General features: G+C 40.4%; 1 protein-coding gene across 4 annotated transcripts; it reads left to right on the top strand.

Moving 5' to 3' along the window:
- Positions 1 to 26,108: 26,108 nt before the first annotated feature.
- PARP11 (poly(ADP-ribose) polymerase family member 11) lies at positions 26,109 to 68,344 on the top strand. 4 transcript variants are annotated; one of them, XR_004297731.1, is made up of 9 exons: positions 26,109 to 26,315; positions 48,979 to 49,107; positions 49,964 to 50,084; positions 52,730 to 52,805; positions 55,678 to 55,750; positions 55,829 to 55,959; positions 63,033 to 63,184; positions 64,668 to 65,143; positions 67,769 to 68,344. XR_004297731.1 is itself a non-coding variant. In XM_032390844.1 (9 exons), the coding sequence occupies exons 3-9, from the start codon at positions 48,982 to 48,984 to the stop codon at positions 64,982 to 64,984; spliced, it is 996 nt and encodes a 331-aa protein (XP_032246735.1). In that variant the 5' UTR covers positions 26,109 to 26,315; positions 47,324 to 47,437; positions 48,979 to 48,981; the 3' UTR covers positions 64,985 to 67,620. The 4 variants fall into 4 exon arrangements, 3 of the variants coding, with proteins under 3 accessions (XP_032246735.1, XP_032246734.1, XP_032246736.1); XM_032390844.1 differs by lacking the exon at positions 67,769 to 68,344 and adding an exon at positions 47,324 to 47,437 and having other exon boundaries at positions 64,668 to 67,620; XM_032390843.1 differs by lacking the exon at positions 67,769 to 68,344 and having other exon boundaries at positions 64,668 to 67,620.
- The last annotated feature ends 3,745 nt before the right edge of the window (positions 68,345 to 72,089 follow it).

Below are 72,089 nucleotides of genomic sequence, written 5' to 3'. Positions count from 1 at the left end.
AACCCTGCACACCATAAAGATAATTTATTTTCATGTTAACATGGAGCATTTGTGAATATGACTATATAGCAAAGCAGATTTTAATAATTTTCAAAGAATTTATATTATACATATTTTCTGATCACTGGGCAATTAAATTAGACACCTGCAAGCCAAGGGGAAAGTTTTTTTTTTTTTAAGATAAAAACAAACACACCTTTGGAAGCTTAAAAATGCATCCTAAGTAATTTTGGGGTTCAAGAGGAAATCACAATGGAAAGTCCAAAATATTTCAAACTAAATGAAAATAACAGAGTCACATATAAACATATGATGCAGCTAGAGAGAAATTAAAGGGTATAATGGTACATAGATCTACATATTAATACATATTCAGTCCCCTCAAACCCATTGCCTATATCCTTTTTTTCATAATCATTAGCAGATTTGTATTTAATTTCATAAATTGTTTTGTATGATATTCCTTATTCTGATTCTGAACTTTTCATCAATGCTATGTAAAAAAAATAAATTAATTAAAAATAAAATAAAATAAGAGGTACAATTAGAACCTATAATTAATTTATAAGAAGGAGGAAAGATAAAAAGTCAGTAAGTGTACAATCAATTCAAGAAGCCAGGGAAGAAAAACTCAAGAGTCTAAAAACCCGGAACGAAGGAAGTAATAAAGTGAAAGGCAGAAACCAATAAATTAGAAAACAAACAATATAAAAGATCAATAAGAGTAAAATTAGATTTTTTGAATAAAAGAAAAACGTCTAACAAGGGTAGCCAGGAAAAAAGGCATACTAAACAATATTAAGAACAACAAAAGAAAAGAATAGAACCACACTACATTAGAATAGAGATTAAGCAAACCACCAGAGAAAATAGGTAAATGTATGCAAATAAATGTGAAAATTCAGAAGAAAAGATTGAAGTTTACTTTTACAATGGGATAAGGAGAGAATAAATACTGAGGTGAAGTCAACAATCTCGGCCGTATGTTCTAGTCTTAATTTGTTAAGGTTTAGAAAAAAAATCACAAGTCAATGTTAAACTCTTTGAAATGCTTTTTCTTCATCCATTGGGAAAAGCTTACCTTTTCCGCCTTTCCCGGGAAGATGGTAGAACGTGAAACTAGGAACCTGAATCTCTCAGACTGTGGTGCTCTATCTGTGCTGAACTACCTACCTCTGGATATCTTGAACATGAAAAATACATTGCTATCTTGTGTAATCCACTGCTATTTAGCCTTTTTGTGTTACTTGCAGCCAAACCTAATGCAAACTTATACAAAAAAGAATACCCTAAACAAATGAAGAATATTTATAAAAATATATCACAAAATCACACATAATGGCACAGTAATATGATGGAGTCCCCTGGAGTCATGCCACCCTGAGGCCTAAAAGGTGAAACTTCATAAGGATTCCTATCAGAGTCAGGAGGAGATAGAACTGCACACTGCTCCTTTTCAATACTGTATTGAAAGCCTAAGTAATACAATATGTTAAAGAAAATAAGTAATAGATACAAGAATTTAAAAGCAAAAGGGAAACTGTCCTTATTTGCTGATATGATAGTCTGTAGATGGTCTGTAAGAGATTTTTCTAGATAAACTTTTAGAATGGCTAAGAGTGATCACTAATCTGGATATAAGACCAACAAATAAATCAGTAGCCTACCTAATCATCATTAACAGATAATGAGGAATATAATTTTTAAAATGTCCTATTCAAAAAAATTTATAAAATGCCTGTGGCAAAAATGAGGAAATAGTACTGAAGGAAAAAAAAAAAGGCCTGGTAAATTCATTAGGATGCTTTCACATGCACGTAACAGATACTCAACCAAAAATGTCTTAAATCATAGAATATTTATTATTTTGCTTAATAAGAGGTCCAGCATAAGCAGGTCCAGGGTTGGTTAACCCTGCAACTCAAAGATGTCATTGAACACTCAGGTTCTTTCCATCTTTCTCTGCATCATCTCCAACAGGGCTTTTATCCTCAGATTTGTCTTCTCAAGGTTGTGGGTTAGATGTCTTAGCTCCAGTCTATGCACAAAGTCCTCTTCACACAACCTTGTTCTGAAGGAAGTAGAAGTATCTCTTCCTACATCCATTTTTATCCAACCATAAAACTTCGCCTTACCTCCCCCTGCCCAGGACGAAGTCATGAGGCCATGCCTTCCAGCAAGGGAGACTGAGAAAGTATTTTGTATCTGCAGCCTCTATCTCGGGAGGCATGTTCTACCAACAAGAAAGGCGGTGGGATGGGGCAGGTTGCTGATGAGCAGGTAATCTGAATAAATGGATGGAAGGACTCCATTCCTTGAGAGAGCTGTCAGCTCTCCCTCTAGCTTAAATCTGTGAATTCAGTGCAATTACAATCAAAATGAAAATGAGGGGTTTTTTTTCCCCAAGGAACATAAAAAGCTCATACTAAAATTAATATGGAAGAACAGAGGGCCAAGGATAGCTAGGACAATTTTGGAGGAACAAACACTGGGGGCACATGTCCTACTGGAAATCAAAACACCCTATCAAGTCATAATAACTAAGATGAAATTGCTTTGACATAGAAACCTAGACCAATAGAAGACAGAGAGCCCAGACACAAGCCCGTCTGTATTTGAAAACTTGATGCATGACAGAGGTGGCATTATTTCACCCCTTACACCAGTGTTTCTCAAACAACAACAGCAAAACCTATGGCTCCCTTTGATAAAAATTAAAATCCCATGCACTCCTCTGCACACTCAAAATAATATGCTCTCCCAAAAGGGTTGAGAATTACAGTATTGCCTATATATCACTACCAAGCAGGAACTGTATTTATGAGCCAAGTGCTTTAATTTTTCTTTTCAAATAATGTCTGATGCTTTGAACCGTGCTTCTTTCCTCCTATGATTCTGAAAAGGGCACCACTCTCTTCTCCCAAGTCCCCTCCCAACTAGGTTAAGAGTCATTGTGGGAGGCAATGGGAAGCTAAAGAAATCTAAACAGGGGGCTGACATGGTCAGATCGGCATTCTGGAGATGTCGTTGAATAGCCAGGGGATAGAATGTAAAAGAAAAATAACACATAATCCTGCCCGAATGGCTTTTTAAAATCTAGCAGCAGAGACACGAAATACACACAGGGTAAAGGACTAATGACCTTCCTGGGGCAGCCCATAAAAGAGCACACCCAGGGACCCACACCAGAGGACTGGTATCTTACCATGGGAAGTGCCGGAGACTAGAGCTGGGGGAGTGGGCCTTGTCACCTCAAGACTTTGGGCCTCCCTTTTCTCAACTTTAAAAGTGGGATAATGGCAAAACCTACTTCACAAAGCTCTTACAAGAATGAAATTATAAGGTCTAGGTGAAAAATGCATTGTTGACTGTACAATGCTATCTAGAACTGAGCCAGTACAGAGCACAAAGATGTACATTGTTATCTCTGAGCTACAATGCTTACTCTAGCAGTAAAATTAATGACATCAACTTCTTTGCTCCTTACCTGCCATAAATTCTTCATGCGAGCAAGGTCACAGAAGGGCAGTTTTATAACTTAGAAAGCAACACCAAACCTTCCAGTTGGAAGGAAACTTTGATTTGAGGTTATTATTTCAGCCTCCCACTCAATGGTGGAATCCTGTCTGCAAATTCCTGCCCCAGGTGGCCATCCTGCCTCTGCTGGAGCACTTCCCGCAATGGCAGTGTTCCTTCTCTCCCAAAGGATCCCAGTCCATCCTCAGGAGGCAGCAGGAATCCTTATAAATAGAGCTGTGATCAGACTCCCTCCAACCTTTTCCCCTTTTGTAATTCCCTCCCTTTCCCCTTTGACAGCACTTCAAGGGTTTGAGGACAACTCTCAGGGCTCTCTCAGTCCGCCCTTCCCTGGGAGAAACATTTGCAGGTGTTTTTTTTTGGTTTTGGTTTTGTTTTTTAACTGTCCTTTTCTTGACATGATTTCCAAGAGCCTTCACTCAACTGGCTGGCCTCCCTGAGTTGCTCACTGCCTTGTCAGTGTTCCCTTTAAAATCTGGTGCCACCTCCCTGCCACCCCTCCAAATAGAAACAACCTCCATGCCCAAGAGTGAGTCAGTGTAAACAAAATAAGGCATATCCATATGATAATGGATTGTGTAACCATTAAAACTGTGTTTTTAAAGAATATATAATAAGTTGGGGAAATAATTCAAGATACAATGTTAATTTTTAAAAACATGTAAAACTCTGCATAAGCCACATTTTTAAAACCTTCCTCCATAAGCCTCCTTCCCACACTAAAAAGGACCTGAAGGATGCATACCAAAGTGAAATCAATAGTGGTCCCTAAATGATGAGAGCTAGATCACTTTTGTGTTCTTCTTTTTTACCTTTCTATATTTCTAAGTTTCTACAATGATTGTATTTTGATTTTATAACTAAAAAAAAATTACAAAGCGGGGCACCTGGGTGGCTCAGTCAGTTAAGTGTCTGCCTTTGGCTCAGGTCATGGTCCCAGGGTCCTGGGATCGAGCCCCGAGCCCCGGATAGGGCTCCCTACTCAGCAGGGAGTCTGCTTCTCCCTCCCCATCTGTCTCTCCCCCCCACTCATGCTCTCTCTCTCTCTCAGAAATTAATAAATAAAATCTTCAAAAAATTACAAAGGCCCACAGAGCTTATTATGAAGGAGAAACTTGGTGTCTAGAGCAAACCCTGATGCCCAGATGCAAGTGTGCCAATGGCACTCCCGACTCTCATGGGGCGGGGAAGGGGGGGCTACACTTCCCTTTATGTTGCCCGATGAAGATTAGTCTTTGTAGCCATGTCAGAACTTCTGGCTCATGTTGAGCTTTTTGAACTAAAATCCTCAAGACTTCTTCACATTAACTATTGTCAATAGTTTGAATAGCTGAGTTGTTGTTTTTTTTTAAATCAAAATGAAAAACTGTCATTTTTCCCCCGTTAAATTCCATTGTGTTTGTTTTGGCTCCTTGTTCAGGCCGACCATATCCTGTTTCTGTCATGCAGTATATTATTTATGCTTCATTTTGTGTCAGCCCACATTTATACGTTGGCATATTGTGCATGTCATTGGAAGATTTGTAACAGAACTGGTCCCAAACAGGGACCAGAGGCACCTTGTTCTATCTACCTGTCCTTGGGTGACTTTTCTCAATCATTCAATGCTTTCTGGATACAGTGGTTTTCCCCATTGTGCCTTCACCCAACTGTAGAGCATCTAGTCCTTATCTATTATCTTACCATGAAAAACTTTGTCAAAACCCTGCTGAAAGATTTACTCCCTCTGGGACAATCTGGTGAGTTTGGTAACCTTTCAAAAAAAATTAAAAAATATGACATTTCATGTTAGTATGATGTGGTTTATTCTGCATGAATTTGTGCTGGCTTCTTGAGAGTACTACTTCCTTTTTGAAATGATTACAATCTAACTCTTTATTAACCCAGGTTAGAGTTTGCTGGGATCAATTCTACAGTGCAAACTTTCCAGAACCTACATATTCCCCCTTTTGACAACTAGGATAGTTGCCCATCACTATTTCTTTGGTATCACTCTAGAGATTCCTGAAAGATTACTGACAATTGCTCTGTGATTAAATCTACAAGCTCTTTCAGTCCCCAGGGATGTACTTTTTCAGGATCTGGAGACCTGAGCTTATTTAGAGAGGCCAGGTATTTATTTCCTAAGGAGCTTTACACCTAGGGCTGCAATTTCCACTTCACTAAGTTTATACTACTCTTTCCAGTTTGAAGATCCTTCTTAGAGATAGAGAAGATGGAAGCTAAGTAGCAGTTGAGTAATTCTGCTTTGTATCTCTCATCTGCTAGCATTATACCGTCTGCCCAAGCACTGGACCTGCCCTTCCTTATTCCCCCTGCTCAGAACATACTTGCACAAAGCCCTTTGTGCTGTTCCTGAGCATTTTTTGCAAGTCTTAGCTCATTCTAAGCCCCAGACTTGCTAACGTGATAGCTAAAAGCCTCTGACACTCTTTACTTTTCTTTTCTGGTTCTGTGCCTCTCCTTCCCACTTCTGTAAAGTCTCTTTGAAAACCTAAAGAGTGTTGGAGAGCTTCCTTTTCTGGCTCAGGGGGCTTTCCTTTGCTGTGTAGTCAGGGTCACTGGAGATTGTGTTGTCTGAATTTCATTTGCGGGAGAATGTTTCTTTAATACGTCTTCTGTCCTCTTATCCTTTAAAAAACAAAACACAACAAAATAAAACAAAACAGAGTAACAACCACCAAAAAAGTACCTCTTCAGATTTGCTTCCTGTCACAGGTGCAAATGAGGTTTGGTAAGCAACTGGTATTGCACATTTAGGCTCGCCATGTTCAATTTTCCTAGAAAAATGTATGACAAATAATAAAAAATGTTGCTTAACTTGATTCAAATAAGAATGTGGAGGAGCTGTGCTTTCCAATTTATTGTGCAATGAGAAAGAGGGGAGAGGGCAGAGAATAGAGAAAGAAGGGAAATTAACTTTGAGTGCCAACGACACTCTTTCATTTACTTTTTATATCAATCCTGTAAGCACTGTCCTGATTTTAGAGATGGAAAAAATGAAGCTTAGGTTAAGTAAATTGAAATAACACTGTTTGGGATCCAGTAGGTAGAGCCAAGAGTCGAACTCAATCTCTATGATCCTACTGTTCATTCTCCCTTTCCTGCCTTAGAGGTTGTAGGTAAAGCAGCTCACGGGACAATTTAGCCCAGAGATGTGTTTTGTGGACCACACAGCATTTTCTAAAATTTGAATATATTGCCAACATTTACAATTTAGGAGATTTTATGTCATCGAATTCCAGGTTTCCAGCTTCTTTTGAAAATTTATGGACCCACATTTTCCCCCATGGCAACCACTGGCCAATTTGAATAGTGGTGATCCCTTTAGAGAGATCATGCCCTCTCCAGGTCTCCACAGTCTCTACTTCTTTCCTCATTTATATTCCCTCCTTGGTCCTGCTAGGTATTTGAGTTTGCAATGCCCAGGGCCATGCTGCTGCTCCATTGTTTTTCCTAGCTTCAGAGAGAAAGCCTTCTGCTGTATGGAAAAGATGGGAGCAAAGGTGATCAAAATCACAGCTATGTCTCTTACACTCAATTCAGCCTTATTATTCCCCTGGAAGAGGGGCTTCCAGAAACTCAAGAGGTTCCAAAAAGAACGTGCTTGTCCTACTCAGCTTGTTCCAGGCTCCTCCATTCCCAATACTATGTACTCACTTTCTGTACTGTGGTTTTTAAACCACAAAGTCTAACAAGGATATAATTTAAGACCTTAGAACCTCTAAGAATGGGGAAAAGAGTTTGTTCCTTTGACCACTTAATAGGGCTCTCAGGCATAATCAAAGCCTATGCTCTCCATGAGTCTCTGGCTACACCTGCCATCATGGATGGACACTTCTAACATTAAAATCCACCTGGGTGGCTTGGTCTGTTAAGCATCTGCCTTCAGCTCAGGTCAGGATCTCAGCTGAGGTCCTGGGATCCAGCCACGCATCGGGCTCCCTGCTCAGCAGGGAGTCTGCTTCTCCCTCTCCGTCTGCCCCTGTCCCCCAACTCGTTCTTTCTCTTTTTCAAATAAATAAATAAAATCTTAAAATATATAGGTATAAGCTAGAACGACCAGGCAGTGGAGGTAACTGAGGCTGAGAATCAGGAAATTTGTTTCATAGTCTTGGTTCTGTTACTATGAGGACACCAGTATGTAGGGTATTATAGTAATACAGACCTGAGGAAATAAACTAGGGCTAGTAGCTAAACTACGACTGGTAGCTAGAATGAAGAATATAGGGGGAAATCTGAAATCATCTTGAAGGGAGAAATCCATCTATTCATTCAGGTACTTGATACTTATTTACTTTACTATACATCCACCAAATGTCAGACACATTTTAGGCAACGAGGGCTCAGAACTGAACAAGACAGACAAAAATCCCTGCCATCAGAGAAGTTTACATTTAGTAGGGAAATATAGACCATTAAAAGAAAAAAAAAAAGTAAATATACATAATGACAGTTGGTGATAAGGATATGGAAAAATCCAAGCAGGGTAAGGGAGTTAGGGAGCTTTGAGACTGGGAAGGGGGGGCTACTCAAATAGAGTAAATGAGACATCTCCAGCAGGAAGATGATATTAGAATACAAACCTGAAGGAAGTAAGGAAGCAATCCATGTAGATATTTGGAGAAGAGTATTCAGGTAGAGGGGAGAGCAAGTGCAGACCCTGAGGTGGGACGATGCCTTGCATGCCTGAGACGGGGCAGAGGCCAGCATAGCTCAGGTGGAGAAGGTAAGGAGGAGAACAGTTGGAAATGGCGTGTGACAGGCAATGGGGCTTCAGACAGGGGACGCATTTGCAGGCCACTGTAGACACTTTGATTTTTGTTCAGATCATCATGGGAAGCAGGGAAGTGACATGCTCAGCTTACACTTAACAAGATTACTCTGAGAGCTCTGTTGAGAATAATGTGTAGGCGCCGAGGCAGAAGCAGGGAGTTAGGAGGCCATTACATGGTGGCTGGACCAAGGAGGTACTTGGAAGTGGTGGGTTGTGGTTGTACGGTGCACATTCTGTGGAAGGTAAAGAGAGCAGGATTTGCAGAAGGATCAAAATAGAATCTGAGAGAAGAAAGAGGGCGCTGGGGTGGGGGGTGGGTTGGTGTGGAGGAGGGAGATTGGGTTCTAAGATTTTAAGCCTCAGCTACCAGAAGGATGCCATTATCTGCAATGGGGGAGGCTGTGAGAAGAGCAGGTTTGGGTATCAAGACCAGGAGTTCAGTTTTGGATGCCCTCGGATGCTTATTATACATTCAAATAGAGATTGTGAATGGGCAATTGGACATGTGTATGCACAATTATAAATGTGGGCATCGTAAACATATTGATTATATTTAAAACGATAGACTGGATGAGGTCATTAAGAGAGAGAGAGAGTAATTAGAAAGAGGTCCAGGGATGCCCTGGGCATTCAAATAGTAAGAAGGAGGGACAAAGGTGGAATCAACAAAGGAGACTGAAAAGGAGTATCCAGGGGGGAAGAAGGAAAATCTGAAGAGGATGGCTTCCCAGAAGCCAAGGGAAAAGAGTATATTAAAGGATGGAGTGATCAACTCAGTCAAATGCTGCTGGGGGGTCTGGCACAATGAGGACTTGGGATGACCACAGACTGCAGTGGTGAGGCAATTACTGGTGATTTCCGTGGGAACAGTTTTGGCAGTGGCAGACTGTGTGGGAGGGCACGGGAGGGTAGGGTGCTGTGAGATCCTAATGAGACTGAGTTCAACGGAGAATATGGGAGAAGATTGGAGACTATGAGTATAAACAACTATTGAAAGGAGTTTTGCTGTGTAAAGAAGAGAAATGGGATGGCAGCTGCAGGAGGAAGTGGGGTTAGGGGAGGTTTCTTGTAGGTGTATGTGTGTGGTTGTTTTTAAGATGGCGCCATATCCGAATGCTCATGGGACAGACCCAGTAGAGAGTGGAAATGTGATGCTTCAGGACAACGGGGAGAGTTGCTATGGGGTATGTGGGACATTACTCAGACAATGTCTGAGTAAATGTGCGGGATGGGATCTGGTGTGTACGTGGAGAAGGTGGCCTTTGCAAGGAGCAGGGTCAGCCCATCCATGGCAGTGGTATAAAGGCAAGATACAGAGAGGTGACAGAAGCGTGCAGCTCTAGCTGGTCTTGTCACCATGCTGAAAACGTGCAGGAGGGGAAGAGCTCAGAAAGCCAGGCCCAAAGGCCCACAGAGAGGTTGGTAAAGGATAGATGTGTTTAATTCCAGGAACTGAATCTGAGAAGACACTGAGCAGAGGCACCTCTAAACCATGAGACAGAGTATGACTGAGGGTCACAATTAGAAATGAAGACTGTGGGCGCTGCCATCTGAGCTGATGGCCACAAGATGGGATGAACTCACTGAGAAAGAGAGAAAAGGGAAGAGCACAGACCAAGGAGTGAGCCTTGCAGGACACCTGCACTTAAGGAGTTGTGTGTGCATGTGTGTGCGTGTGTTGGGGTGGGGAAGGCAGCAAAGACAGAAAAAGGGCATTGCTGGCTTTATCAGTTCATACCTACTTTCTTGCCCAAGCGAGTGAAGACAACTGAGCATGCCAGAGAGGGTGGAATGAAGAGTATTTCCTGAAGGAGGGAGTCTTTAGCTGGGTGACCAGCCTCAGGGAGGCCCCAAGGCTGAGGAAGGTGGTGGGGAGGGTGGCTTAGGAAAGTCACCAGATTTAAGAAGAAGAAGGTCACTGACTCTCAAGGGAACTGTGGAGGAAGTTAGGGCAGATGCTCAGTCTCAGGGGCTTCAGATGTAATTAAGAAAGAAGTGGAGACAGTAGGTGGGTGTAAGGTTATACATGTTGAAACAGTGTTCCCATGAAATGAACAAACATATATATGAAAAACCATATAATGTCTCTAAAAACCAAGCAGAACACTTTACGGGAGATCTAGGATGACATCAGGAAAGGGACCTGTGGACAGGGCATGAGAACCCAGGAGGTGGTAGAGTGCCCCCACGGTTCTGAGTGTTTCTGGGTGGGCCTTCCTTGTAGCTTAGCCGAGGTGCCACAAGGCAGGTGGAAGGATGCAGCCTCCTGGCAAGATTGTACACAACAAGGAAATGGGAAAGGAAAATGTCCTGTGTCCTAAAATCCCCAAATCTGTCTTTCATTGTTTGAAGAAGACAATATGAAGTCTGCTTGTAGATACTAAGTCTTATGTTGCTTTTCTTCTTTGCTTTCTTAAATACTTTTCCCACATGCCTCTAAGTCCGGCTGCAAATGTGTGTCTCTGAGGGGTGTTCTAACAGGCTTCTAGTTAACATGAGAAGCCCAAGAGTTTATTCTTGGGGACAGACCCTATGACATTTGGGGAATAACAAATATTGTGCTTTGGGTCCTAAAACATCTAGCTAGTACCTTCTTAAGAAGGCCTTTATGGACACTGAGAGCCAAAAATTTCAGCCACAGTAGAATAAAACATGCTCCCTTGCCTCCTGTTTGCTTTCTTATACTCTTACCGAAGGTCTCATTAAGCCTTTAGGGCTGAAGCATCAGTGAAAATTTTTACTTTGGAAAGAACTTGTGCTTTTCTTATATTTTAAAGATCCATGTATTTATTTATTAATACATTAATAAATTTCTTAATAAATACATTCAGGTGCAGAAAATCAAGTTTAAGAAATTACCTCTCCTCTTAAGGCAAAAGTTATTTTCATGAAATAAAACAGATATTGCTAAGGACTTGAAATATGACAGTCACCAGGCCACGTGCTTGACATGTATTACCAGATTTAACCTTCATAACAAGTTGATGAGGTAGGTATTTACTGTCCCTATTTTATAGATGCTGAAAGGGAGCCTCAGAGACATTCATGGGCCCAATACCAAGAGCTGGCAAATGGCAGAGCCAGAGTCCCATTCCCAGTTGGCTCCACTGACCGTGTTTCTAAACCACTGGAATCCCCTGATGGTACTTAGTGAGCCTTTTTTGCACATGCCTGCCTAGCCTTCACAGCCGTGGTGATGAGGGGTTTCCCTGTAGGAGGAAGACATCTGGGAAATCCAATCTATCCCTCTTCCTCCTGCCCCAATGATGCCTCACTTCCCAAAGCTTGGAAGACCTTGGCATCCCTCAGCCACACTGAGAACCTCTGTGGGTAGAAGGAAGCTGAGGCAGAAAGGGAGCCTCCTGCTGGTGGAGGGCAGGATGTACAGACAGCTCAAAGGCTAACAAGGCAGGCAAGGTCACACTTCCGGATCGCAGTGGCGGGGGGGTGCTTCTAGAAGTGTGACCTTAGACATGTGACGAGACTCCCTGGGACTCGGTTTCCTCAGGTGAAAAAAGGAAATGATCTCATCTTCCTCTCTGGGGAGGTAGAGTGGGGAGCAGTAGGTTGGGAGGGCATGGGGAAGGAGCCCTGCCCAAGTCATGGAGACCAGGCTGGGGGAGAGCAGCTAATGTGGGGAAAGCATGGTCCAGGCAATGGGCTGGCTTGGAATTTGCACCCGGGTGAAGGCTGGGGGAATGGGGTCAGGGGTTCAGGCATGTGAGAGATAAGGTTGGTTTCACAGGGATGGGATTTGCCAGGGAAAGTACTTTCCTTTATTTGAAGTGACAAGTGCTCTTGACAGTGCTCTTTAAGGGAAGGAGGAGATGTGGCTTAGGTGGTGTAATTTCTGGATGACTGTTACTGGGGAGCAGGAGTTTATGTTCCCACGCCTGATGATGCATTCAGCAATGCATGTGGCTGGGCTGTTTCTTCACACACTTTTACTTTTGCTTTCCTGTAAAGAGTTCCAGTGTTATCATTCTGTTTAACAGTTATAAACACTCCCATTTATTAGGAGCTTACTAAGCACCGGCTTTACTTGTATTTGCCTGGGAAATTTGTGCTTATCACCCCCAAGCTGGGCAATGAGTGATCTGTACAAACACTGCTTTATAAGCTTTGGACTGACTTGTTAGTATGCAGCCCTCACTATAATAGGACATGGTTCAGCCTCTCAGTTCCTGATTCCCGCCGCCCCCGCCCCCCGCCACAAGGCAGAGGTCATGACTGCCAGTTAGTGAGCCTGCTTTCAGGTGTGTGGGGAGGTTGGAGAGTTTGTGAGTGCTGCTTGGGGCATGCCCAGCTGGAACAAAGATGTTTGCTTCCTTTTACATTCTAGGCTGGCTCCCGGCCCCAGGGAACTCACAAATCACTGTCATAGCGCTTCTCATATCACACAGTCCTTATCTGTTTCTTTAGTGGTCTCTCCCCCAAGACTGTGAAGTTCTCATGAGCAAGACCTAGATGTCTTTCCTATATCTCCTCGTCCCTAACACCGATGTCCCCAACAGGGTCTGGTACAGAGTAGATGGTCAGCGTGTGTTGAGCAAAGGAATGACTTCTTTTCTCAGCTCTGTTTCTGACATGCTTTGTGAGCAGCTCATTTTTGGAAGGACTTTCTTTTTCTTTCTTTCTTTTTTTTTTTTAAGATTTTATTTATTTATTTGTCAGAGAGAGAGAGAGAGAGCATAAGCAGGGGGAGCGGCAGGCAGAGGGAGAAGCAGGCTCCCCGCTGAGCAGGGAGCCCGATGTGGGACTTGATCCGAGGACCCTGGGATCATGACCTGAGCTGAAGGCAGAAGCTTAACCGACTGAGCCCCCAGGTGTCCCAGAAAGACTTTATTTTCCCTCTGTCACAATCTCATCACAAGTCTTTCCCCACAACTATAGTACAGTTGACCCTTGAACAATACGGGTTTGAACCGCACAGCTCCAAATACACGTAGATTTTTTAGGGTACATTCTTATATTCTCTTTCCTGTGGTTTTCTTAACATTTTCTTTTCTCTAGCTTCCCTTATTGTAAAAATACATGCGTGTAATACATTTAACATACAAAATATGTGTAAATCGACAGTAAGGCTCCCAGTCAACAGTAGGTGATGAGTAGCTGAGGTTTGGGGGAGCCAAAAGTTATACACGGATTTTTTTCTATGCAAGAGGTTGGCACCCCTAACTCCCGAATTGTTCAAAGGTCAACTATACTTTTGTGACTGTGGTGTGTGATTCTGAAGTGTTCTGTTAAGATTATTCATTACAACTTATTATGTATTACAAAGAGTATTTCACAATTGTTCAGGGGAGAAGCCAATCCTCCCTTTCCATGTGCTAACATAATTACACAATCCATGTTTGCTGGGATGCTCATCTGAAATTATGGAGAACACACAAAAGTAGTTTCTCCATTATTAAGAAAGGTAGCTATGCCATTTATTAGATGAAATATACACCTGACCTCCAACCCAAAGCTTTAGGCTGTTGGCTAATAGAGGAAAGGTTGGATTAGAATAGGATGGGCACCAATGAGGTAAATTTGATCCTGAACCAGTTATTTGTCCATTAGACAACTTTCCTCGAATCACTTATCTGTCATAGAACAGGGAAGAAAGTGAGCTAGTTTGGGCTTCATTATCAATTGTATACTAAAATCCTTTTCTTGTCTTGAAATGTGTTCTAGTATTAAACTACTTGAGCTCACCTTTCTGTGACTCCTAAAATAAAAAAGAAATTTCTGCGTATTAGATGATTATCTAAATGTTCTGATTAGGGAAAACTGGTAATGGCTTGGAATGCCTTCAATATCCCACCAAACTTTTTGGAGTATCCCCTGGATAGTGCTCAACAGGGAGAGGGGAAGAGGGCAGGAGGGAGTGACCTGGTACATGCAGATCAATAACAATACAGTCCCACAACACACCCACACCTAAATGCCACAAGGATGATTATGATTAAGTGTCAGATGATCTACACTGAATGCATCAGAGATTTTGAGAGAGGAAAGCACTGTGCCTGCGGGTGGTTAGGAAACACTTCCCAGGAGAATGGGTAACTATGCTGGGCTTTCAAGAGCAGGTGAAAGCTGCTGGAGAGGTGTCTAGGGATCACATTTTACCTTAGGGAATGGCCTGAGCAAAAGGATGGGGAGGCCCCGGCGCGTGGAAGAGTGACATGGTCCAACTGAATGGAGAGAAGGCTTGCACCTGGGAGAAGGAAGAGACACAGCTGGAATGAAATGTTGGGGCCAGACATGGGGGACTCTGAGCACCACACTAAAGAATTTGGATTCTAAACCAAAATATAGCTTTGAAATTAAAAAAAAAAAAAAAAAAAGCAGGGGGCGGGGTAGAACAGATGTTATTGAGAGGAAACTGAAAGCCAAGATAAAGGAGAAAAGTTAGTAAGAATATGTCTGATTTTTTGCGACATAGAACAGAGACCATCCGACCTTGAAGGGCCCTTCCACATCATCTGGTCCAAATGCCCTATTTCACAGATGGGGAAATTTCAGCTGAAATGAAATCAAAACCTGCCCACGCTCACTCAGCTAGTGAAGGGCAAAGCCAGAGCTAGAAACTAGCGTGGTGTTCTTTTCACCCCCCTTAATAAATTCAAATCTCCAGACTTAGACAAATCGCATCCCAGGTTGCTCAAAGGACTCCCAGAACCATTGTCGATAATCTTTGAAAAAGCATGGAGAATAGGAGAACTGTTAACAGACAAGAGAAGAACAAAGTTGTCCCAATTCTCAAAAAGGGGGAAGGGGGCATATTATAAAAACTATAAGCCAGTCAGCTTGACAATTATCCCTGGCAGAATTCTAGAACAGAATTTTAAAAAGCTATTTACTCCACAAACATTATTATAATAATAGAAACGAAGGGGGAAATAACCCACAATTTCACCACTTTAACCCATCAACTGAACAGAGTATTAAGTAGACTCTTTGTAAGTCTTTAGAAAAGCAGAGATCACTCAGAGCCAACCCGAAATCTCAGAAAACAAAACATGTCTTCATTTATTCCTTTTTTGATAGGGATATTAGACTGGTAGAAAGAAGAGGCATCAAAACCATCCTTGCTTTCAGCACGGCAGTTGACAAAATCTATCATAATCACCTTGTGGATAAGACATGACCTGGCTGATAGCCAGTGGGTACAGCCACGGCTGGGGTAAGAATTATACCTAAAGACTGCTGATTAGTGCATATGTCAGCCTGCCGGGAAACCATGGCGGCGAGCCTGGAGGTCTCTCTTTTACACGTCCCTGACAGGATTTTTGTCTGTGTCTTAGAGGAGATGCCTATCAGATTTTCATATGACATGAACAAGGAGGGAGAGCTAATATGAAGGAAGATAGGATAATATTAATTATAATAGCAAACACTTACTGAACATGTGAACACATGAATTGTGTGAAATAGACTTCTTCCACAAAGCTGTCACATTTAATTTGCACTACTCTCTGAGGCAGGTGACAACATTATATCTCCATTTCAGAGATGAAAAAACTGATGTTTTAAGAGATCGAGTCATTAGCCTCAGAGGACACAGTTCATGAGCAGGGGAACAAAATTTTGAATCCCGGTATGCCTAGCCCCTGAGTCTGAATTAAATGAGTCTGTGTAATTTTAACAGAGCACAGCCATGAGCCGAAATCTATGCTACATCACAGAGCTAAACAGCTGAACTATAATTTTAAAAATGAATTTCATAGACAAGGATTGAGCTGGTCTGACCCACCACGAACACGTGAGTGACCTGGGAGCTGGCCACAGGCTTCAAAAAGAAAAAAGTGGAGAGAGTTCACCAAATGTGGGTCCCCTTCCTAGAAACACAGCATTTGAACCAAGGCAGCTGACAGTTCTGTTGGCTATGTGATCAGAACACGTGTTAAGATAAATCAGAAAAAGGCAACCAAAAATCGATCCAGAAACCATGTTATATAAAAAAGGGTTGAAGAAACGGATACTATTTTAGGCTGAGAAGGCCTAAACCATCACATATTTTAAAAGAAGTCATAGAAAAAAGGCTGTTTATTCTGCATTCCTTTAAAAGGAAGAATGGAGATCTATGGGTAGAAGTTATAAAGAGCCACACTTGGGCTCAACCTAAAGGACTCTCTGTTGGAATTTTCTGGAAATATAACAGGCCACTTCTTTGAGTGGTCAGTTTGCCATTACTATAAGAGTTTAAACAGATGGAGCGAGCCCTTGTTAATGTGGAAGAGATTAGTGTGGGAGCTGGGAGGAAGACAGAGGCCATATAAGCTCCTTTCTAAATCCAAAATTCTAAGACTCAACTTAGATGTTATCTCATCAGAACTTGGTTAGTGGTTATAGTTCAAATGGTGGATAGTTTATCAAATGGTCCATCAACTAATCCTGAAACAGATCCAAATATGTTAAAACAATACGGCTTGTTGGGAAATGGGAGAGTTTCTACTTTAATCCCTAATTTAATTTAATTTAATTTTGTAGCTACCTGAATTTATATCAGCATTATTTAACTGGCAAAGCCCCATCCATATCAGAACAAGAATCTAAAACCTCTCACTTTTGATTATGGTGCACAGTTAAGCCTCCTGACCGCCTATCTTTTTTTGACACTATGTAGTTAAGTGATCTATAGTTCTTTATAAATGCCTTTACTCCTAAGTACATATTATACTGTTTTTATTCAGTCTTGACCATTTGGTTGATTTAGGGTAAAGCAGTACAATTAGATTATTGCTATTCCAGACAGCTATTCTGAAATGTGCTTGACAAAAGCTGATCTTGCCCACCCAGAAACAAAGGAATTCTCTGGCTTATTAGAGAGTTTGTGCTCGCCTTTTTTTTTTTTCCTTTCCCAATTAGAGCCCTTCTTGCCTGTGTGCTAGCGCCATCTAGTGAGGAAATGATGAAGTGAGCACATTTTCCAGCCAGGGAGCAAAAACCCAGTTTCAGACAATCTATGAGGGACCACCATTCCTTTCTGCACCCCGGACCATTTGGATTGGAAGAAATCTCCAGGGGCCAAATATTTAATATCCTTGTATCATCCAGGCAGCTCTTCCCCAAGATCCTACCCAGAGATACTGATTTTTAGTCTAGTCTCAGAGTAAGCATTCATCCAGGAGGGCCCCGGCTGAAAGAAATCCTCCCAGGACAAATGAAAATGAATGAATCGAATGGTAGAGATCAAGGTGATTTTTCTTTTCTATTTCCTTTTAGTACCTCCCCCCCCCCCCCGCCTTTTTTTTTTAAGAACTCATGGCAGGTGAAGACATATAAAGGCATGTTACTGGAGACCTGTGGAAATGATCAGTATAGCCTCAGAGAGTGGAAACAGATCTGAAATGAAAGCATGAGATAGGAAAACGCACCAGCACCCTGAAATAGAGGGGAAGAACTTAAGATTCTTCAGGACAGTGATTTCTGAGAGGTGGCTGCCAGGCAAATCTTGTTCAACTCTATGGCAATAATGAGCCTCGTCTTAAAACTACTCCACATTTAGCTCCCTGGACTTTGAAGAAAAGGATATTATATGCATTCCTGTTCCAGTTTTAGGATCATTCAGGATTGTGGATAATGTTAGGAATATTCTATCAAGTAAAAATATAAGCACAAGAGAAGCATCATCCCAAATGCTAAATGCTGATGGAGGGATTTGGATTACCTGTTTGCTAAGATTCCTTTTCTACTCTGAGAGTTTCTTATTCTGTGATGTGAGGCCATCCACAAGATCTACAAGGAGTGCCTTTGCATCAGGGGTACCTGTCCCAAAAGGCCCACGGTTTGGCAGAGTAGGAGCCCTCTTGTTTCTTCAGTTGCACAGGTGAGTCAAAGCAAGGTGATCTGGACCGGAGAGCGGATAGTCATTCTCAGCTGCTTCCTGTTCCTTGTATTCTTTGGATGGTTTGTGTATTTACTTTATATCTTTATCAAGTCTTATATCTGGCTCTCTTTTTAGTTTCCTTCAGTAAATGAAAAGTTCCTCAAAGGCAGAGAGTTTATCTTTTGCTTCCTCAGTGTCTGGGCATCATGGTGCTGACATCCCTTAGCCCAGCATCTAATTTGTCTCATTATGACACCAAATCATGGGCTGTGAGATCTGGCAGCAACATTGGAGATCACCTGGTCCAATTATCTCATCTTTTAGATGTGAAATTGAGGTCCCAAAATGGGATGTGACTTATTCAGTATCACCCAGCAAGTTAGAACCAGAGCTTGGATCAGCCGCTGAGTCTCCTGACTGTTATAGACTTTAACATGACATTTTAAGCTGCTCTCCGATAATGGCAGGGAGCATGTGCCTCCCCATCCTCAGCTTGAAATAGCCAGCCACAAGCAAGAAACTGCTTCAAACAGTGTGTGAATATTGCCTTCTCATGTATGCAAATTTTGCCTTCTACTCCATAATATGTATGTGTTTGTTTCAACATACCCATGTTAGAATTATTTTTTCTAATAAGAAAAATTGGTACTGAAGGTATAATGGGAAAGAGCCATTTATTCCTTGGCATAATGCTGTAAGCCTTGGAGTCAAAGCAAAGGTGTAATTTTGGGTTGAGTGCTTGGGGTTTAAGAATGGTAGACATTTTTCTGAGCGTGGTTCTGGGCCCCCTGAAACTATGTGAAGGAGGACAGAGGGGGGTTAACAAAGGATGTGAAAGCCAAGGTCCTGTATTTTTTAAAAATGAATTGTTTTAACAGGTTTTTTGAGACGTAATTCACATACCATACAATTCCTCCATTTAAAGTGCATAATTCAGGGTGCCTGGGTGGCTCAGTCTGTTAAGCGTCTGCCTTTGGCTTGGGTCATGATCCTGGGGTCCTGGGATCGAGCCCCATGTTGGGGAGCCTGCTTCTCCCTCTCCCTCTGCTCTCTCTCTCTCTCTCGTGCTCTCTCAAATAAATAAATAAAATCTTAAAAAAATAAAGTACATAATTCAATGGTTTTTAATATAATAAAAGTTACTGTATCTTGAGAGAACTGGACATAGAAAGCATGAGAACAGCCAGTGATCAGCATGTTACAAACGTACCTCCTCCACACAGTGCCTTTTAAGTGGAAGGAAAGGCAGTATGTAGTTTTTAAATGCAATGTATGCTCTGTCCTGCCTCCTAGTGATCTGTAGGGCATTATTAATCTACAGAAGCACCGCAACTCCTGCTCTCACACTGAACCAAAGCTCTATCCATAGACTTGATTTGCTGGGCAAAAGCGATTGACTTCATGGTGAACTTGCAGAAAAGATCAGTCCTTGAGTTGCTGGGGGAAGGGAGCAAGGGATCAGGGAAAAGGATATAGGTGATCAAGGAATGAGCCACGCTGCTTTTTTATAAAGAATAACGTAAATTTATCCTGGGAGAGTACTTGAGTTCCAATTGCAATTAGGTAATCGGGGCTGGTATCAGAAATATATGGGTTAAAACCACATTGAGAAATGGCATAGAGTAGTGATTAGGGGCGCAGGCTCTGAAGCCAGGCACCTACCGAGGTTTGAATGTTTGGTCTTGGGCCAAGGTAATTGATCTCTCTGAGCCTCGGTTCCCTTACATATAAAAGGGGTGAGAACACCTACTTTATAGGTTTGTTGTGAGCATTATATTTGTTAATATATATAAAGAGCTTATAACAGTGTCAGACACATACTTGGTGCCATGTAAGTATTTGCTAATTTTTGTACCAGGCCCTGTTCAATCTGCACATCTTCTCTGCTCCCCCTGCTCACACACACACACACTCACACACACACTCCTTAGGATCTTTGCACCCTGTTCCCTCTGTATGGAATACTCTTTGCCCAGATATCCATCACACTTGCTCCCTTACCTCTTCCAGACTTCCTCAAATGTTACCTTCTCAAGGAGGATCATCCTGATGACTCTCAATATCCCTTACCCTGATCTAGGTTCATTTTTTCTATAGTTCTTATCACCCTATAACATACCACACAATGTACTTATTTATTACATTACATTATCAGTTTCCCCCCAGCCCCAGGCCGAGCCCAGCCCGCCGCCCCCCACCCTTGCATGTAAATTCCCCATGGGCAGGGATTTTTCTCTATTTCATTCACTGATGTATTCTAAAAGGCTAGAGACAGTGCCTGGGACATGGGGGGTGGTTGGTAAATATTTGTCGAATGAAGAATTCAAGAGTAATTCATATTAGATAATCTGTTGTAATTTCTTGACCTCCCTGCTCATTAGGAACAGGCATCAGCCCCACATGCCTGGAATGACCTCATGCAGGCAAGACACCCTCCGGCCGCTCTTTCCACCACCCAAGGCTTTTACTTGCCTCCCTTTCTCCTAATTTTTAAAATTATTTCTTATGGAAGTGTTTTCCTGCTTTCCGCTTTTAACCTCAAAGCTTCTCACACTCTTTTTCTAAGTCATTTCTGTTGCCCCTTTCCGGATCAGTCCTATTAAGTCCTTCTTTACAATGTGATGACCAAAACCCTAATGTGGCATTCCTGGAAGGAAAGCCCACAGCCAGGAATGTCACAGCTCCAGAGCCTTTTCAGACTCTCCATCCTCTAATTAGGATGGCCACACATCTCAGCTACTGCTTTTGACTGTTGCTGTGAGCTGCATGTTGATGCCCATCATTGTGCCTAGATAATTTCCCTGAGCAGCTAAAACTAATAATCAGTGGTATTTTCAATAGAGCCTTGCCATTTAGTGGGTGAGTTATTTAGCACTTCATTTTTTTTCAGTTGAATTTAATTTCTGGTCATGTTTCCTAATTAGGAAGATTTACAGGATTCATTTTGATTTTTTGAAAAATTCCTTCCCAGGAATGCTTATCTCAGCTTCAGCAAATGTTTCATCTGCTTATTTCACCTCTTAATTCCTGCTGGGGTTGTTAACGTGTCAGACTTCAACAGCAGGGCTGATTCTGGGGCTGCCTCATTGTTGGCTCTTTTTCAGACTGAGCCTGGGTCTTTATATTCAAGGCTGATGGGCACAAATGCAGCTTTTTCTCCCTTACTCCTGGACCCTCTTGTGGCCCCTCAGCAATCCTTTTGCGCCTTCTTCCGGTCTCTGGCTCCTCCTTTCTGTCAAATCCAGCCTGTCTTCCATATGCATTTCTAGGGCTCCCCTATTTCCAGCCCTGAATGTGGCTTTTAAAAATAAAAACTGTTATAGAAAATTTCATTAAAATAATAAGTGATGCTATCTCTTGCATCTCACCACTTACTTGGTTCTCCTTTCTCCTCCTATTGTCTGTACGTGACATTGATTTTGTTTGCACAAATTTGCCTTGCTGCTCTGTTATTTTCGTGCTTTCCAGTGATAGGTCTCCACTGCTCCTTTTCTTCTCCTCGCTCCTTTCCCCTCAGGCATTTCCTCCTCCTCTTCTGGTACTCAAAGAGCTAATAAACTCAACCAGGTGGAAGGGGGGCTGCAATCACTCAGGATCCTTGGGCTGGGATTAGCCGGGCTCTGGACACCTCCAGCCAGAACACACATAGAAAACACCAAAGATAAAGTAAACTGTCTTCCGTTTGTTTGGTCTTCCTGAGAAAACCAGTGCCCGTTTCTACTGCACAGTGACCAGTGTTCATAGTTTCTACTGCCGTGGCTCTTTGCCCAGAGCTGTGATGCAGAGGGGAGCATTCCCAGTGCTGGACTTGGTGTGACAGGGAAAATTTCAGGCATTACGGGCAGAGAGTAATCTATGGAAAGACTATGAGAGGTGGAGCCCCAGAGGTATGGGAGAATACAGTGAAGTTGTTTTCTATGAGGATATTTTTAGAAAGTCCCAGATCCATTGGGTTTCCTCAGCAAAATAGGAGGTGGATTATCAGTACAATTTCAAATACCCAGAGGGCCTTGGTAGGCAATTTAAGGATGAGAAATACTGGCCTGGTAACTCAGGTAACACTGAGAGACCATTCCTAATGGGAAAGTGTCAGCGAGACTTTGGCCAGTTGTTGGCATAGGTGAGAATACCGTGACTAAGGGAAGCTGAAAAGCCACAGGATTTCATGTGAAATTTCCCAGTTTTAAGATGGCAGCCACTTCCCAAAAAAATTTCAGTAGTCTGTGTGTGCCAAAGCTCATTAGCTATGAGTTTACAACCCCAGGACTAAATGATCATTAAGGTCCCTTCCCACTCTTACTCTCTCAGTGGTCATAACTCAAGAATGATAAGGAAAAAAAATTAATACTAAAATTTGCACAGCTATTTTCAGTTTATGAAATATGTTCCCTTCATATTACTTTGAGATACAGCAGTTTATATTTTAAAATCTGATATATATTCGGGGCACCAGAGTGGCTCAGTTGGTTAAGCGACTGCCTTTGGCTCAGGTCATGATCCCAGGGTCCCGGGATCGAGCCCCTCATCAGGCTCCCTGCTCCTTGGGGAATCTACTTCTCCCTCTCCTTCTCCCTCTCCCTCTGCCTGCCGCTCCCCCGCTTGTGCTCTCTCTCTGTGTCAAATAAATAAATAAAATCTTTAAAAAAAACAAAATAAAATCTGATGTATATTCAAACCGGTTGTGTTCTCACCATTCCATTCTCTGACCACCAGGCCAGGCAACCCTAAGACTTCAGGAAAATGAAGTATAGGGGCCCCTGGGTGACTCAGTCGTTAAGCGTCTGCCTTCGGCTCAGATCATGATCCCAGGGTCCTGGGTTCGAGCCCCACGTCCGGCTCCCTGCTCAGCAGGAAGCCTGCTTCTCCCTCTCCCACTCACCCTGCTTGTGTTCCCTCTCTTGCTATCTCTCTCTCTGTCAAATAAATAAATAAATAAAATCTTTAAAAAAAATGAAGTATAGTCCCAACCCTACAAAAGGTTGAGGAGTTGGTCCCAATCTTTCCAGTTAAACTTGCTTTGTAAAAATCCCCACCTTTGAAGAAGAGCTAAATAACTTAAACTGCTGCTATTCACTTAACAAAACTTGTTAAACACAGACATAAAAAACACCAGTAACCATGGACCAATTTCATTAATTATAAATAAATTTTAATCCTAAATAAAAGATTAACAAATTGAATCTGGCAGTGTATTCAAAGAATAATGAATATATGGCAAAGCAGAGTTTATTTCAAGAATGTAAGGGTAGGTTGGACATTAGGAAATCTACTATAGTTCATTATATTAATAAGTCAGAGTAAAAAGTCAATCTGGTAATAGACCTTAAGAAACAGTTAATAAAATTTAACCTCCTTTCCTAATTAAAATCTTATAGTAAATTAGGAATAGAAGAAAACTTCTTCAAAGATGACAGTGTATTTTTTTAAGATTTTATTTTTAAGTTATCTCTACACCCAATGTGGGGCTCGAACCCACACCTGAGATCAAGAGTCACATGCTCTACCAACACAGCCAGCCAGGCTCCGCAAGATAACAGTGTATTTAAAGGATATCAAGAATCAACTAGGGGCAAATACTTGTCTTACTACATTATAGACTGAATACCCATTATCTTGTCCTGTATTCTTCAAAAGTTTTCTGAGGTTTTGGCCAATCCAACAGGAAGAGAGAAAATGCATTATTTGTAGGTGATATGATTGTTGACATAAAAATTCAGAGAGATCAGCTGGCAAATTATTAGAACTAATAAGACATTTTCAGTGTGTTAGGATAAGAGATAAATAAATAAATAAATAATAAAAACGAAGTTTTCCTAATTTACAGTAATGATAAATATCTCATTTGCAATATTACCAAAAAAAAAAATATCTAGGAACAAACTTCACAAAAATTGTGCAAATCTTTGTGAAAATTTTTTCATGTCTTTGAAATTTAGAATACCTAAATACATGAAGAGATGTATTCCTGAATTTGAAAATTTTGACTCACAAATTTGAAAATTTTTAAAGAAGAGAATTAGGAGAGGACTTGCTTTATGAAACAGCAAATATATTACAAGGCTACAATGATTGTAAGTGTGACATAGCACAAACCATGAGAGACTATGGACTCTGGGAAACAAACTGAGGGTTTCAAGAGGGGAGGTGGGTGGGAGGATGGGGTGGCCGGGTGATGGGTATTAAGGAGGGTATGTGTTGTGATGAGCACTGGGTGTTATATGCAACTAATGAACTGTTGAACACTACATCAAAAACTAATGACATACTGTGTGGTGACTAACATAACATAATAAAAAATATAAAAAAATAAGTGTGACATAGCACAGGAATAAGCAGATAGCTGACAGAACAGACAAGAGTGTTCAGAAACAGATACACACACACACACATTTAGTTCATGATTAATGGTGCCACTTCAAAGTAGTGGGGAAAGAATAGATTATTCGACAGGTGATATCGGGGCAACTGGTTAACCATTTGCAAAAAGTAAAGTGGAAAAAAATAAGGTGAAGAAACCTATCTCAATCCATTTACAAGAAGAAATTAGAGATTTCAAATTTACACATTCTTCTTGAGTATAGTTTGGCAAAATGTTTTAAAATTTGAGATTTCTATAATCTCTTATTAAATGATTCCATTAATTTTTTTAAAAGATTTTATTTATTTATTTGAGAGAGAGAGAGCGAGCACGTGCTTGAGCGGGGATGGGGGACAGGAGCAGAGGGGGAGGGAGAGGGACAAGCCCCAAGTGGGGTTCGATCTCAGGACCTGAGACCATGACCTGCACTGAAACCAAGAGTCACATGCTTAACCAATTGAGCCACCCAGGCACCCCTAAACAATTCCATTTATAAGAACTAATTCCAACGAGGTAAATGGACAAATGTACAGAAACGTCTGTACAAGAATGTTTATTGCTGCACTTTTTAGAATAGTAAAAAATTGAAAACCACTTACATGACTGTCACAATGGATTATTTCAAAAGTGTGTGTGAGAGAGATATACATACAAACCTTGGAATGCCATGAGTCTGCTTCAAAATGATGGAATAGATTTATACATATTGGAATGAAGGCTATCCACATGATATTAAGTGAAAGAATCACGTTCTATATCTGTAGGTATTCTTTGATTTTTTTTTTTTTTTTTTATGTGTGGAGCTATGGAAAAGCCCAGAAGGAAATATGACAAGCTGTTTCTTTTTCCTTTTCCCTGGGTAGATTCTATTTTTTCGCCTAGAAGATTCTCCCCATTTCTTAAGAGCTCTTTATCCAGGTAACTTCAATAGTACATCCTTGAGGTCTTAGCTTAAACTCTGTTGGGGGGAGAAGGGAAAGCAGAAACCCTATCCCTAGGTAAGCATGCTCTCGTTGAACCCTGTACTTGCCACACTACCTACAGACCATACTACACTTTTTTATTTATCAAATTACTTACTTTTGGGGTTTTTTTCCCCCTAGACTCTAAGCTCCGTGAGGGCATGGACTGCATACGGGTCTAGCGTTCCAGAGCCTAGCACGGTGTCTGGGAAATAACTGTCGCTTATTGAGCTCTTACTGCATGTCAAATACTGTGGTTGGCGTTTTAAATGATCTCACTACACCCTGAGGTAAATGCTATTATTCTCTCCATTCTGAAGACGGGGAAATTGAAAGAGAGTGAAGTTTGTCCTAAAAGCCGTTGCCCCACTGGGATTAATTCCCAGGCCTGACTCTTGGCCACTACACTCACTATATAGTGATCAATAAATACCATACGAACGACAACCAGCCGCGGCTTGAGGGTCACTTGGCGGGGACGTTGCGCTGGAGACATAGCACTGGAAAGGTGATCGGAGGAGAAGCCCTTTAAACCCGCTCACAAGTTAGATACTCGCAAGCCCCGCCCACTACGGCCTGCCCACCAGCCCGGAAGGGACCGGCTGGGGCGGGACGAGCTTCCGGGGGCGGGGCGGGGCCAGCCCTGGTTGGCCGGCTTCGGGCGGAAGTCGGGAGGGTCGGTGGTCCGAAGACGCTGGCTTGTGACAGGGCGGGGTAGAAGGAAGGCCTACATAAAGGTTGCCTCTCCATCCCTTCGCTCCCGGGGACCCTCGGAAAAAACCCAACACCCCGGCCCCGCGGCTAGCCCCTTCCCCCAGGCTCTCTCCGCTCGATTTCGCCACCGTTATGTGGGAAGCGAATCCGGTGAGTAGCCGGGCGGGACGGGGCGGACCCAGTGGGCGGGGTTGAGGAGAGAGGGGCGGGAGGGGGTTCCTAGGAACTGCTCCCCCTCACCCGCTTCGGGCTGGGTGTTGAGTTCCGGGGCCCCGAAGATCCTGGCCCTTGGGGCTTCTATAGTTTCTGGCTTTTGAGCGGTGGAGATGGCTCCGTGGGTTCTCCAACGCATTATTACTTTCTGTTAGAGTTATTTATTTGACTTGCTGTGGTTTCTCCGCCTCCCCTTCCCCCCACCGTCTTTTTAAACTTTGTGTTTTGCTTCCTAATCGGAGTTCCGGGGCTTCGGACCTGTTCCTCTGCCTTTGCCTCAGGTGTACCTGCCAGTCCCATCCATCTAAAGCGAGGGGATTCGACCCCCGTGTCTTGAATGGGCCTAAGAGGAACCATCAGTGCTCCTTTTTCCCTTCTTGGTGGACAGTCATTTCAAACTTGGGGGGACCGAGTGTATGTTCTAAGCGTCTAGATGGTGAAGTTCTTAGATTTTTTTTTTCCAGTGGACAGAACTGATGACCTGGAACTTTTCAACTGCAAGTCTTGTCTCCCTCCTTCTTGTCTGACTCCAGTATTTGCTTTCTGTCTGCATGTATTTTGGTCTGCTTTGCTTTTATACATTTCTTTAATGTGCAGCTCTCAAAGAGTGGAATCCGTTTGCCCAGAGTATTCCATTCATCTCTTGTTAGAGTTGAAATCGCCTAGTAACATGGCAAATGTACACCTTAGGAGTTGACTCGGGAAATGGCAGAATCCCGTTTCAGCAAATTGTTGGACTGAATGTGTGAAATTACCCCGTGTGCCGAGATAACTGCCCAAATTTACTTACAACCCCGTTTTCATACTTGCAATACTCTTTTGCTGTAATCAACACTTTTTTTTTTTTTCCATTTCTGGAATATATTTCCAGATGAGTTGGAGTGTTTATCAGTTAATTCTGTTATGTTTTTAAGTTTTTATCCGGTAGAAACTAGTCTGTTGGTCTGCATTTGTTGGTTGCACATTGTGGTTGCATCCCAGTCCTTCATGTTACTGGTCGTCATCTAAGATCTTTTTTTTTTTTTTTTTTTTTTGGTTCATACATATAACCCTGCAATATCAGCCCACATCACAGGAAAGTAATTGCTGGGATTTGATTTTAGCAAAAATAATTTAGAATTATGAGAATGTGCTCTCTGCGTTTATATTCAGTTTCACGATCTGTCATCAACAGTTTTCATTTTCTGCCATTATACATATGTGTGTATGTGTATGTGTGCATCTGGCGTCTGTGTCTTCAGTTTTTATTAGCAGTCCTTTTCGTCTTGGTTTCTCCATAACAAACTTTTTAGTCACCTAAGTATGTCTTGCTCAAAGTCACGTTTCAAATTCTTCATTATATTGTAAGCTCCCTCTGGGCAGGGATTTTTGTCTGTTTTGTTTATTTCGGTATCTTCAGGCCAGAGAACAGAGCCTGGCACTTAGTAGGCACTCAGTAAATATCTGTTGAATTAGCAAAGGTGACTGGATTTAGTACTCGAGGGAGTCCTTTGCTCCTACTGTTCATTCTCCTTCCTCCATCACATATACATTAGCAATTGCTATTGGATCATTTGTATGTTTGTAAGGATTATAAAGACATTAGTGAATGTCTTATAAATTTGTTTTGTTATATAGCATTATCTCATTTCTTTGTAAGGAATGCTGTTTCTTCTGACATCACCCTAACGATTTTGCTTGATTTCACCAGAGCATACTGACCTTTGTTAATAGTGGCGAACCTTCCACATATAATCCCACGTTCTTCTTTCAGCCCCTATCGTGCTACCCTAGTATGTCTTAATGCTACTGTGTTTTCTTACTGATACTGGTTTCCTTCCTATGAACATATGAATTCTGTCAATAAGGACAGTTTAGTTTTTAAAAATACAATGTTCTGTATGTGTGTTTCTCTAGTAATTTGTTAGTTTATAGTAATAGAAGCAGCATCTGGACAGTTTGTCCAGCTGTGCTCATGGGATGAAAATTAATTTTAATGTTACCCTAAGCCAAACACATTGGAAATTTAAAAAAATAACAAAAACTACAATGTATCCTAAAGATAAATGCAGATGACTTTTGCATTACCCATCAATTGAAATTACTATTTGCCATTTCTTACCGTTGAATGAGATCATAAATTCTACTTTGTGAAGCAAGGCCACTGTGAACTGCTCTAATTGAGGTCTTCTGCCTAGTTTCTCCCTGTATATCTTTGATAGCATCTATGGCCTTAATGTACCACCTGTGAGCTGCGGACATACCTCCTATTGCAAATATACCTTCTGTATGATACTGTATTCTACTCACAAGTGGCTTTGAGAAAATGTTACACTGATGGCCATGGTAATACTCAGAAGCAGCTGCCCCTCCCAAGTGAAAAGTCCCCATGACATGGTTTGAGTGTGGAAAATCAGCACTGAGCTTGCAACATTTCCTTGGGGGAGAAACCTAAAACAGAATAACCAAGGAGTTATAAGCTTTGTCTCAGTACAAAATTTTATTTTATCTTTCAAGACAGTCATGAGGTCAGTGATATCTACTCAAGCCTTTCACTGACTAGGCACCTTGAGGTAAGCATAATGTCCCTGCCAAGGCAGATCTGATTGACAGAAGTAGCAGGTTCACTCAGTTCTGGTATGAGCTCTTGGCAGTTCGCTATCCACCTGGGGGAGGTAGCCCTTGACTAATGTCCCCCAGTTTAGAAAAATGGCAAAGTCTGTAGAAAGGAATTGAAGGGGTTGGCATCACTGCTTTGACTCTCTATACCGTGACTTTATCCTGCCTTTCTCTGCCCTCTGTGTCATCGTCTTATTCCTCTTTGCTGCGAGTAAGTAATCACTGTTACATATGAGGGAGTTTCAGTTTCCTTTTCTCGCACTGATGAAGGAAACTGAAAAATGACAAACATCTGTAAGATTACAAACCCATGTGTTACAGTATTAAGACCTTGCTTTCAGTGATAAAGTCTTCCATAATTCCTTCCCACATATGAACTCATATTATTCAAAGAATCTGATGAGTTAGCTAAGGGAGGGGAAAAATGATTTTCTCAGGACCACGCAGGTGAGTATGCAGCAGAATTATATGAGTACCCATGTCCTGTTGCTGGGCGACAGCAGTGATAACGTTGTGTATCGGTGCAGTGCTTTACCTGCTGAGCCATCTTTTTCTCTGTTATTTTACATTCACAGCTGCTTCCAGACTCACTTGGCACTATGATTCTTCTCTCTCCTTTTTCTGTCACGCTTCTTGAAAGAATAGTCTTATACTTTTTGTCATTCTTATTCATACTTCTACTCCTCCAGCCTTACCTCTGCCCCTAACACCTCACTTGCTAGGAGGTCACCAAGGACTTTTGAATCAACACATCGGTAGTGACTTTTATGCCTCCAACCTCTTCTGTCTTTCTGCAACATTAATGCACTAGAGGTGTTTTTTAGGACTCTTTTTTTATTTTCCTGGGTCTCTACTGCTTTGGATTTCTTCTTTTTATGATTTGTCTTTGAATCATAATTTTAACTGCACTTCCTTCTATCCCTGAAATGTTCTACTGTTAACCTTTGTTTTTTCTCAACACATCCTTTTTTTGGTGAGCTCCAGGGCTTCAGATACTACTGTAGTGAATATGCCTGCCAAATGTACCTTTTCAGTCCTGACCCTATTCCTGAGCCAGGTGATGGACACCTCTACTGGTTGTCTCTCTGACAGTTCCAAGTTGGTATGTCAAAACTGGACTGCCAGAGAACCCAATCATTGATTCATTATTTCACCCACTCAACAAATATTTACTAAGTATCTACCACATATAAAACATTCTAGGCACTAGGGAGGGGCATTACAAATACGGATCAAGTCAGAGTCTGCCCCTCAGGGGTCTGGCAACATAGTTTGGGGAGTGGAAGTGATACCAGAGGATATTGGGGGACTAAGAAGGTTCACTAACATAAGTTACATTTGAGCTAGGTGTCGAAGTTATAGAGGTGGTTCTTTGGGAAGGGCAAAGGAGCAAAATGACCACAGACCCCAAAGGTGAAAGAGATTGGCAAGTACAGTTTGGATAAAGGAGTGAAATGGAAAAAGTGCATATCTGATGAGTCAAGTCTCAGGATGGGCATTTTCAGAGAATGAGGATGGAGGGGTTGTGCGTGGTGGTATCTAACATGAGTGTAATCTCTCTTCTGAGTCAGGCAGCGTCCCTCAGGCTTGGGGGAGGATGGAGGTAGGATTCATTTCTGGAAATGAAAGTTCTAGAACGTAGTGTCTATGAAGAGGTGTTCCTAGATCCACATATAGTCATGGGTTCATATACTGATACCTGTGTCTTGGCATTCTTTCTACTTGTGCCAGTAGTGGATTGAGTTAAGCTTGTGAGTAGTGTGATGTGCCAGGGTTTGGTGGCTGAGGCGGCACTCCACAAAGCGTGCCCACACTGAAGTTATCTGATACCTGTGTGAGGTAGGAATTAATAAATGATTAGTCTCCCTTTTTCAAGGATGATACTAGGTCTCAAAGTTTGGTGACCTTTCAGAATAAGGACAGAGCCGGGTTTTAAATCTAGGACTTTCTGGCTCCAGAACACATACTCTTTCCAGTCTGCCTTAACATACAAGACTTAAAAGTGGGTAGAGAAGGACCTGTGAGGAAAGATACAGGGAGTCAGAGAAAAAGAAGAATTCTTGAGCTGCAGAAAATCACACCCTTTGTGCGACACCCAACTCCCATGATTTTAGAACTTTTTTCTAGTGGTGCAGCACATGAACAGCAGTAGGGAAATGCTGTGGCCTCCCCAGGATGGGTACAGCAGATGCAGCACAAGGCCGAGGGAGTGAGTCTAATGGTTTCTGGAGTATCAGAGTTTGTGATACAGGCTGGAGGCAGACTTTTGTAACAGGTTTGAAGGATGGAGTGAAGTGAAATGCTGAGTATGACCCACCTGGTCTGAAATACGCAAAATGTTGAGGTCTGTGGCTTATACAACTCACCCTCTAAGAGTCGGATCTGCTTTTGAAATAGTATCTGATGGCACTCATCTATATATTGAGCACCTACGATAAGCCAATCAGTTCTAAGCCTCAGCGTTTACAATGGTGAATGAAACAGACCAGGTCCCAGCCCTTAGGAGCTTGCAGTCTAGTGCAGGGAGGCAGACATTAAGCCAATAATTATACAAATAACATTTAACTGCAATTGCAGCAAAAGCTCTAAAAGAAAACAAGAACAATGACAATGTATAATAGGGGGAATTAATATTAGACTGGGACATAGGTTAAGTCTACTCTCTGAAAGCCACTTTTACAGCGATTTGAAGGACTGAGCAAGAGTTAGCCAGGTAAAGTTGGATGGGGGGCAAGGAGGGCTATTTAGACAGCAGAAACAGTGTGGGCAGAGATCCTGAGGCAGAAAGGAGCTTGGTGTTTGAGGCAGAGAGAAGCTGTGTGTGGCTGGAACCCAGTGAACCAGGACATGAGGCGAGGAGGTAGGCAGGAACTGGCCAAGCACGGCTCTGTGGCACATGTTTAGGATTTTGAACATCATCCTTAGAGGAGTGGGAAGCCATTAGAGGATTTTATATAGGAAGGGGAAGGAACATATCTGTGTTTTTAAAAAGATCATTCTGGCTGCTGTATGGAAAATGAGTTATGTATTAGGAAGTGCGAAATAATGGCCTCCCAAAGATACCCACATCCTAATTCCCGGACACTGTGAATATGTTAGGTTACATAGCAAAGGGGAATTAAGATCCTAATCAGCTAACTTTGTGATTGGGAGATTGATTACTTTGGATTATCCAGGTGGCCCAGTGTAATCACAAGCATCCTTAAAAGCGGAAGAAGGAGACAAAAGTGAGTCAGAGAAAGGTGTTGTTGTGGAAGAATAGTCGACATTGCTGGCTTTGGAAGATTAAGTAAGGGGGCTACAAGGCCAGAAATGTGGGTAACTTTTAAAAGCTGGAAAGGCCAACAAAACAGATTCCCCGTTACAGCCTCCAGAAGGGAATCAAGCCCATGGTGATTTTAGCCTAGTGAGTTCCATGTCAGACTTCAACAGAGGTGTAAGATAATAAATTTGTGTTGCTTTAAGCCACTAAGTTTGTGGTAATTTGTTCCAGCAGCAATTGAAAACTAATATCGAGGGCCATCGGAAAGGCCATTGTAAGACCACTTAGGGAGCTATAGTGTAGTCCATGGTGAGGATGAAGGTGATCTGGACTAAATTGGTGATAGCAGGGAGAGAGACACATAGGTGGATCCATCCAGGCTGCACTTTGGATGAAGAGTGCTAGGTTTCTGGCACAGGCAGCTGGAGGAATGAAATATTTTCACTAAGATGGGGAGATCGGGAAAGGGGAAGATACGGCCGAGACCAAGAGTTTGGCTTTGGGCCTGTTATAGGTTTAATGTGCCTATGAAGCATTCAAGCAATAAAGCCAAAGAGGCAATTGGTAGGTGGGTCTGGAGAGTGGGTTAGAAGTGGCAGTTTTGGTCTTAGTCTTTTAAAGTCTTTGGCTTTTAAAATCATGACAGTAAACGAGACCCCTAGGACAGTGTTTCTCAAACTTTTAGTACCGTTGCAGATCACCAATCTTAAACAAGAAAGTAGTATTTAAAAAATTAATGTTTTTATTATAGAAAAAAGATAGTTTTGCAGCCTCTTACAAAGTATGTATCTAACTTGTTATTTATTTATTTTTACTTTATTTTATTTTATTATGTTGGGTCACCATACAGTACATCATTAGTTTTTGATCTAACTTGTTGAAAGATAGCTTGAGATGTAGGTTAGATCCAGACACTGATTTTTTTTTTTAAAGATTATATATTTATTTATTTGACAGAAAGAGAGCAAGCACAACCAGGGGGAGCAGCAGGCAGAGGGTGAGGGAGAAGCAGGCTCCCCGCTGAGCAAGGAGCCCGATGCGGGGCTTGATCCCAGAACCCCGGGATCATGACCTGAGCTGAAGGCAGACGCTTAACTGACTGAGCCACCCAGGCATCCCTGACTTTTTTTTTTTTTTTTTTTTTTACCCTGTATTTCTACTAAATTAGGAAATTCCATGTTATAATTATAGATTGTCAGGATTTGCAACTGGTGTTTGCTGGCTCTGTCAGATGTTTTAGAATGCCAAGATCAAACACATATTGAGAAAGTATGAGAAGATTTCTCCCTGAAGACTATTCCTAGTGTCCAATCAGTTGCCAAATTGACACACTTAAAAGATTAAGTAACTGTAGGAGCAAATGTTTTAACCAGCCCGAACATTTGGAAGATAGGAGCAAATGTATTCTTAGTCATTCTTTGATTACTTCAGTCTCTGGAAAGTATCTGTTCGAGTTATGTTGTAACATTTGGATGTGTTCTTTATATATCCACAATAATAAAATCAGTCTCACTCTCTGATGAGTGAAGAAAGCCATCAGATTCTGGGAAGGAATCACACCCTAGCAATCGAACCATTTGTAGCATAGTTTCGTGACTGAAAAATCTGGTACCTTGTTCTCCTCATTAAAAATTGGGAATTTTGGCCTTGAAATAGTAGGTTTAGGTTATTTCAGATGCTGAGTGTATTTTAGCTTTATACTGAAGCAGGCCTCTGGGAATCAAGAATGGCTATTAGTGTTATCAGCATCATAAAGAAATATTTTTATCTCATCTGTCCTTTTGGAAACTCTTGTCAGCACTTTTTTCCTTGATACCCTTTAAACTCAAGTAGAAGGGTGATTTTGCAAACACTGCCATTTCCACACATTCGAGAGCACATACTGAGTTGTCAAGATTTGCTGATACTTAATTTTCATTGTTTTCTTCAACATTCAATTACAATCAGGAGGCATATTGTTTACTTCTTTCTAATTGTTCCATGTGTTTAAAACGCCTTTTAGTGATGCAGCAATACCTTTTCTTGCTGTTTGTATAGCTCGTGGTCTGTCAGTTTTGAGTGGGTTGCACCTTTTCCAGCCCATGTCACAGCTCACAGAAGCATCATCGTCTAAATGAAAACTGTCTTTGTGCTGTGAGTTTTCACTGATAAGCAGAACAAAAAGTTGTTGAGTACTTCTGCCTCATTACAGAGTATATATGCTGTAAGAACTGATTTATGTTTTCTCTACAAGTAGTTTGTTCAGTTTTAAAACAAAGTATATGCTGAAACACTCATGTGATAATAATTGCTCTCTCATAACATGTACCATTGATACTCTGTGACTTCCAATAGAGTCATTTAATAAAGAAATTTTGTCAGTAGCTTGTTTCTTTTCACAGTTTGGTTGGGCATTAAATTTGGACTGACAGTTTCTCAACGATATCAAGACCTTTACCTGTTTTAGCTGAGGAATGCCTCTTTATTCTTGGTCTCTTCTCTACCTTATCAACAAAGTAAATTGATTTGAGGCTTTGTTTTAAAATGATGTGAAAGTTTACTTGGTTTTACACCATCATATTTGCTGAACACTAGCTGATATGAACTGATCAGCATAGACTGAACATAATGACATAGTTGGTAACTTTAAAGAAATTAAATTTTCATGAAAATCATTATTACTCTTATATTTCAACTTTACAAAATATATATGAACAAATTTCTTTAATTTCTTCTCTGAAAATGCCTGTGAACTACTTCATAATTCTAGAGGACCATGTTTCGAAGATGCTGAGAAAGACAAGAAAAGGGGCTAGGACTGAGCCCACAGAGCCTAAAAGTTACAGGCTGCATAGAAATTAAGGTACAAAGGAGATCAAGAACTTGTGGCCAAAAATTCAAGACAATCTAGAGAGTATGATTTCATGGGAATCAAGAAAAGGGTAAACTGTGGAATGTTACTGAGTGGTCAAGTAAGATGAGAACTGATAAAAGAGCATAGGATTTAGCAACATTGAAGCTCATTGGAAGTCCTAGCAAGTGCTGTTTCTTGTTTGTTTGCTTGTTTGTGATGGTGGTGGAAGATACTGGGCCAGAAGCTAGAAAAACTAAATTAGAGTGGGTTTCAGAGTGAATGGAAAGTGAGGCAATGAAAATGGTGTGTGTAGACAAAGAATTATAGTTAATCCACCAAAGGAGATAAAATGGAATCCTAAAAGTACTCAATCTAAAAGGAGATTGAAAAAGATGAAAAGGGGAACAAAGAACAGATGGAACAAAAGCAAATAACAAGATGATAAACTTAAACCTAACTATATCAATAATCATACCAAAGTAAATGCTGCATACATGTCAATTGGAACACAGATTGTCAGATTAGAGTAAAAAGTAAGACCTGACTCTAAGTTGTCTACAAGAAACACACTTCGAATATAAAGACACAGACAGGATAAAACTAAATGGAAGGAGAGCTATGGTGCTGACACCAGTCAAGAGAAAGCTTGAGTGGTATATTAGATTTCAGATTAATGATGTTATCAGGGATAAAGGATGTCATTTCCTATGATAAAGAGTTCAGTTAATCAATAACAATCCTAAACATTTATATACCTGATAATAGAGCTTCAAAATACATGAAGCAAAATTAATGGAACTGTAAAGGGAAATAGACAAATCAATCCCATTCTAGTTGGAGATTTTAATACTCCTCTCTCAGTAATTGCTAGAATAAGTAGGTACACATGAGCAAGGATACAGAGGACTTGAACAACACCATCAACCAACTTGACCTAATTCACATTTATAGACCATTACACTTAACAACAGTTGAATACAGTTTTGTTTTTTTTTTTCAACTACATAGGGAACATTTCACATGATAGACCGTATTCTGGGCTGTAAAACAAGTCTTAGTACATTTAAAAGAATTCAAGTCATGTACAGTATGCTATCTGATCAAAATGGAATTAAATTAGAATTCAGTAAAAGAAAGATCTGTAAAACCTGCAAGCATTTGGTAAGTAAATAACACTTTAACCCATTAATCAAAGAGAGAAAATGTGAAGACAACATATCAAATTTGTGGTATGTTGCTATAACAGTACTTAGAGGGAAAGTTATGGCTACTTTGATGCCTATATTGGAAACAAAACATCACAAATTAGTGACTACAGCTTCCTCCTTAAGAAACTAGAAAAAGAAGAGCAAATTAAACTCAAGCAGGGGCAAGGAAATAAAATTTAGAATGGAAATTACTGAAACGAAAACCAAAAAATTAATGAAAGCAGAAGCTGTTTTTTTGTTTGTTTGTTTTGAGGAACATCAGTAGAATTGATAAACCTCCAGCCAGACAGATCAGGAGAAAAAGAATTCAAATTATTACTGAAAATGAGAGAGGTAACATCACTACAGACATTAAAGGGTAATAAGGGAATGTTATGAACAATTTAATGTCAATCAGTATGGCCACTTAGATGAAATGGGCATATCCTAAGACACAGACTACCAAAGTTCCCTCAAGAAGAAATAACATGAATAATCCCAAATCTGTTAAAGAATTTAAATTTATGGAAAAGGCCTACCCACAAAGAAAACTCCGGGCACAGATGGTTTCCCTGTAAATTCTAACAATATTTAAGGAAGAAACAATACTAATTCTGCACAAGCTTTCAGAAAATTGAAGAGAAGGTTATACTTCACAACTCATTCTATGAAGCCATCATTACCCTGATACCAAAACCAAAGACATTACAAGAAACTATAGATGAATATCCCTAATGAACATAGATACAAACATTTTAAGCAAAATTTTAGCGAATTGAGTCTAACATATAAGAAGGTTAATTCATAATTACCAAATGGTGTTTATCCTAAAAATGCAAGGTTGGTTTAATATTTGAACAGCAACAAAGTAATTCACCATATAAACAAACTAAAATGAAAAACAATATGATCATTTCAATGTATGCAGGAAAGCATTTGACAAAATCTAGTATCCCTGATAAAAACTCTCAGCAACCTAGGAATAGAAGGGAACTTGCTCAACCTGATAAGGGGTATGCAGAAAAGGGCTAACTCAGCAGGCCTAGGGTGCTCAAACCATGTACATTCTCAAGAAAGGCCTGTTTCCATGACTGTCCTTTCCCTAGCTCCAGAGAACTGAGCTCTTAGAATAGTTTGTCTAATGAGTGTATTTGCATACCTGAGATCTTGAGCTATGCTATACCAGTTTATCCAGATAGTTTACACTGGCAATGTGATTTATGGTGAACAGCTGCTTTCTCTCTGGAGGTCTGGAATGTCAGCAGCTGAGGTCAGTCACGTAGGGTGCTATATACTTGTATGACTGACTCCTAGTAAAAACCCTGGACACCTAGGCTCAGGTGAGCATCCCGGGTTGGCAACATTTTGCACTGGTCACATATGGTTGCTGGGAGAATTAAGTGTGTCCTATGTGACTCCACTGGGAGGGAACACTTGGAAGCTTATGCGTGGTTTCCTCTGGATGTCACTCCATGCGCTTTTCCCCTTTGCTTATTTCACTGTGTATATTTTTACTATAATAAACTGTAACCGTGAGTAGAACAACTTCCGAGTCCTGTGAGTCCTTCTCCTATGAGACCAAGGGTGATTTTGGAGACCCCTAACATAAGGGGCATCTACAAAATACCTATATCTAATATCAGACTTAAGAGTAAAAGACTGAGGGCGCCTGGGTGGCTCAGTTGGTTAAGCGACTGCCTTCGGCTCAGGTCATGATCCTGGAGTCCCTGGATCGAGTCCCGCATCGGGCTCCCTGCTCGGCAGGGAGTCTGCTTCTCCCTCTGACCCTCCCCCTTCTCATGTGCTCTCTCTCTCATTCTCTCTGTCTCAAATAAATAAATAAAATCTTTAAAAAAAAAAAAAAAAAAAAAAAGAGTAAAAGACTGAATACTTTCTCACTAAGACCAGGAACAAACAAATGATGTCCATTCTTTATTTGACATTGTACTTGAGATGATAATCAGTGCAATAAGGCAAGAAAAAGAAGGCATGAAAAAGAAATAACAGGCATCTATATGCTAAAAGAAAGTGAGGCTATCTATATCTATAAAATGCCTATTTTATAGATATATGCCTAGAAAATCTGATGGAATGTCCAAAAATCTAGAACAAATAAGGGTTTAGTAAGGTTGCTGAATACAGGATCCATGTACAAAAAATAATGTATCTCTAAATACAAGCAACATTCAATCAGAAATTGAAATTTACATGCAATTCCACTTACAATTATAAAAGAAATATGGAATACTTAGGCATGAATCTTGCATAAATGATGTACAAGATCTATACACTGAAAACCAGAAAACATTACTGAAAAAAGTTAAGACGTAAATAAGTCAAGAGATATGCCTCATTTGTGGGTTGGAATACTCAATATTGTTGAGATGGCAGTGATCTCCAAATAGATCACTACGCCATCCCAATCAAAATTGAAAGGACCTAGTATAGCCAAGCAATTCTGAAAAAGAACAAATTTGGAGCACTAACACTCCTGATTTAAAGATTCAGTGTGAAACTACAGTCATCAAAACAGTGTAGTATTGGCAGCAAGATAGAGAAAATGATTATTAGAACAGAACAGATTCCAGAAATAGACCCACAAACATATAGATAACTGAATTATTATTTTTTTTTAATAAAAGTAAGGTTTAGTGGAGAAAGGACAGTTATTCACTGTTTGGTCAGAGGCTGTGTTTAAGCCCCTTGTGCCAGTGACACTTCCACCCTGTGTTGATCCACCCATGTGCAGCTTAGGAAATGTTTTCAAGTTTGTCCCATGACCTGCTCTGATCATTCCTGGGTGGATTCAACCTAGTGCTTGTACACAGCCTTCCTGACTCTCATGGTTCATTGTAATTCCAGGAGGGCTTTTCTTGGTTATCCCTGGTTCTCTGTATTAAATTTCTGTATTCTCTACCATTTGGCTTGTATTAGGGCTTTGGGCTTCTTGGTTGTTTTTCCTCAAGATTTCCATTTTTTTTTTTTTCAATAATGTTCTTAGGTATGAGGTTCTCTATTTTCTGTTCCAAATAAAGTCAGTCCCTTCAGAGAGAGATGTGGAGCTCTTTGTCCTTATGGTGTGCTTTTTCCCTTCAGTAGAACCCCTGCGCCACTACACTTGGGGCTGGAGGTGGGAGCTGACTTTTCCCACAGGGATACCTGCACTTTAGATAGAAGGGGTATTGGCAGCGCTGGTCTTCAACTAGGTTGGTAGCAATCAGGACTCAGTATTCTTAACCTACTGGGCCTGGAGTAGAGTTCCACCAAATGAACTGGGACTGGGTGGAGGAGCCAGAAGGTCAGTCTCCTCTGTTGCCTGCTCAGAATAGACCTATACCTCTAGGCTGAAGAAGATGAGAAACACTAGCAGTCTGCCCCTTCCAGGATGAAACTAGCCCAGGACTAGGAGCTGGAGGGAAAGGAAGCTCCTGTCTTCTTTTCTGCACATGACTGAGGTAGATCTTCTGTAACATAGCATTGGTGGAATGGGGGTAATGGACTATATCTTAGTCAAATGCCAGACTCTTGCCTGTTCTGAGATTTAGTAGATTTTCTTGATTAAATGTTTCTCCCATTTGCTGTATGCCCTTAGGACAATTTCTAGAGACTTTATATGTTTTTTGTTTGTTTTTATTCTTTAAAATACTGTTCACCAATTAGAATGTGGTTTTGCTGGGGAGAAGGTCCACTGAGCTCCTTACTCTGTCATTCCACAAGTTCCGCCCTGCTTTCAAGCTTTTAGTAGCAAGCTTTGGATCTTCTTTCTATAGAGACAAGGAAGTTTTCATTACCAAATATGATTTTCTCAAGATTATACGAACGTAATACATTTTGTTAACTACAATAAACTTATCAGAAAGCTTTTAACCAGTCTGGAAGTTGGTTTATTTTTCTCCTATGGACTGGGATTTTGACTTTACACTCATTTTCCACATAGCCTTTCTATTTGATGATCCAGATTAATTGTTCCCAGGCCCCATAAATACTGTCTTTGGAATAGATGGCATTATAGACAGATACCACCAACATACCCCCTGCACTTGAAATTTTACAAAATGCTTTTTCACTTTATACTACCTTTTTTCTTCATAACCTGGTGTGCAGGAAGTATCAGTCCTGCCAATTAAAAACTGAAAATCGGCATGGTGGCTAAACTAATTCATTCAGCTAGCATTTATTAATTGTCTACTCCATGATAGACAACTTGCACACATTCCTTTTATTGCCCATAAAAATGTTCTAATCTAGATCCATTGTATTTTAAAGTTACTAATTTAAACTTGACTTACTCTTTGAACCTAATGACACAGAATAGCCCCTTCCTTTGGAGGGGAAACTTATGGTAGAAAACCTAAGACTTAGTCTTATGAACTAAGTCTTTGCAAAGAGCCATAGTATCTGGGAAGCAAAGCAACCAAATTAAGCTTTGGCAACAGGAGAGAAGGAGCAACTGTCTGTATGTGAAAATGAGGCCATGGGGGTTGGCAGTTTAATGAAGAAGTGACGCTCAAGAGGCCTTGGGTGTTTCTTTAATCTTCTTTGTACTGCTAACTCTATGATTCTATTTTTTGTTTTGTTTCAAGTTTTTATTTAAATTCTAGTTAGTTAACATATAGTGTAATGTTAGTTTCAGGAGTAAAATGTAGTGATTCATCACTTACATGTAATACCCAGTGCTCATCACAAGTGCCTGCTAATACCCGTTACCCATTTATCACATCCCCCCACCCACCTCCCCTCCAGCAACCCTCAGTTTGGTCTCTATAGTTAAGAGTCTGTTTTATGGTTTGCCTCTCTCTCTTTTTTCCGCCTATGTTCATCTGTTTTGTTTCTTAAATTCCACATCTGAGTGAAATTACATGATATTTGTCTTTCTCTGACTGAATTATTTTGCTTAGTATAGTACACTCTACCTCCATCCGTGTCATTGCAAATGACAAGATTTCATTCTTTTTATGTCTGAATAATATTCCATTGTGCATATTATATATATATAAATATCATGGACATATGCATGATGATATATATATATCATCAGTTGATGGACATTTGGGCTCTTTCTATTGGCTATTGTTGATAATGCTGCTATAAACATTGGGGTGCAGGTGTCTGTCCCTTCAAATCAGTATTTTTGTGTCCTTTGGGTAAATACCTAGTAGTGCAATTGCTGAGTTGTAGGGTGGTTCTATTTTTAACTTTTTGAGGAACCTCCATACTGTTCTCCAGAGTGGCTGCACCCATTTGCATTCCCACTAACAGTGTGAGGGGTTTCCCCTTTCTTCGCATCCTCACCAACATCTAAGTTTCCTGTGTTGTTAATTTTAGCCATTCCGACAGGTGTGAGGTAGTGTCTTATCGTGGTTTTGATTTGTATTTCCCTGCTGATGAGTCATGTTGGGCATCTTTTCATGTGCTATTAGCCATCTGTATGTCTTTGGAAAAACGTCTATTCATGTTTTCTGCCATTTTTTTTTAAGGTTTTATTTATTTATTTGACAGAGAGAGAGACAGCAAGAGAGGGAACACAAGCAGGGGGAGTGGGAGAGGGAGAAGCAGGCTTCCCGCGGAGCAGGGAGCCCGATGCAGGGTTTGATCCCAGGACCCTGGGATCATGACCCGAGCCGAAGGCAGATGCTTAATGACTGAGCCACCCAGGCGCCCCTCTTCTGCCATTTCTTAACTGGATTATTTGTTTTTTTTGGGTGTTGAGTTTGATAAATTCTTTATAGATTTTTGGATACTAAGCCTTTATGAGATATGTCATCTGCAAATATCTTCTCCCATTCCATAGGTTGCCTTTTAGTTTTGTTGATTATATCCTTTGCTGTGCAGAAGATGTTTATCTTGATGAAGTCCCAATAGTTCATTTTTGCTTTTGTTTCCCTTGCCTCTGAGGACATGTCTAGTTGAATTTATTTTTGTGTATGGTTTAAGAAAGTGGTCCACTTTCATTCTTCTGAATGTGGCTGTCCAGTTTTCCCAACAGTCATTTGTTGAAGAGACTGTCTTTTTTCATTGGATATTCTTTCTTGCTTTGTCAAAGATTAGTTGACCATAGAGTTGAGGGTCCATTTCTGGGTTTTCTGTTCTGTTCCATTGATCTACGTGTCGGTTTTTGTGCCAGTACCATAACTGTCTTGATGACTAGTTTTGTAATATAACTTGAAGTCCAGAATTGTGATGCCTCCAGTTTTGCTTTTCTTTGTCAAGATAGCTATGGCTATTCAGGGTCTTTGTGGTTCCATACAAATTTTAGAATTGTTTGTTCTAGCCCTATGAGAACAGCTGGTGGTACTTTTTTTTATGATAATATTACACATTGATTTTATTTGGTATTATTTCTTTTTTTTAAATTTTATTTTATTATGTTATGTTAGTCACCATGCAATACATCATTAGTTTTTGATGTGGTGATCCACAATTCATTGTTTTCGTATAACACCCAGTGCTCCATGCAGTACGTGCCCTCCTTAATACCCAGCACCGGGCTAACCCATCCCCCCACCCCCTCTCCTCTAAAACCCTCAGTTTGTTTCTCAGAGTCCATAGTTTCTCATGGTTCATCTCTCCCTCCAATTTCCCCCCCTTCATTTTCCCCTTCCTTCTCCTAATGACCTCCATGCTATTCCTTATGTTCCACAAGTAAGTGAAACCATATGATAATTGACTTTCTCTGCTTGACTTATTTTACTTAGCATAATCTCCTCCAGTCCCATCCATGTTGATGCAAAAGTTGGGTATTCATCCTTTCTGATGGCTGAGTAATATTCCATTGTATATATGGACCACATCTTCTTTATCCATTCATCTGTTGAAGGGCATCTTGGCTCTTTCCACAGTTTGGCTATTGCGGACATTGCTGCTATGAACATTGGGGTGCATATGGCCCTTCTTTTCACTACATCTGTGTCTTTGGGGTAAATACCCAGGAGTGCAATTGCTGGGTCATAGGGTAGCTGTATTTTTCATTTTTTGAGGAACCTCCACACTGTTTTCCAAAGTGGCTGTATTTTTGAAAAATTTATGATTCAATTTCTTTGCTGGTTATTGGTCTGTTCAAATTTTCTATTTCTTCCTGTTTCGGTTTTGGTAGTTTGTAAGTTTCTAGGAACTTATTTTATTTATTTATTTTTAAAGATTTTATTTATTTATTTGGGATAGAGCAAGAGTGAAAGAGAGAGAGGGAGAGAGAGAGCACAAGCAGGGGGAGCAGCAGGCAGAGGGAGAAGCAGGCTCTCCACTGAGCAGGGAGCCCGATGTGGGGCTCGATCCCAGGACTCTGGGATTATGACCTGAGCCGAAGGCAGATGCTTAACCGTATAAGCCACTCAGGCGCCCCTCTAGGGATTTATCCATTTCTTCCAGATTGCCCAGTTTGTTGGCATATAGTTTTTCATAATATTTTCTGATTATCGTTTGTATTTCTGTGGTGTTGGTTGTTATCTCTCTTCTCATTCATGATTTTATTTATTTGGGTCCTTTCTCTTTTCCTTTTGATAAGTCCGGCTAGGGGTATATCAATTTTATTGATTCTTTCAAAGAATAGGCTCCTGGTTTCATTGATCTGTTCTACTGTTTTTTTTGTTTGTTTGTTTCTATATCATTTATTTTTGCTCTAATCTTTATTATTTCCCTTCTCCTAGCTTTAAGCTTTATTTGCTGTTCCTCTTCTAGCTCCTTTGGGTATAAGGTTATGTTGTATATTTGAGACTTTTCCTGCTTCTTGAGAAAGTCTGTATTGCTACATACTTCCGTCTTATGACCACTTTTGCCACATCCCAAAGGTTTTGGACTGTTGTGTTCTCATTTTCATTTGTTTCCAGGTATTTTTTAAATTTCTTCTTTAATTTCCTGGTTGACCCATTCATTCTTTAGTAGCATGTTATTTAACCTCCATGTATTTGTGGTCTTTCCAATTTTTTCTTCTGGTTGACTTCAAGTTTCATAGCATTGTGGTCAGAAAATACGCATGGTATGATCTCAATCTTGTAGTACTTGTTGAGGCCTGATTTGTGACCCAGTATGTGATCTATTCTGGAGACTATCCCATGTGCACTTGAAAAGAATCTGTATTCTGCTGCTTTAGGATGAAATGTTCTGAATGTGTTTGTTAAGTCCATCTGGTCAGTTGTTTTCTTATTGATTTTCTGCTTAGATGATCTGTCCATTGCTGTAAGTGCGGTGTTGAAGTCCCCTATTATTATTTTATTATTACTAATGAGTTCCTTTATGTTTGTTATTGTTTTATGTATTGGGGGGCTCCCAAGTTGGGGGCATAAATATTTATAATTGTTAGATTTTCTTGCTGGATAGACCCCTTTGTTATGATATAGTGTCCTTCTTCATCTCTTATTACAGTCTTTGGTTTAAAATCTAGTTTGTCTTATGTAAGTATGGCTACTCCAGCTTTCTTTTGATGACCATTAGCATGATAAATGGTTCTCCATCCCCTCACTTTCAATCTACAGGTGTCTTTAAATCTAAAATGAGTCTCTTGTAGGCAGCATATAGATGGGTCTTGTTTTTTTATCCATTCCAAAACCCTATGTCTTTTTATTGGAGCAGTCCATTTACAATTAGAGTGATTATTGAAAGACATGAATTTAGTATCATTGTGTTACCTGTAAAGTTGTTGTTTCTGGTGATGTTCTCTGTTCCTTTCTAGTCTTTGTTGCTTTTGGTCTTTTTATTCCCCGCTTGAAGAGTCCCCTTTAATATTTCTTACAGGGCTGGTTTAGTGGTCACAGACTCCTTTAGTTTTTGTTTGTCTGAGAAACTCTTTATCTCTCCTTCTATTCTGAATGATAGCCTTGCTGGATAGAGTATTCTTAGCTGCATATTTTTCCTCAGCACGTTGAATATATCATGCCACTCTCTTCTGTCCTGCCAAGTTTCTGTGGAGAGGTCTGCTGCTAACCTTATTTGTTTTCCCTTGTAAGTTAGGGATTTCTTTTCTCTTGCTGCAGGATTTTTTTCCTTATCTCTATATTTTGCAAGTTTTACAGTATGTCTTGGTGTTGGCCTGCTTTTGTTGATTTTGATGGGAGTTCTCTGTGCCTCCTGGATTTGGATGTCCATTTTGTTCCCCAGATTAGGGAAGTTTTCAGCTATAATTTGCTCAGATAAAACTTCTGCCCTTTTCCCTCTCTTCTTCTGGGACTCCTATGATACAAATGTTACTATGCTTTATGGAGTCATTGAGTTCCCTAAGTCTACATTTGTGATCTGATACTTATCTTTCCCTCTTCTTTTCGGCTTCATTATTTTCCATAATTTTATCTTCTATATCATTTACTCATTCCTTTGCTTCTTCCATCCTTGTGGTCATTACATCCAGTTAGTTTCACATCTCAGTTGTAGCATTTTTTTTTTTTTTTTGTAAATTTCGGCCTAACCAGTGTTTAGGTCTTTTTTCTCTGCAGTAAGGACTCCCTGGTATCTTCTATGCTTTTCTCAAGCCCAGCTAGTATCCTTATGATTGTTGTTTTAAATTCTGGATCAGGCATATTACTTATATCTGCTTCAATCAGATCACTGGCCATGACCTTTTCTTGTTCTTTCTTTTGGGATGAATTCCTCCATCTTGGCATTTTGTCTAGGTCTGTCTTCTTCTGTGTGTTAGGAAAGCCCGTTATGTTTCCTGTTCCTGAGAGTAATGGCTTTATGAAGAAGAGGTCATATAGTGTCCAGGACCTGGTGCTTCAGGGAGTGTCTCTGGTGTGTGCTGCGTGCACTCTGCTGCTATGCTTTGGCTGTTCTGTCCTTCAGGCCGGTCGTCTGCAGAGGCTCTCCTCGCCTGCAGTGGGCAGTGTTTGGACCTTGTCCAGAGTGTGGCAAGTTTTAACTAGGTATGCTCTGGTTGGCTTGTTAAAAGAAACCAGATCCTATTTCCAGCAGAGCTGGAGCTTTGCAGCACTCTGTGGTCAGAAGACTTGGTGGCTATGGGGTTTGTGCTGGTCTTTCTGGGGGAGGAGCCTGCTGCTCTGGCTCTCAGGCACACTTGCCCTAGTGAAGCAGCACCCGCAGAGTGCAGGGGAGCAGGGCTTGGTGTAAGCAGTTTAGGTTGACTCTGTTGGCACTGTGCTGCTTACCGAGTTTACTTTATGCTGAGGGATGGGGGAGGGAAATTGTGCCAGCCCTCTCCCGTGCCCCAGGGGAGGGGAATTTGTGCCTGCAGCTGTCTGGGCAGCCCTCCCAGAAGAGCCTACAATCTCCCATCCTGTGTCCCAGGCGTCCTTCAGATCCCTGCCTTCACCCTGTCTGTGTCCGGTCCATCTGCCCACCCGGCAGCACAGTGCACCTGTCTTCTATCTCAGGCAGGCCAGCTGAGTTCTAAAACTCTTAGCTCCCTGGCTAACTCTATGATTATAGACAAAATAATTGCATTTTATCTGCTTCATTTCCCCCCTAACTTTAATTGGAGGATAGTGACTTATCCTGCACATGGGGCTATGGAAGACAAAAAATTCTGTAGAATTTGAAGTGCTTTAGGAATGTTCTGTATGGTGGCACCTTTCTATAGTGCTCACTTCTCCAAAATAAGGATAAAGATGAGTCTGTCCTGGGTCCAACCCAAAGCTACTTATGACAGGAAGTTCTGGAAGGACTTTGGTAAAACACACTTGTAACCTGGCTTAAAGTGTGATCTTAGGGACAGTGTGACGTAGCAAAGCACACATGATACGTGTATACTGTATAAAGGGTATTTTCTACTTCCTATTTCTTGTTTTCATTTCCCTTTTCTAGTAGAGAAAAGATAGAACTCATAAGCCAAATGTTTATCTTAAATATTACCTTTAAACTTATCCTTCCACATTTGGGGAGTTATTTTCAGAAGAAAAAATAAATTTAGGTTTTTCTTGCTTTCTTTCTTTCTCACAGTAAAATGGCCAAACAATGTGAACAGTAATAGGAGGAAGGGCAGGAGTTGTGAATAGTTCACCTGGACAATTGATCTTAAATTTCAAATCATTGCCTTTATTTTCTGATTAAAAGGTATAAGGCAAATAGTGGGTCCTATACCTGAAGCTCTTGACCCTAGAGTGTTCTATTTTTCATTTCTTAGCAGCCAGTCAACTTTAAAACATGAAGGAAAAATCCAGAAAATAATCATAAAGCATTCCTTGGAGAAGTTTCCAAACATGAATAAAAAATAACAAGCCCCCTTCATTGAGCTCAGGTACTGTACTTGGCACTTTACTGCATTATCTTATTCATTACTAACAATGGCCCAATGAGGAAGGAACCTTTAATCTCTATTTTGTGAAGAGGAAACTGCCCTAGACAAGGTAATTAGAAGCTTACGCCAGGTTACACAGCTTCTGGAAACAGGATGGACCATTTTAAGTAATGAAATTTAAAGCAAATATTTTCTAAATTACCCAAGTAGTGCATATTCTTTGTAAAAAAAAAAAAAATCAAAGATGTAGGAAATAAAATTTTTAACAAATCACCAATAACCATATATGTGTGTATGTGTGTATATGATTGGAAAGACACAGAATAAGTGATAGTGTTGGTTAACCCTGGAGAAGGAAAGTGAGAAGATACCAGAAATGGAAGGGACGGTCAAAAACATGTTTAGCTTTATCTAGAATGTTCTGACTTTTTGCACAGGGACTGTTTTCATATATCAGTTGTGCAAATTTAATTTATTTAAAAACCCTCAAGGAATGAGGACACATTCCAGATAAAGTTAATCATCTTTGACTAACCTCATCACCCCTTTTCTGGTGACCCTCTCTTCATCACAATCTCTACTCAAGAATGTTTAAACCTTTTCAAAGATAGTGTGGACATAAGTTACTTGATATAGGGAAGATTGTAGAATCATTGATAATGAAGTATAAGGCAGTATACTATGGCGGTTACACACACAGACCCTGGATCCAGACTGCCTGGGTTTGGATCCTGGCTGCCCTATTGTATGATCTCTCTGTGCTCCAGTTTCCTCCTTTATAAATTTGGGATAATAATACCTATCTTACCGGGTTGTCATGAATCCTAAATGAGTTATTATCTGTACATTACTTAGCACCTGGCACACTGTAGGAGCCAGATAAGGGTTGCTATAGTCATTATTGTTATCCTGACACTTAGAAAAAGCTATGATAAATTGTTGTATGGGCTTTTTCAGACTTTTTATCTGTATGTGTATATATACACATACAGACATGTACATACATATATATTCACATGGGTAAATATAGGTGAATTTTTATGAAAATTGGATCATACTATTTCTATTTATTATAACCTTTTTTTGTACTCAACACTATAGATTATAAACATCTTTCCATGGCATGGAATAATGAATGTTTAAAACAAATCTCAGGTGTATTTGGTCTTAGCTAGTTGTGATAGCATGGATTCTTTTTGACCAAATGTGTGAACATATGATAAGACAGAAATTTCTTGGCACTATATTGAAAATTTGGAGTGCTTATAGATATTGACACAGCTTACTTAAATGGTTGAATGGGCATTGATATGTCTTACCTGAGTGTATAATTATTTGTCTTATCTGTTAAGCAGTGATATTCAGCCTTTGTTAAATGTTTATCTTCAGAGTCAATATGCCAGAGAGAATGGTATTTTTAAAGGGTCACTGTGGGAAGGACACTTGGAATATAGTTCTTTGTAGTAAGAAAAATGATGTAGAAAAAGTACATTGGTTATTAAGAAAAGTATTTCTTCTTCTGCCTCTTTCTGGCTTCTCAGGAGATGTTTCACAAAGCGGAAGAATTCTTACCCAAGAGGACGGATAGTGAAATGGATGAGATGGACACGTCGGACACCCAGTGGGGCTGGTTTTACCTGGCGGAGTGTGGGAAGTGGCACATGTTTCAGGTACTTCCTTTCCAGAACCTACCAGAAGGGCCTCGGGTCCACTTAGCGCCACCTTGCTGCCGCACAGCGTGCCAGTGCAGACCCTGAAGGACATTCAACCTTAAGGACATCAGATAGCTTGACTAAAAGAAAAAAGAGGAATCCTTCTAGTCCTTTTCCTTTTCATTTCCCCAGGTTTTCTCAATCATGTATTTAGAAGAAGCAGTGTGCATTCACTGCGTGTACAGAGGGTGAGTGTGACTGAGTTGTGTAGTGTCAGTACGGCCGAGCAACTCCAAGTTCCGTTTGGTGGACAAGGAGAAGGGGAAGAGAGCAAGCCCATATTAAGCACCTTGTGTCCGCCAGGTATTATGATAGATGCCACAGGTACCATGTTAGATGCCACAGGTATCTTTTCTCCTTTAGCCTCCCAGCAGCTCTGAAGCAGATGCTAATACTCTCACAGGCCAAGAGACTGAAACTCAGAAAAGGTCACAGAATCCATCCAGAGTCACATACAGCTAGGGAATTTGAACCCATACTCAAAAGCTTGTGGTCTTCTTTTACTTCCAAGCCTGCTTAAAGGAGATTTGAGCCAGTGAGGAAGTTGTAATTATTGTAATAATTTGTAAAAATCATAACAATTTGGAAAGAGGGGTTCTAAGCAGTTGCTGGAGTTTCTTTGCTGGAAATCCTGACACCGTTTTGCACACGCTGGCTTAGCTGTGATTCTCCCTGTGTGTGGGAACTAGAACAGGCGATCAGTGAGTTCCCCGTGTCGCTCCATTCTCTGTCTCTTGTGACCACAGAACCGCCTCTGTGGCCAAGCCATTGATGTGAACAGCTGGTAAATGAAACTTTCTGGTTTGTCTTAAAGCCGGATACCAACATTCAGTGTTCAGTTAGCAGTGAAGATATCGAAAAAAGCTTCAAAACAAACCCTTGTGGCTCCATTTCTTTTACTACTTCCAAATTCAGCTACAAGATAGACTTTGCAGGTATGTTTTTTTTTCCCTAATAGTTGTGTGTTTTTAGTATATCGATATGGTAAAATCTACAGTTCTGTAGATGAGAATTAGTTGATGTATTTGTAAACAGTGAAGTAAATCCTTTTTGTCACACACAGAAATCTCTCTATAAAAATTCAAGATTTAAAATCTTGAGCAACATTACCTTTTATAAAGGAGTATTTGTATGCTTATCGATAACTAATGTATATGGAGATTGTCGTATATTTTGAGCTTATGTAACACTTCTAAGGAACACAAAACACTTTTTAGCTGTTTTCTTCATCATCCCTTCAGCCTTTTGAAATAGCTGGGAATCTTTTTATTTTAAGGATCAATCTGAGAGGTTAGTAACACTAGCTGGTGATAGTTTGAAGACCAAAGATCAGCTGAATGACCCATCTCCTAGTGTCTTTGCCGGAAAACTATTTCTTTCATGGACATTGCCTTGTACCACTTTCTGATTTCATTGGCTCTTTCACAGAATAGCCAGCTAATCTGGAAATTGGCCCCACTTTGGATTTCATCTGTGATATATGGGCATGGTTTTAGGTATCCCATGAAAAACCTGTCGGATTCAACTCTTTCAGTTTCAAGCTGTTAGTTTCAGCTGTTTATTGCACAGAGACATACAAGACCTGGATGGGGAGGATATTTTTTTTTTTAAGATTTTATTTTTAAAGTAATCTGTACACCCACCATGGGGCTCGAACTTATAACCCCGAGGTCAAGAGTCATGTGCTCTACTGACTGAACCAGCCAGGCCCCCAGGGAGGCTTTCTTAATAAAGCATATTTTGGCTGCTACATGGTTCAGTCCTCTAGCTGGTGCATCCCAGCTTCTATGAGTAGTATCTTTATGACAGAGTTAGGAGTGTGTTGGGGTGCAGTAGGGTGGTGAAACCTTAGGAAATCCCCTTGAATGAGCTAAGGCCCGGAAATGGTGAAGGGAGGGGGGTTGTCCAGTAAGAGGTTGATGCAACCAAATCTCTAATGATTATTGTTTCCCCCAAAGCTTGTTTTATTAGCAAGAGTTATATTATATTATAATATATTCTTATTACTCCTGACAGCCATCACTTTTTTAATGACATTAGGCAAATAGACTGCCTTTAAGGGACCCCGATTATTTGTCTTTTGGCCTCAGTTTAGACAGAAGGCGTCCACTAGACCTTTTAGACATCTTGTGTACAAGGGCCTATTTGAAGTAATACTGAGACATCATGATATGCGCACACACCAGGCTTCATGACAAGGATGAAGTTTATCAAAGCATTTGGTCGATAATTCAGCAAGCCACATGTTTCTGAAAGAATATTTTAAACTGTATTTTGGGGAGAACTTTCAAACAATGCAGTTTATTTAAAAAATGTCTTTATCAAAGAATAAGAGTCACATATAATGATTCCATTTCACCAGCCCTCTATATAATGATATCAGCATTTTGCGTGTACTATTTGCAACATTAGCCCCAACTATTCGGCCACAAGCCAACTTAGGTGCTCTTGATAAAAATGGTGAAACAGAAACTCAGAATGAACTGCTATAAGAAGACAGCACAGGCTTTGTTCCCTTTGCTGAGATGATCTTGCTTTTTCCTGCACAGCGGTGATGCCATTGTGGGCAGAACCTAAGAGAATCCAGAAAGGGCAGAACATACTTTATACCTTATAGCATTTGCCTGGATGGGCGGACCTCTTTATTTTGGAATGGAATGATGCCAGTTAGATAAGATAGAGGGACTAGCATCTCACATTAAGCCTCAGTACTTAGCTTTGTGGGCACGAAGAAATGGACCTGGTGATATTGCCACAGTTAAGGCACAAAAGAGAGAGTTAACTGGTCTTTTATCACTAGAATCTCTTTAAAAAGGATGTATTGCGTCTAGTGGGTTTTCTGTTTTTTGGCTTGGGAATACAATTTAGAGAGAAGGTGAGAAATGTACCAATTTTTGATATTCTGTGAATTGTGTTAAGTTTTATAGCAGTAACATATCTTTTTACCATTCACAACATTTTTGGAGAAATCAAAGTAAGTACACTTTCCACTTAATAAACCAACCGGAAGCTTTGGTTCTATAATTTCATTCTCTTCCAAGTACTCTTCATTTTCCTAAGTTTGGAACTCTTGCACTGTAGCATCCATTTACTGTCAGTGGGATACAGAAAGGAGCGGGCCCTGCCTACTGAGCCGCATGAGCCGAGCATCCTGTGCATGAGCGTAGGTCACACGATGAAGCCTGGCTCCCTGAATAGCACTTTTTTTTTTTTTAAAGATTTTATTCATTTGACAGAGAGAGAGAGCACAAGCAGGGGCGAGGGGCAGAGGGAGAGGGAGAAGCAGGCTCCCCGCTGAGCAGGGAGCCCAATGTGGGGCTTCATCCCGGGAGCCTGGGATCATGACCTGAGCCGAAGGCAGACGCTTAACCGACTGAGCCCCCCAGGCGCCTCCTGAATAGCACTTTTATGTTGTGATAAGTAGATGTATGGTGGGGTGTCCTTGATAGACTGTGCTTATCAGCTCTTCCCTAAACCCCAAGGTTCCCCATCAGCAGGTGCTGTGGCTACGCATCTCCGTGACTATTTACAGCACAGTATGTTCCTACCACTTACCTAATATCTTTGTCTTTGTATACAGAAATGAAGCAAATGAATCTCATCACTGGAAAACAGCGCTTAATAAAAAGAGCCCCCTTTTCTATCAGTGCTTTCAGGTATTGTAAAGAGACTAGGGGTAGAAAGAGTGGGCTTTTCTCCTCTTAGTATTTGACAGAGGAACAAGTAGACTGAAAATGTTTGGGTAGGTTATTTCATGATCTTGATATTGCTCTTTTTGTTACTGAATTTCACAATAGTTGATGAACTAACAATATGATTATTTTCTGCCCTTGTTTCCTTTCCTGTTGTCCTCTTCATTTCCCCTTATATGTTTACATGTTTTTGTTTCTTTAGGACAGTTACAGAATGCCACATGGTCTCTGCTATAAGTCCTTGAAATAGCTTACTGAAGTAGGTTTGAATTAACTTGCAAATACTCTGACAGAACCATCCAGTTATGTGAGCCATAAATCCTAGGCAGTTGCCCACTTTGTCTCTGCCTCCACTTATCCCCATTGGGTGACTCCTGGGAGTGATTTCAAATCTGTCATGACCAAAGGAGGCCTACAGGAGCTGGGAGAGCGGCGGGCCAGCAGCATGGCTCTCTGCTCCTGGGGCTGGTTGCACATTTTCCTTTTTGCTCTCTCTGGCTATACACAGTCTGAAAAGAGAGACATAGATGCCAAAAGAAAATACGTATTTGTTATTCATGTGAATGAAAGTGAAGGGGAACATCTTAGAGCATACCTCCCACTTTCTGTCCAAGTGAATATTGAAATTCCTACTGTTGAAAGAATGTAGAATTAATCAGGAAAAAAAAAAAAATGCCAGCATGTGAATTAGTATCTTTGCTCTTCCCAAAGAGATACTTTGAAAGAATTAGAGTAAGGAAAGAAATGCTTTAAGTTTTTTTTTTTTTCTTTATTGATCTTTATTGACCTAATGTCACCTTTGTTATTAGGTATTTTTTTTTATGCTTTAAGATTCTGTCAGTTTGTTTCTTAAGACCTTTGGCTTGTATTTTAGCATCATGATTTAAAAGTTATTCAAGTCCTTATATAATGAATGCCCTAGTACTTCTATGGAATATGGAGAATATATTATTTTCTTACCAGCCACATCATATCTTTATTCTTTTTTTTTTAATTTGTTATTGTTATGTTAATCACCATACATTACATCATTAGTTTTAGATGTAGTGTTCCATGATTCATTGTCATATCTTTATTCTTGAGTACAAGGAATATAATAAAGAAATTACTTAGCTTGCAAGAGTGTGCAGTCTGGAAGAAAAATGAGATATAATCATGGAAAATGTGAATGTAATTGTATGTTATTATTGCTGGTGTACTTTGGTGGGGAGAAGCAGCACACTGTGGGGTCGAGCACTTTGTTCTGTCACAGAATATAGAGACCATAGAACAAAGACGGGACAGGGAGAGAATAATCAGAATGGAAGACAAGAAGCAAGATAATGACAGAGGAGGAACAGTTAGGTAGGCTACAGTAGAGTGAGGCCAGTAAGTGAGCACTGACAGGGATATATTTATTTATGGCAGGGATATATCGAGCATGTATTAAATCCAAGGTGAATGGTTAACATTTTCCTACCGGCAAGGAAATTACAATTAATTAAGGCTACGGGCTCCTTAAAAATTAGAAGGAAAAAAAAAAGTTTTCTGAGGGTAAAAGTAAAAATTTGCCTGAAGTATCTTTTGTTTTAACAAAACAAAACAAAACAACCCCCCCCAAAACAAACAAGAAAAACAATAAGAAGAACAAAACAAAAACAAAAACAAACACTGGGAAAAGTACTGGAGTTCTTATCATCAAGGGCTCATCTCTGTAATATCTGAATCTCTTAAGTAGAAGACCCACAACCCATTAGAAACATATGACCTCACTCATAATAAGAGAACTACAAATTATACCAGACTATTTTTTACTATCAAACTGTCAGAAATTCAAAAGTTTGATAACATGCCATTTTGGAGAGATTGTTGGGAAATAGGAATTCTCTCCATTTCTGGTGGTAATATTAATGAGTACAACCTTCAAGGAGGGCATTTGGCCAGTATCTGTCAGAATCTGAAATAAATATGTTCTTTGACCCAGGAATCCCATTTCAAGGATGTTATCCTACAGATACACTAGTGGATGTGTAAAATGGCAAAAGGATAACCTTGTTGTTTTGCAGCATTCTTAACAGTAGCAAGAAGTCAAAAACAAGCTAAATATCATCAACAAGGGACCTGTTACATAAATGATGGTATATCTGCACCATAGAATTCTATGCACCTGCAAAATAGATTGCACTCATTCATTTAACCACTATGTATGGAGTGTTTACCATGGGCGAGATTCTGGTAGGTACTTCTGTATCAGTACTTTTTGTACTGATACAGAAAGATCTCTAAGAACATAATAAGTGGGAAAAAATGGCTGCAAAAAACATATTTTTACTGCCATTTTTGTAAAAATTTGGTTTGTGTTAACCTAAAAATGTCTGGAAAACTACCCCAAAGTCTAAAAAAACCTGATTACTTGGAGTTGGGGCAAGAGGTGACAATTGGAGAGGGAAGGAAACTGTTCACTGTCTGCTTCTTTATACGTATCCATTTTTAAAACATATGATTATAGGATCTTGTCAAAAATTAGAATGAGCTTTAAGAAGGAAGCTAAAGACAAGCTGGAAATTTCTGGCAATTTTAAGAAAGACATGATGGAATTAAACAACCGTTTTTTAAATGTTGATGTTATTCGAGATTGGCTGTTTTCCATCAAAGTTGTCAGTTCAGCACCCAAAAAGCAGCACACAGGAGACACTGAGTAAATATTTGAAAATAAAGAACCGAGGGCTTCAATTAATTGCGTTTGTCACAATATCCCAAACATGAAAATTCAGCTTTGGAGAAAAGGCGAAATTAAATCATCGACCATAATTATCACCAGTTTCTAATACTGTGTTGTGTCTTTTGCCATTTAAAGTTACATCTGTGAAAATGAGGCCATCCCTATGCCCCCACACTGGGAGAATGTGAACACCGACGTGCCCTATCAGGTAAGAGCGGGGCTGGCCAGCCGCCCTGTGCAGGACCGGAAGGGGCCCCAGTAAAACTATGCAAACTTCTTTTTCCAGCTGGTTCCTTTGCACAGTCAAACACACGAGTATAACGAAGTTGCCAGTCTCTTTGGGAAAACAATGGACCGTGGCAGAATTAAAAGAATTCAGAGAATTCAAAACCTGGACTTGTGGGAGTTCTTCTGCAGGTGAGGCGGCGTCTGACCCGAGCCCTCTCTGTAGCCCCTAAGGCTTCTGGAGTCTTGGAGAAGGCGAGGCGCGGATGTTGGCCCATGTTGTCTTTTGGCTTTGTCATGCCAATTGTGTGTCCCAGCGCTCCACCTCAGTGCGCTCTCGGGGGGCCGGGGTGAGGGCTGGTGACAGCCACCCTGGAGGTCAAGGCCAGCCTGGCTTACAGCACTGTGGCTTTTGAGGTGCAGAGCTATGCGTCGTGGCTGCAGTCAGCAATAGGAGGGAGGTGAGGAAACTGTTTAGTTTTGTTGGCATGGCTTTGGTGGCACAGCCCTGTATGTGGAATTAGAAGTCTCTGGAAACAATTGTTGAGTTTTCTGAAAAAGCGATTCCACCCTCTTGCCTATAGTCATTTGCTTGTTTTGTTTTGGAGGGCATTGTGAAACACACCTTCAAATGTCCTGCTAGGCCCAGTGTATGTAGTAGATTTAAAATCTCAGTTGACTACTTAATTTAGGTTGGAAACCACCTGTTGGATTGCTCAGTATGCATTTACCCTAAAAATAAAGCTCGTTATAGAAAACATAAAGGTATTGTCCAAATTAACCTGTTGTGCTGTATTTTTTAATAACAAATATTACTTAAAATAATGGCTTCCTGAAGCATTTTTTTTTTTTTTAATTTGACAGAGAGAGAGATAGCGAGAGCAGGAACACAAGCAGGGGGAGTGGGAGAGGGAGAAGCAGGCTTCCTGCCGAGCAGGGAGCCTGATGTGGGACTCGATCCCAGGACCCTGGGATCATGACCTGAGCCAAAGGCAGACGCTTAACGACTGAGCCACCCAGGCGCCCCTTCCTGAAGCATTTTTATTAAATTTATGATGATATGTAATTTCTAATTTTTTAAAATATAGCAGACCTTTTTAAAAAATGTATTTATCTTAGAGACAGAGAGAGCACATGCCCACATGTACCCACAAGTGCGGGGGGAGAGGCAGAGGGAGGGAATCTTCAAGCAGATTCCTGGCTGAACACGGAGCCCCATGTGGGGCTCTATCTCAGGACCCATGAGATCATGACCTGAGCCTAAATCACCAGTAGGTTGCTTACCTGTCTGAGCTACCCAGGCGCCCCTAAATATGAGCAGACTTTTAATATTTACTCAGGAAATTTTCAAATAACAGAGTCTAATATAATGAATATAATGCAGAATATAATGTATCCATCATCCTGACTTAACATGTTAGGATTTACCTCACATAATCTATCTCCTTTATTTCTATTATTGTTGTTGCTGAAGTATTTCAAAGCCGTAACTCATTTCATTCCCATATACTTGAAAATTGGGCCGACTTTTGTTTGGTAATGATACGTGGAATTCTTTCATGCTTCTGATAAGTAGTAATATGGCCTGAGTATATTCCTGGTTTTATTGTCATAATAGTTTATGGTAAGATAAGGGGTTTTCAGCGTGTATTCTTTTCAGTCTTGAGCCTTTGAACCAAGCCAACTTTTATTTCTGACAATAATGAGTTTAACTGAATTTAGGTTTTATTGGGTTCTTGTTAGATGATTCTTTTGTTGAGGAGGATTGAGGCTTCTCTCCCCTTTAACTTTATTCTCTCAGTGAATAAAGTGAGATTTTCTAAAATGGTCTGATGAAAACTTAATTCATTATTCTTAATCAGGCCTCTGAAGTGGAGTTCAATTATATTTGAACTCATAATTTGAGTTGTCTCTGTTCAATTCTAGTGGTAAAATGTACCAGTGAATCCCCATGTTTAAACATTGTATACAAAGGATTTTACTGGAAACGGTTTCACTCTGTCGATGCCCTTCATTATTTTATGTACTGTTGGCCTATAGAAATCTGTAATGGCAAATGAACCTGTCACCTGCTCTGACAGTAGAAAATACGGGGTCTCATTGTAAGGACAGCCTGTTATTTTGACATCTCCACGAAGAACTACAATCCTAGTCATTCTTATCATCATGTAACCTCTGACTCACTGTACAGGTGGTGAGGCCCACAGGAGTCCCTCAGGCATCCGTTTCCATTTTGCCCAGGCCTTTTTTACTTCTCTCCCTTCTTCCAAGAAATATGTTGTAGCACCTACTTTGTGACAGGCACTATTCTAGGCACACTTGGGACATAACAGTGTACAGGACCATAACTTGAGCAAGGAGCCAGGCAGTTGCACCACAGAATGAAAATAAAAATTAAGATGAATGATTAGAGAAGAAGGTAGAAAGGTAGTCAAGAGGTTGAGCATGCAGGAGTTTGTAGTAGAGCCACTGTGGAATGGTTGTGTGATTTTCTTCCGTAGCCTTACTGGAGTTGGATTGATTTGGAGTTGAGGTCAGAGAGTTAGCAGGAGCAGGCCATGCAGGGCCTTATAAATCAAACTGAGGGGTTTGGATTTTTTTCCTGGAAAATGCAATGGCAACAGTGGCAATCCGTTATAGAACTTGAAGCAAGAGAATGATCAATCCAATTTGCATTTTAGAAAAATAATGCTATCAGGCTATACTGTGGAGAAAGTGTTTAAAGCAGTGGTTCTTGATTAGGAGTGATTTTGCCCACCAGGGGATTTTGGCAATGACTGGAGATGATTTTTAATTGTCATGTGGTTGGATGGGGAATTAAGACTGGTATTAACTGGGTAGAAGTCAGGGGTGCAAAACATCCTACAGTGTATAAGACAACCTCTCACAATAGTTAGTTAGCCCAAAATGGCAGTAGTGTGAAGGTTGAGAAACATTGGTTTAAAGGAGTCACAGTTAGAAGCAGGGAGACCAATTTAGGAGATTGTTTCAGTAATTAAACTGAGACATATTGGGTGGCCTGAACCAAAGTGGCATCTGCTGTGTCAGAATGAAGAGGATGGGTTTGAGATATTAAGGATGTAGAATGATGATTTAATGTGTTCAGTGGTGTGAGTAAGGAGATGGGAAAGGTACCTCCAGAGTTTCTGACTCATTTCGGTTGACTAAGGGAATATGGGCAGGAACAGATTTTGGTCTTTGTCCTTAGGGAGGATGGGGAGGAAGTAGTAGTTGATACATGTGTCATAACTCAGGAGAGTGGTGTAGATTAGAAATAAAGGTTTTGGAATTATCAGAAAATGTGAGGTAGTAGAAGCCATAGAATTGATAAGATGACCAGGGAGTGTAGGTAGATTAAGAAGAGGACGAAGGACTGAACTCTGCAAGGGACGGATAGAGGAAAACTCGAGGCAGAAACTGAGAAGTAACAACCACAGAAAGTGGGAGAAAACCAAAAGAAGATAGAGTCACAGAAACCAAAGGAAGAAAGTGGTTTAAGCATGTAGGTGTTGTATGTGACCCTGAGGATGATGCCAAGTAAGATGATATTGAATATGTCCTTCGGATTTTGTGACAAGAAGGTCATTGGTACCCTTGATGAGAGCCATGTTGGTGGATGCTATATTGTATATACAGCAAATGTTGGCAGCTCTTCTGAGAAGCTTGGCAGTAAAGAGGAAGAGGGAATATGAGAAGATGGGTACTGTGGAGTTGGGAAGGGTGTCTTTGTTTTGTTTTGTTACGATTTTTGAATTTGAAGATGGGAGGGACCTGAGCATGTGTAAATTGCAGTAGGGAAGAACCCAGGGAAGGAGAGTTTAAAGTATAAGAGAAAGGGAAAGGGTAATTGATGCATTAAGACTTCTAAAGAGGTGTGATAGGGTGGAATTCAGAGACTATATTACAATATACAGAAGGAGCTAGACGAGGGTGGTCCAGTCATGTTTATAGATAAGTAGAGGTAGGGGATGGAGAGAGGGGTTATGTTATGGAGTTCCTTCCTGAAACTTTACGTGTCTTTGGTGAAATAAGAAGTGAAGCAGCCTACAGAGAATGAAGGGTTAGGGAGGTGTAGATAAGAGGGAGAGAGGGAGGAAGAGGAGATTTGGAATGGCCAATGTGGAAAATGGGAGAGAAAGAACTAACTTGGGAACCACAGGATTTCCATCAGTGTTGAGGGCTTAGCTGATGTCAGAATATGTGAATTTGGAATGGAAACCTGGGGATGTTGTGTGATTTATTTCAGCAGTCCATATTTAATAGCAGAGAGTGGAGGTGGTTGGATTGACCCAGGGTTGGGAAGGATGTGGCAGCAGGAATTAAGAGCAGGGAAAGCTGCTATCTCATAAAGAATGTGGATTTAGATGAGAGGTTCTCAGCCCTAGCCACCTATCAGAATCACCTGCAGAGCTCTTTAACTCATGGCGATGTCTATCACCCATCCCAGGCCTACTGAATCAGAACTTCTGTGTTCTGATACCTTTAACAAGTTCTGCCAGTGATTCTGATGCTCAGCCAGGATGGAGAACCACTGGTCTGAACCTAGGCGAATTTACTTCAATCTGGAGCACAAAGTTATTCCTGTTGCAATTTAGCGCAAGTGGCAACTTAGTCCTTTTGGCACCCTAGTCCCTGAGAGTGTGGGTAATTTTAAGATATCTTTGAGAAGAGGGTGCTGGAGTATTTTCCAGAAGTTCAGAAATGACTGTGGGGTTGGACCAAGGTGGGCAGGGTCATGAAGAACTTAGTGTAGTTTGAATCCTGTGATGTTCCCCAAAGGTTTAGCTGCAGCCCAAGAGGTCTTGGAGCTCAATGTTAGCCTTTCCGGAACCCCAAGGTCACAGTATGTCACGAATCTCCACATTTCATGGGTGCCTTAGTAGTTGGCACTAGAATAAACTATGCTGTGGGGATGCAAAGCTTTGCCTACCCCATCCCACTCTGCCTTCAACTGGGATATATGGCATGTCCAATCCAGTGACTGAGCAGATTTTCAGTGCCCACACTACGAGAGACTCAGGTGAATTTTCAAACCAGGAATTATTCTAATCTGTGCCTGAGAAGTATAATGAGTGAATATCCTGATTTTAGAGTGGATTCTAGTCATTACAGACAGTGAAGCTTGACCTTAGGAAGATGTATACTAAAATATTTACTTAGGAAAAAACAGTATGGATTCACTAATGCCCAGCTAAATAAGAGGATTACCATAGTGGTAGATGACCAAGGCCCTGGACAATATAACTTGGTTTTTACAAAGTGGTTAATAAGACGTTCCCGTATTGGAGGCAAGATAGAGAAATGTATGCCGGGTGATAGTTCAAAGAGAAAAATTAATACCCAGTTAAAAGTCTTGGGCTGAGAGTAACTTGAGTGGCATGCTTGCTTTCTTCTTGAGCCCTTCAACATTTTTATCAGGAATTTGGATGAAAATGTAGAGGGCTTGCTTATCACACTTGTGAAAGATTTAACATGAGACGGGGTAGCTTATTCACAAGTCAGAAAGACCTTGGAAGATTGAAACAGTCAAAACAAATTTGATTATCTTTTTTTTTTTTAAAGATTTTTTTCCCTTGCTTGGAACAGCAACATATGTGCATTGTAAGTAAGTAAGTAAATAAATAAATAAATAAATAATCAGACTGTACCTAAAGGTCTAAAAAAGATAGTCAGCAAATTTGTTCTCAGTGAAAACATGTTGGATTTTTCTGAAGGACTTATTTGTTTAATGCATACCCCTCTAACCTCATGCTTAATGGTCCAAAAGACTGTCACCAGTAGACCAAACCATATACGTTTAAGATTTTTTTTTTTTAAGATTTTATTTATTTATTTGACACAGAGAGAGAGAGACAGCGAGAGAGAGAATACAAGCAGGGGGAGTGGGAGAGGGAGAAGCAGGCTTCCTGCCGAGCAGGGAGCCCGATGCGGGGCTCGATCCCAGGACCCTGGGATCACGACCTGAGCTGAAGGCAGACGCTTAATGACTGAGCCACCCAGGCGCCCCACATTTAAGTTTTGATACATATTGCCAAATGACTCTTGGGAAAGACCATTTCCATTTCTCTCATTTAAATGCAGCTGTCATTCCCCCGCAAAGTCACTAAGCTGCATGTTGTTTATAAATGATGCATTTTTTTAAAAATTGCTTTTCAAGATAAAGTGTAATTGAAATCAATCAAAAGGAGGTCTGGTTTGAGAAAGTCTTGGGGGTTTGGAGTGACTATGAAGTGATGCCACTGGTGAACCAGGAGAGCCAGTGCTGGCTGATGATATCAGGACCCTGCTTCTGTTTCTTACTGACATTTATAAATTAGAAAATACCCAGCAGATTCTTGGCAACTAAAGGCTGTCCAGGAAAGAAAAAGGCTGGGAATCTATGCTCTATGAAGCTGTTTTCAGTTTGTTTTTTATGGTTACAATCAGTCCTGCATTGAATATCTTTTTATGGGTAAGAAGAGATTTGTCCATTGGGAAGTGGGTTGAAGTGGATGGCTTAATGTTCCTCTCAGCTCTAAGATACAAAATTCAGTTCAATCCAACTAACATTTTCTGGTCTCTGGAGATAAAAAGATTAGGGCATGGTCCCTGCTGAAGGAGTTCACTATTTAAAATGGAATGGGAAGAAATCAGAGAGGGAGACAAACCATGAGACTCTCGACTCTGAGAAGCAAACTGAGGGTTGCCGAAAGGGAGATGGGTGGGGAGATGGGGTAACGGGGTGATGGGCATTGAAGAGGGCACGTGATATGATGAGCACCGGGTACTATACTCAACTAATGAATCATTGAACATTATATCAAAACTAATGATGTACTATACCTTGTTGAATTGAATTTAAAATTGAATTTAAATTGAATTGAATTTAAAAAAAGGAAAGAAAAAAATAAAGACTCTGTGAACTTTATATTATTTGTTTTTAGTGTCATTTTTAGGCATCTGTAAAGCTTGGCTGGTTTAGGCAATCAGTTACCTTTACTATGATGGGGCATCATCTGGGATAGCTCTAGTTTTTGGTATAATTTTCAGCCTTAAGTCTCAGTTATAACTAATAATTTTTGGTAAGATGATTATGTGTCCAAGGCCCTTGGACAAAAAAGATTATTTCTTTTCCAGAACTGCTTTGTCCACTTAAAGTGGATTAAGTTAAAGAAGTATTTTCTGTTTCACCCTTTCTATTGAACTTGGCTCTTCTGAAAACTAATAAATGCCACTTATGGTCTGTTTCTCTGTGTGTTTTGTGCCTATGTATATTGTGTTTTTAGGAAAAAGGCTCAGCTCAAGAAAAAAAGAGGCGTGCCTCAGATTAATGAACAAATGCTCTTTCATGGTACCAGCAGTGAATTTGTGGAAGCAATTTGCATTCATAACTTTGACTGGAGAATAAATGGTATACATGGTGCTCTCTTTGGGAAAGGTAATTATCAGCATTCCAGGTCTCGTTTGAGTCCTAGGAGAGAATCTCCTCTCTAGAGATAATTGTTTTATAATTCAGGAGTATGATAGTCATTAAGTTAAAAGTTACTGTACTAGGTTCCTCACACACCCTCAGAATTTCTGAGCCACAGAAAAGCCACTTCCTGCAGGTACAGGGTAGAAGTAAGACTTTGACAGCTCTACCAGATTAAATAGCTCCCCAAGTCCCAGTCTTTCAGATGGGACATCATGTCCAGATTAGCTGATTTTTACATTACATTTAATTTCCATGTATAAATCCCTTCCATGGATAAGCCTCTATAATAAACTGTTTTATGTCAAATATACAGAGAACTATAAAATGAATTGATTCATTGTGGACAGGTCTAAGTACTAGTATTTTTTGTTTTGATTTTTAGAAAATGGTAGGTAAGAATATTAATGAGCAATAAGGAATATGGGGGAATTTCTCATCTTTTTTCTAATGTTGTGAAAGTCCAAGCTCTCCATTTTATGCCCATTATTCAAGGGAGATGAGGAGAAAAGATAGGAATGGGTGTTTATTTTTCTGGTCTTTATTTCGTACCTTATCTCCAGCAAGAGAGCTGGCTACTACTTAGGATCAAGACATGCTACATTTTCATAAAGTAGATTAATTTTTAAGATAATTACTGAAAAGGCCATCCCATTGATTTAACTGTACGGGGATGGGAAAAGTGTTGCCATAAATCCTGTCAGTATGGCGTAATCTGAGACTTTGCGATTCATTTCCCAAATTTTTCAGAGTAAATATTGCCTTCACGATGTCAGTCTCCTAGGCCTACCCTTTTGGAAGAGTTGATGCTTTATTGAGTTTTCAGATTTTGGTGATGAACCGGTGTGAAGTTGTTCTTCCGGAGTGCTCAGATATGAACAGCATGCACTCTTCGGAAGTCTTTTCGTGGTTATGGGGTTCTATTATCTCCAGAAATATTCTTGACTTGTTACCCTGTAGCAGAGAAATGTGGTTTCTTGGGTTTTGAAGTAATCTCTGCAGACCAGTCATTCTCACTGAGCTCAGCAGAGGGCCGGTCAGTGCTGGACAAGGGCTGCGGGCTGGGGAAGGCAGTGGAGGCAAATAGAAATGAGAGGGAGGCCCATGCAGCTAGAACTCAGCTCTCACCACACGTTTGGTCACAGAAACAGTTTGTCTATGTCATACATACTGGATTTCTTTGTAAGCTTCCTTTCGGAAACGAAGTCTGGTCACTTCATTTTGGCGGGAATAGGGAAGGGTGTTGGTGGTGGGGAATGGGTTGTATAAACAATTTATCCATGGCTTTCTGTTCTCTCTCAGAGATCTACAGACGAGGAAATACCACATCTGTTTTCCTCAGACGATTCCATGTGCCCGTTCCCCTAACAATTAGAGTGTTTTGCTTGTGTTTCATATGTTCTTCAGAGTAATCCTGGCTTTTTTTTTTTTTTGGTCCTTTTTGTTTAAGGAACCTATTTTGCTAGAGATGCTATTTACTCCAGTCGCTTCTGCAAAGATGACATAAAACATGGAAACACATTCCAAATTCATGGCGTCAGCTTGCAACAGCGGCATCTGTTTAGAACGTATAAATCTATGTTTCTCGCTCGAGTGCTAATTGGAGATTACATAAATGGAGACTCCAAATACATGCGACCTCCTTCCAAAGATGGGAGCTATGTGAATTTATATGACAGCTGTGTGGATGATACCTGGGACCCAAAGATCTTTGTGGTGTTTGATGCCAACCAGATCTATCCTGAGTACTTAATAGACTTTTATTGATTTCACTTCCAAATCTCAGTGGTCAAGGAGGTTCTGTGCTTTTTTTGCAGGAAGATTTGCTCTCTTGTCATCTAGCCACTAAATGTTCACTATCTGATACTTTTGAAACAGATATGAAAAAAAAGTGGCCTCCATATAAAAAGACATACTGACTTTAAGGTTGGTTTTTTGTTGTTTTGTTTTTGTCCGTTGCTCGTAGTCTTGTTTGTTAAAGATTGATACGATACCATTGCCATTTTAACACAGAGGCGAAAGGTAGCACTCAAAACTGAATCAGCTGAGTCTCAATTAACATGATCATTCAGAGTCTGTAAAGTTTACATGTGTGTTATATTTATTCATATATATGTCCAAAAAATAAAAAACCAGACATAACTGTGTCCCTTCAGAGGAATTGATCCTTTGTAAATTGAATCCTGACATTATTATCCACCAATCAATACGTTGCCTTGTTGGTCTTCCAAAGTGGGGATTTAAAACCTCGAAGCAGGCTGAGTACCGTGGGAGAAATTAGAAATAAAAATGTTATTTACAGAGCTGCCAGACCAGCCGAAGGTGAGAGTCAAGGTAGAGTGTCCTGTTTCTGATTGCCCAGGGGAGCAGGCTGCCGTCTCAGACCACTCATGTCATTCTCTTATCTCCTACGTCAGAATTGACAACGTGCTGCAGACTGTAGTTAGCCCGCAGTTCACCCACCAGGGCTCTTGAATTCTCGTACTATGACTCACTGCACACACTGTTTCTTGCCTCTTCAGAGTGAAACATTTATTTCTTTTCCAAAACATGTATTTTTCCCTTTGCTTTGGGGTCCCTACAATAATTACTTGTAAGATTTCTTATCTGCTCCCTATCACACACAGCTATTCAACAGCGATTCATAATATTCACATTTTTAAGTTGGATCTCCCCATTTTGAATCACTGCAGAAGGCATGGGGTGCTTGGAACAAATCTGGTTTAGTCTTTTGAGTAGTAAATCGACAATCTGCTAACACTTGAAAAGTTAGATCTAGTTCATAATCGTGTAATGGAAGTTTGTTTACCCATTCCATCTCTTTTGCTTTATTCTATTCTAAAGAAGAATAAGTAATGTTGGAACAGCTTCCTGCCCCTAGAGGTATTCTGGCAGAGGCTAGACAACAACTTGGCAGAAATGTCATACAAGAGTTCAGGTGTCAGATGGAGGAATTGGCCATATGATGGTTGAGTGTTTCCCCACCTTTATTTTCCATGATTCTACCTGGAAAAAAAAAAAAAAAAAGAACACCTGTGTCAAGCCTCGCCAGAAAACCTTTCCTAACTCAGTCTAATACTGAATTCTCTCTCCATTATCCTCATTCAGTTTTGACTGAGAAATTGTGAACGTAATTTAACTTTTCAGGGAAAAGCCAGTAAATGTCCATGCCTGTGTTGTTCATTTCAATCATTTGCACTGGGAAAGCATCTAGAAATCATAAAAATGAAGAGTATGGACCAAGATTAGGCATGGTAATTCTTCAACTGCCATATATCCCCAGATTTTTATTGTAGCCCAGAATACATGTAACTGTACAGTTGAAAGTAAGTAGTACACAGGAAACTGTTATGTACAATACTTTGAAACCAAGCAGCAACAAAGATTTCCTGACTCAGATGTGCACACTAACATCCGTTTACATGAAATGCTGTGAATATTTAGGAAGAGCCCATTTTAGAAACATGCAGAGATTATCATGGAAATAATTGGAAGAAAAGTCACCAGGCTACCTTGTGAGAGGTAGCAAACTATTGCTCTAGTTTCATTCACAAAAGAACAATGTTAGAGACCTTAGGAATTCAGATTTTGAAAATCTTTTTATTCTATTTATTTGTTATTTACACACCAAAAAAATGTTACAGTAATCCCCACTTCAACATGGCTGTCCTTTTTTTTCAGTTTAACACAATTGCCCTTCCCATCACTGGAATGGAATAACTGTCGTAGCACTTGGGAGTTATTCTTGTAGATGTGCAGATCTTATCTCAAGGTGTGACTAAGAGCCCAGAATTGAGGTTTGCAAGGCAGTCGGTATGAACTCTGAACTTAACTAGTTGGCTCAGATGTAGTAAATAGAGTGCATTGCAATAGACATTGTAAGAAAGAATTCTGTTGTTCTTGTCTGACAATGTACTGCCAATTCCCCTTTTATAAGGAAGAACTAATTTTGATAAATTTTTCAATGTGATAGTGTAGCATTAATTGATATTAAAATTCTGTTCGTTTTGGTCAATAGATTGGGTTGAGAAATCCTAATTAATATATAATAGACTAGACGCAACCATCTGTCCCCTTTTCCTCTTGTCCTCACATAGTATGCGTGGGGAGAGTAAAGAGAACCTATTCCAGATTAAGGAATAAATGATTTTTAAAATTCTACATTGAACAAATTCTAGCTGATAGTGACTTTTGTTTTTCACTTTGATGTCAGCCTCAGGGTAAAAAAAAATGTGTTTATAAGAAACAGTTTCATAAATCTTGCAGCTATGAACAGGAAGGTTTTTATATTAGTGCAACTTTCATTTCTAGACTGTTATGGTGATGATAAAGCATTTGGAGCCATTTTTGATATGTGACTATATTGTTTTTACATGTGGTGATTAAAGCTTTCCGTAGCAGGGCTTGGTTGTCTGTGTATGCCATATATTTGTTTCTGTGATTTCTGCGTCTCATCTCCACCTTGCATTACTTAAGCCTGCATTTGCAGCTCAAACTTAATGGGCCCTCAAGAAGTCTGTTGCCTCTAACTCTTATATAACCTACTTACAGATGGGGGGAAGTCTCTTGTTCTTGGTTTAAGTCATCGTGAGCAACAGCTAATCAAATGATCCATGGGAAAATCATTTACTCTGCTATTGAAACTTCCAAAACAGTTCAAGGCCAAGCGCCTACAGACAGTGTCCTTTACTCTCAGTGTGCTCCCCCAGCTCAGAGGAGCAATTCTGGGGGTGTATCTACATGCACCTGAGGAGCATGCTTCCCGCAGTTCATCCAGCCTCCAGCCACTCCTAGTATGTCCACAGTAAGTTTTTGAAGCAAATTAGATATTTCATTTGATCTTTAAGCTTTTGATGCCAAAAACGGGAGCTATCCGAAGATGTCTTAATTTTACAGGTGAGAGACATGAGAGACAGAATGATCAAGGCTTACCTGTGGAGGAGGGAGACAAGATGGCAGAAGAGTAGGGGACTCGTTTCATCTGGTCCCTTGAATTTTAGCTAGATATCTATCAAATCATTCTGAACACCTATGAATTCAACCTGAGATGTAAGAAAAAGAACTGCTGGAATTCTACAACTAGAAAAGCGACCACTTTTTGCAAGGTAGGAGGTGCAGAGAAGTGAATCTGAGGGGATATATCGGAAGATAAATGGAGGGGGGTGGGGGAAGCCTCCGTAAGCCAGCTACCAGAAAGTGATATAGCCCCGGAGCGTGAAATCAGAACCTTTAGAAATCTGCTCCAGTGAAAGACATCCCTGCCTGAAAGGTGCTCAGGTGGCGACGTGGGGCAGAATCCTAGGTGGGACAGTATGGTCTCAGGATCCCTGGGGTCACAGAAAGAACGGGGGTGCCTGAGCCAGCAGAGTTCCCAAGGATTGGGAGCGGGGAAACCAGCTATGGTCAATGAGCCCAGGAGGGGGCTCTCAATTGGTTTGCCATAAACCCTGAACCGTGGCATGATCAGGCAGCCACTGTCCCTGAGGGGAACCTGCAAAGGGCAGAACTGTGGCAACCCTCCTCCTTCCCCCAGGAGGATTGGCGCGGGTGTGAACCACAGGAGTCTGCAGAGTTTGGTGCACACAAGTGAAGACTGCTTTTACCTGAGGGTTTACTGAAGAGAGGGGGCTGCGATCTTTCAGCTCCAGGGCTGGAGAGCAGGGCACCACCATTTTTATTTTCATCCTCTAAAGGGGCGCGGAAAGCCTTTAGGGAACAAAAGCCACATAGAGCAACCCAAAACAGCTTACACGGAACTCGGCCCCTTGGCAAGGGTCAGTGCAACTCCACCCAGGTGAAGATACCTAAGAATCAGCACAGCAGGCCCCTCCCCCAGAAGACCAGCTGGAACCAGGTGAATACCAAGTTTACGGAGCACACAGAACTGCAAAACTCCAGCGCTAGGGGAAAATAGTATATAGAATTTGAGATTCTTTTTCCTCATGATTCTTTTATTTTTCAATTTCAGTTTCCTTTTCTTTTTTTTCCTTTTCAACTGGTTTCTTATTTTATCAACTCTTTGTTTTTAAGTCCTTTTTAAACTTTCATTTTTACATTTACATTTTATAGATATATTCTTCATTTTTGGCTTCCTTTCACTGTATTGCATTTTATTTTTGTATATGTATAAGTTTTGCTTTCTTTAAAATTTGGGATTTAGTGTCTTCTAACAAAGAGACCAAAATACACCCAAGACCAAGTGGATCACCCTATTTTGTCCACCTGGAAGATTATATTCTCTCCTTTTCCCCTTTTTTTTCTTTTTCTTTTCTCTTTTGGTTTCTGACCTCTTCAGATTTTTCTAGTGTGTATTTCACTTGGGTCGTGGTTGATATTTTTTATTGTGTTCTCTCATTCATTGTTCTCTGGGAAAAATGACTAGAAGGAGGAATTCACAACAAAAGAAAGAACCAGAGGTAATACTCTCTGACACAGATCTAATCGATATGGATATAAGTAAAATATCAGAGCTGGAATTCAGAATAACAATTATAAAGTTACTAGCTGGGCTTTAAAAAAGCATAAAAGACATTAGAAAATCTCTTAGTGCAGAAATAAAGTCTAATCAGGCTGAAATTAAAAACGCTTTCACTGAGATGCAGTCTTAAATGGATGCTCTAACAGCTAGGGTAAATGAGGCAGAAGAGAGTGTCAGTGACATAGAAGACAAGATGATGGAAAGGAAGGAAGTTGAGGAAAAGAGAGAAAAACAACTAATGGACTGTGAGGGGAGGTTTTGAGAAATCAGTGATTCCATAAAGTGAAACAATATTAGAATTATTGGGGTCCCAGAGGAAGAAGAAAGAGAGAGAGGGACAGAAAGTATATTTGAGCAAATCATAGCTGAGAACTTCCCTCATCTGGGGAAGGAAACAAGCATTCAAGTCCAAGAGGTAGAGAGAACCCCCCTCAAAATCAATAAAAATAGATCAACACCCTGACGTATAATAGTGAAGCTTGCAAATTTCAGAGATAAAGAGAAAATTCCGAAAGCATTTCAAGATAAGAGATCCTTAACCTGCAATGGTAGAAACATTAGACTGGCAGAAGACCTATCCACAGAGGCCTGGCAGGCCAGAAAGGGCTGTATGATATATTCAGGGTACTAAATGAGAAAAACATGCAGCCAAGAATACTTTATCCAGCAAGGCTGTCACTCAGAATGGAAGGAGAGATAAAGAGCTTCCAGGACAAACAGAAACTAAAAGAATTTGTGATCACTAAACCAGCCCTGCAAGAAATATTAAAGGGGATCTTGTAAGTGAAGAGAGAGCCCAAAAGTAACATAGACCAGAAAGAAACAGAGACAATCTACAGAAACAGGGACTTTACAGGTAATACAATGGCACTAAATTCATATCTTTCAATAGTTACTTTGAATGTAAATGAGCTAAATGCTCCAATAAAAAAGACACAGGGTATCAGATTGATAAAAAAGCAAGACCCATCCATATGCTGTCTACAAGAGACTCATTTTAGACCTGAAGACACGTCCAGATTGAAAGTGAGGAGGTGAAGAACCATTTATCATGATAATGGACATCAAAAGAAACCTGGGGTAGCAATCATATCAGACAAATTAGATTTTAAGCCAAAGACTGTAATAAGGAATGAAGAGGGACACTATATCATACTTAAAGGGTCTATCCAACAAGAAGCTCTAACAGAAATATTTATGCTCCTAGTTTGGGAGCAGCCAATTATGTAAACCAGTTAATAACAAAATTAAAGAAATACATTGATAATACAATAATAGTAGGGGACTTCAACACCCCACTCATAGCAATGGACAGATCTAAGCAGAAGAGCAACAAGGAAACAAGGGCTTTGAAAGACACACTGGACCGGATGGACTTCACAGATACATACAGAGTATTCCATCCTAAAGCAACAGAATACACATTCTTCTTGAGTGCACATGGAACATTCTCCGGAATAGATCACACACTGGGTCACAAATCAGGTCTCAATCGGTACCAAAAAATTGGGATTATTCCCTGCATATTCTCAGACCACAATGCTTTGAAATTGAACTCAATCACAAGAGGAAATTTGCAAGGAACTCAAACACTTGGAGATTAAAGAGCATCCTCCTAACGAATGAATGGGTCAACCAGGAAATTAAAGAAGAATTTAAAAGATTCATGGAAACAAAGTGAACACACCTGTTCAAAACCTTTGGGATACAGAAAAGGTGGTACTAAGAGGGAAGTACATAGCAGTACGAGCCTTTCTCAAAAAATTAGAAAAATCTCAAATACACAAGCTAACCTTACACCTAAAGGAGCTGGAGAAAGAACAGCAAATAAAGCCTAAACCAAGCAGGAGAAGAGAAATAATAAAGATTAGAGCAGAAATCAATGAAATCGAAACCAAAAGAACAGTAGAACAGATCAGGGAAACTAGACGCTGCTCCTTTGAAAGAATAAGATCAATAAACCCATAGCTAGACTTATCAAAAAGAAAAGAGAAAGGACCCAAATTAATAAAATCATGAATGAAAGAGGAGAGATCACAACCAACACCAAGGAAATACAATTTTAAGAACATATTTTGAGCAACTATATGCCAACAAATTAGACAATCTGGAAGAAATGGATGCATTCCTGGAAACCTATAAACTGCCAAAACTGAAACAGGAAGAAATAGAAAACTGGAACAGACCCATAACCAGCAAAGAAATTGACAGTAATCAAAAATCTCCCAACAAGAGTCCAGGGCTAGATGACTTCCCAGGGGAATTCTTCCAAACATTTAAGAAGAACTAATACCTATTCTTCTGAAGCTGTTTCAAAAAATAGAAATGGAAGGAAAACTTCTAAAGTTGTTCCATGAGGCCAGCATTACCTTGATCCCCAAACTAGACAAGGAC

This window comes from Phoca vitulina, unplaced genomic scaffold, assembly GCF_004348235.1.
Source record: "Phoca vitulina isolate PV1807 unplaced genomic scaffold, GSC_HSeal_1.0 scaffold59, whole genome shotgun sequence".
NCBI lineage: Eukaryota > Metazoa > Chordata > Mammalia > Carnivora > Phocidae > Phoca > Phoca vitulina.
This window is presented reverse-complemented; position numbering and strand designations above follow the sequence as displayed.

Excerpts from the sequence above, each read along its gene's own strand:
- PARP11 (XM_032390843.1), top strand. Across the intron at positions 55,751-55,828 it reads ACACCGACGTGCCCTATCAG|CTGGTTCCTTTGCACAGTCA; the intron begins GTAAGAGCGGGG and ends TTCTTTTTCCAG. Across the intron at positions 63,185-64,667 it reads TGGTGCTCTCTTTGGGAAAG|GAACCTATTTTGCTAGAGAT; the intron begins GTAATTATCAGC and ends TTTTTGTTTAAG.